This window comes from Micropterus salmoides, unplaced genomic scaffold, assembly GCF_014851395.1.
Source record: "Micropterus salmoides isolate LMB-PRFRI ecotype aquatic unplaced genomic scaffold, ASM1485139v1 Ms_hic_scaffold_18, whole genome shotgun sequence".
NCBI lineage: Eukaryota > Metazoa > Chordata > Actinopteri > Centrarchiformes > Centrarchidae > Micropterus > Micropterus salmoides.
Window position 1 is genome coordinate 15,224,834 of NW_024040928.1, and position 64,784 is coordinate 15,289,617.

At 42.9% G+C, this 64,784-nt stretch overlaps 1 protein-coding gene and 1 long non-coding RNA gene across 4 annotated transcripts; one reads left to right on the forward strand and one right to left on the reverse strand.

The window, feature by feature from the left end:
* Positions 1 to 9,136: 9,136 nt before the first annotated feature.
* On the reverse strand, positions 9,137 to 17,281 carry LOC119909266. The gene is made up of 2 exons (XR_005445412.1): positions 17,144 to 17,281; positions 9,137 to 9,857 (listed from the first exon to the last, which is right to left on the reverse strand). It is a non-coding gene; the product is annotated as an uncharacterized LOC119909266 (long non-coding RNA).
* A 255-nt stretch (positions 17,282 to 17,536) lies between these two features.
* LOC119909265 (prospero homeobox protein 1-like) lies at positions 17,537 to 50,648 on the forward strand. Of its 3 annotated transcripts, none has more exons than XM_038727394.1 (5): positions 17,537 to 17,712; positions 20,815 to 22,863; positions 26,716 to 26,823; positions 31,889 to 32,083; positions 45,705 to 45,890. In XM_038727394.1, the coding sequence occupies exons 2-5, from the start codon at positions 20,881 to 20,883 to the stop codon at positions 45,888 to 45,890; spliced, it is 2,472 nt and encodes an 823-aa protein (XP_038583322.1). In that variant the 5' UTR covers positions 17,537 to 17,712; positions 20,815 to 20,880. The 3 variants fall into 3 exon arrangements, with proteins under 3 accessions (XP_038583322.1, XP_038583323.1, XP_038583325.1); XM_038727395.1 differs by lacking the exon at positions 17,537 to 17,712 and adding an exon at positions 17,738 to 17,997; XM_038727397.1 differs by lacking the exon at positions 17,537 to 17,712 and having other exon boundaries at positions 20,881 to 22,863; positions 45,705 to 50,648.
* The last annotated feature ends 14,136 nt before the right edge of the window (positions 50,649 to 64,784 follow it).

Genomic DNA, 64,784 nt, shown 5'->3' on the forward strand with positions numbered 1-64,784 from the left:
TTAGATGCAGCCCTAATATGAATTTGAATTACTACAGAGAAAACTTATCAAAACAATTCTAATTTTTCTTGTGAAATACTGTATTTTCTTTAAGTCCATATCAATTCATCTTTTCTCTTGCTGCCTGCAGCTTTAAGGGGGTGTAAGCTAAAAAAAGAAGCTCATTGCTATTTGAAGAGTATTTAAAGTAGTTTTTCTATGTTATAATTATTTCTAGTTGTATACAGTGCCATGAAAGTATTTCAATATTTTAAACAGGACAGAAAAAACATTCTTAAGTCATTCATATTAGTGCAGTATTTAGGTGTGTTTAGGTATGTGGTTTTACTCTCCAGTGCTCTGCTGTATGTGGAGTACGAAACTAAGAAAGAACATAAAATTAAATTAAGGATCATTTAAGAATAATTAATCTAATTAAAGTCTTGTCAGCAGTGAAAGAAGGTTGTGCCACGTATAATAAGTGTCTCATTTGTGCTACACAGAACCATTTTTCATAAAGAACTTGGATCTGTAAAGCTGAAATCGCTCCGTCTCCACTCAGACACAGCATCCCCGTCACAAAGGTTGGATTAGGGACCTTGCAGTAACTAACTCTTCTATGTCATTTGCAGTGGGACAAAGATCAATCAGTCAGATGAAGGGAGGGAGTCTTTAGATGAAGAGAAATTAAACAGAGGGAGGGCGCAGCGAAGGGAGGAGGGAGTCTCTTAAATAAAGAGAAATTAAACAGATGAAGGGGATGGTGTCTTTAAATACCACTCAACCACTGTACGGGCTCCCTCATCCTTTAATGTAATGAGAAGAGGCGGAATAAAAGGCTTGGCCCTAGGATGAAAAGGTGATGGTGTTTTTATTCTTCTTTTTTTTCCCTGAGCGGTGAAAGCCTTATCCTAATGTAGATTAGATGTTAAATCTGACAGAAGGGCGAAGCTTTGGTTAGAGTCTGTTCACCTCATTTCACTTGGCCTGGCCGAGGGTGACGGGAGATTGTATGATGTTCCGATAAAGACGAAAAGCAGAAACTAAAATAATGGAGTGTATGTGTGTGCGCAACATGACTCTAAACCTTTGGTCTTACTACTGTATGGGCTCCCAAAAAGTGTGTAATTTCCTGGTTAAAAAGAGAAAATGAGGCTTTAATGTGTCAAAAAATGGCAAAGACATATTATGCACATAACACACACAGACAACCTCCCTGTTACACACACTTTGAAGTGTATCACAATGTCTGTTTGTCTCCCCCGTACTGAATTTGAGGATAAATATAATTTGTTGGTCAAGCAGGTCATTAATGAGTGACAGAGAACACAAAAATCTACCGGTGTATGTGTGTGTGTGTGTGTGTGTGCATTTTCTCTGTAATAATAATCCCTATGAAATCCAGATTTCTCAATCCGGCAGCTCAAGCTGACACTTTAAATAAAATCATTCTAATCCCACATGGTAAGAGAAATGAAAATGAGGAGATTAACATGGAGGGGCGGGGTAGCGCCCTTCTCTCCCTCTGTCTCTAACACTCAGCCCTCTCTCTTTCTCCCTTCCTTGAGTCCCTCTTCCTTCCTTCATTAAGACTGTCCTCTTTCCCATCATGCTCGGGAGTGAGAGAGTGTATGACATGTGAGGAGCGTTCAGCTTTGTGGGGACCAAAATGCTGGATCCCTCAAGTTTAATGTGGTGTTTGAGGATTAAAATTTTTGGTTTGGTGTTCAGTATGTCATTAAAAAATAATGTTATTATATATGAAATAAATAAGGGGACAATTTTGGTTTTATAATCTGTCAAAGATAACTTCTGAATGAAATCAAGTCATTTTGAGGCAGAATCTACCTTTCAGTCAATAAGTAGAAAATGCAATCACTTTCTGGCAGTGAAATAATGCATGTTATGGATTGTATTGGCCATTTAAAGGTATTTCAACAGGTAAAAAGTACTGGATTGGTTGGTACACCGCAAGTTAAATAATATAGAGTCGAGTCATAAGGACAAAAGAGATCATGTCTTTATTTTATATATAACTCAGTAGTAAGTCATGTTAGTTATAGGCTTCATTCCATTTTCCAAATATAAACATGGATATTAGACATATGCCCACCAAACACATTTTCCATTGGCAACAACAGTTTTCAATTATTGCCAATAATCACATAAATTTCAGGCCTGGTTACGCTATAAACTGCAAACACTTATTTGATCACAATTGGGATTATTCCGTTAAAAGAAACATTAAAGTATCACAAAGATATACCCTTGCTATTACCACAGACATAACGTGATGTTTATTTGCACGTTATGTCTGTTTGACCCAGATGCAGCTGTATTCGAAGAGATTGGACGATACAGTTTTAACATGCTGCACGCGCTCCAGTTATCGGCAGACAATCACTTTTTGGCACGACACCTGTGTGCTCTGCTGTCCAGTCTTTCTGGCCACGTAAAATCTGATTTCTGGTTGGGTAAGACCTTATACAGTCTATGATTAACACACAGTTAAAATTGGGGACATTTTCAGGGACAGCTCCAGACTGGGACAGGCCACCAAAACCTGAGACTGTCCCGGGAAAACAGGAATGTCTGGTCACCCTAGATTAAAACCTGCTAAGCGCGTATTTGCCGGTACGGTGGAGGACGATCAATTTTCGTGAAAAATGCAAATGAGAAATCCATGTCTGATCCAAGTATTTTCTCACCATATGCATGCCACACACCTCCGTGAATCTAGGAGGCTCAGCCAGAATCTCAAACCAACCATTTTTATCCATACCCACATAAAACACCAAGCATCTAAATGAGCTTATATCACAACTTAAATTGCTCTGTTCTTACTACATGCCTTTAGTAATTCCCATTCACATATCTCTCATTTCATCCTACACTGGCGTCTGACCACTCTAAAAAAAGCTCAGCTCCAGCTCTGATCAGCTGTGTAACTCAAATCACTAAACTCACAGAGTTATTAGCCGGACAATAATAATAACAAACGCACCAATATACATATACAGTTACAACCGCAGAGTTTTTCACTGTTTTTCGTCCAAAAACAACTCTTTTGTGTGTGTAAAAATAACAGCGAGCCGCCATCTTGGATATTTCATAATCCCTCTGAGCTCTTAGGTTTTGTTTCTTGCCAGAGACTGAAGCATGGGACAAGTGTTGCTTTGGAGCATCTGCTCGCCGATCCATTTTAGCTACACAGACATCTAATATATCAAACGATGAATACGAAGACACAGAGCCCACTTACAGGCCTGTAGGATGTTCTGTTCTCAAGTTGTGGGCCTGTAAAGCATTGGAGTTTTTTTGGTCATAGGAATGTTGATGAATATTCACTGTTTTTATCAATATTTCAATGTTTTGGAAGCCTTATGTTATTTGGAAAGTGATTGTATGGGCAGAAATAGTTTATATTTAGTTTTGAAGAAAACTCCCAATAAAAGTGAACATATAAACAGTTAATATGGCCAAAACATCGACATTCGCCTGGTATATTTTTGAAAAATTGTGTAATAACTGCTGTTTATTAGTTTCTTCTCATCAAATTTACAGTTACAGTTGTATTCCAGGTGTATTAGTAAAGATATTTAGTTGCATTATAATCAGTTGGGTGATGGTTTTGAGGGTGATGTTGCTATTAAAATAAAGATTTTATATTAGGTGAGGACGAAAATACCATATCTTCCTTTATTTGATTGATATTTTTAGTTAAGGAGACCAGAATTATGCATCTAGGCCTAATGGTTGAGGAGTTATTACTGGTTCATTTTGGGTGTGTTATCTTAGATGTTTATCCTGGAAATAGGTGTCTGTTTCCAAGTGGGACTTGGTTTTAGGGTTAATGGTAAAATCAGGTTATGGTCAGGTTATGGGGTAGGGTTAGGTTTGGCAGGTTGTGATGGTTAAGGTTAGGGTTAAGGGCTAGGGAATGGATTATGTCAATGACTGATCCCCACGAAGATAGTGACACAAGGTTGTGTGTGTGTGTGTGTGTGTGTGTGCGCGCACGTGTGTGTTGTACCAGGGGAATACAATAATCGGACACTGGCTGGACCACTGATCCAATCAGATGACAGGGAATGCTCTCTCTTTCCCTTGCACATTTATACCCCCCTAACAAAACACACACACTCCCAGTTCATTCACTCACACATATAAATTCATGAATGGGTGGAGTTTGAATGTGTTGGAATTTTCTAGTGTTTTGCATTTATGCTACATCAACACTTTTCTTCCTTAGCAACCTCTGGAGAAAGATACAATATACCTGTTGCAGGTAAAACTGGAAACAGACAACTCATACAGTATTTCTTTCTCTGCCCTACACAGATGCTTTTGTGATCTTTGTAGTCCCAAAAAAACACTGAAGGACTGACAAAATACAGTGGACAAAACATAGGTAGACATGCAATTTGAGTTGTGTCGAATTTGCAAGTGAAACAACAGAAACTGACTTCAGAAACAGTTTTCTTTGCTAATTTATGCCACAATTTACAATAAACATTAAAAAACAGAGGAAAACAACTGAAACTAGATTAAATAACAGACTTTGTACGTGTTTTTCAGCCCACTCATTTTCATTTACACTTATCATTTTTACCTCAAAAACACTAATACATGGGATTTTGTGGGCTTTAAAACAAAATAAGAATATTTCTTTCATGTGTGTAAGCCTCAAACAAGCTGAACTTAAGCCTTGTCCCATATAACCGTTTGAATAAGTGTGACAAACTCCAATAAACAACAATGTACATAAATTATAACCTAATTTTAACATCATTCCCATAGGTTGTAATAACTTTATGACCATGATGTTAATTGCTGAAAAGAAGTCAGACGCATCAAGGAACATAAGCATTGTGATGATGAGACAAGTGTAAAACAAACCTCCAGGTTGGTTAAACTTATTTGAAAGAGAAAATTAAGGGGGCAGTAAAACAGTTCACAGTTTAGGGACCAAATTTCTTGTTCAGTTTTTGTGTGTACATAGTTTTACTGTGCAATGAGGGGTTATTACTGGCATTTTGGCAGCACTCACTTTTATTTTTACCTTTAAAGCTGCTATAATTGATATTTTTATATCAACAAGCGGTCGCTCATAGTGACAAACTCACAGATCAACTGACTCTCAACTTCCCCTCAGATCTTCGAACTCTTGTCGTTTTCAGATGCAGCGGCAGCTGTTTTCAGAAAACCCCTCAAAAATCTGCAACATGACTCCAAATGGATGCTAATGTTGCTCCATGTCTGATGGACGTGTTAATGAGTCCATTTTTTGCAAACACATTTGCCACATCAACTTGTTGGCCAAAAATCTTATTAATTGTACCAATGTAGGTTTAAATTTAGTTTGCATGTAAATTGGGCTAATCTGTTGGCTTGTTTAAACTGTATGATTGTCTGTTTGCTCGTATTTCTTGCCCCATTAGACTTTTTTGTAGTAATGTCGCTGTGATCACTGATCTCAGCAAATTACATTAATCGTCTCAAACTCTGTAAGACATTAAATTAGAAAGATGGCTACATATAAATATTCCCCTAACATTAATTAAACTTCAACTAAAGTCTGTAGCTTGCAACTTGTGCTGTTGATGTTTGACACATACATGCTGGCATACACATCCCATTACCCATAAAAGGCACAGCAAAAGGTCGTCAATTTGGTCAGAGAGTACTTCACAAATGCTGTTTTTACTGCTTAATCCAGCTCTTGTCCTCATCCTTCCTGCTTCCTCTTCTCTTTATCTCTCCATCTCTACCTCTCTCCGACCTTCCTCCGCTCTCTCTCACTCTGTCACCTCGCCTCCATCTCAGCTTTTCATTTAAACGTTTCCCTCTATGCAGTATTTCTCTCCTCACTTTTTTGTTAACCCTCTCCCACACACACTTTATCTCCATGTGATTCATTTGCCCTCTCTCTATCTCTCTGACTGTCCTCGCCATCTCTCCCTCCATCCACCCCCTCTATATCCATCTCTTAAGCACATCCTTTTTTCTCCTTCTCTCCTCCATCTCCAGCGCCATCCCTTCCTTTTAAAGGATAATCTTCAGCTAAGTGGACAGCACTTCGCTCTCTCTCGTTCCCTCTTAAGTGACCATCCGATAATCTCAGGATTCTCTGTTGGACCCACACACACAGAGGGAGAGTGGACGGATCAGAAAGCCCAGAATGGAAGTCCTAAACTGGGTCAAGAAAAGGCCAGTGCCTGGGTCCTCTGGGGCTGATGGGGCCAGAATGGGATGGAGAAAAGGCTGATGCCAAACAAAATTGGAGAGAGATCATCGGAGCAGATGGGCATCATCTCTCCATGCTTTTATCTGTCTGTCTTGTTCTCTCTCTACAAGGCTGCAGTGCCTCAACTTTGAGATGGAAAGACCAAAAAAAAATAAAAATAAGAACTGATCTTTTTGTTTAGAGTGCAGATAAAAGGACTTCGCTAGGGACATTGTTGGATTTGTTGGGTTCTTTCTATCTGGACACACAAAAGAGGCTGAAAGAGGGAGGGAAGATGTATTCATGTTGGTAAAGTTAGTTAAAGGACGTGACACTGGATGCACAAACACATGACACACACACACACACATATACACACACACACATACCCAGGGGTTGTGCTGATTGTACAAGATTCAGCGAACCTCCTTACCGGAGAGAAAAGAAACCCTTAGTCAGGTTACACACACATACACACGTACTTGTTTTTTCTTTCTTCCGCTGTCCTCTTTACGGGTCAGCGGGTGAATAAAGCCACTGTCACTTTGCTTTGGGAGGCGTCAGTGACAGGCAGGCTGACCATGATAAACTTCCGCACAGGAAGAGGAGATTCCTGCAAGGAAAAGGCCAGGAGGATCAGGAACAGCCCTGGGCATCACTTGTACTCTGGCTTAGCTAAAGACACAGAAAACAGCAGTCTTTGTGTGTGTTGGGTTGGGGTGTTAGTAAAACAACAATCACTATGCGACTAAAACAGATTAACTGAATTATAGAATTGTATTGTAGATACTGAAACAAAAATTTTGACGTTGTATTGTAACATTAATAATTACGAGCTGGTCTAATTATGATACACGTCAAAAAAATACTAAAATTAAAGCAGATTTAAAGTAATTTTGACTAGTTTCCCTTATACACGATAAGTAGGCCTAGTTTATCTCAGGATAAGAAGCGGTGACTATTTCTGCTGCATTATTAAAATTATAGAATTTATGGTTAACCCCTAAACAGACAACACTTTTTTTATGCACAAGCCCCAAAATAAAATGATTACCGTTCTTTGTCCTTCTTGAATACACTCATGATCCTGTTCTCTTTTGAATCAAAAAGTCTAAATTAGGAGTCTACAAACATGTTAGCGACTCTGTGATATTGTACTTAGGCACCGTGGGGGCTTTGAGCTAAATGCTAACAGTGACAATGTTAACATGCTGATGTTTAGCAGGTGTCATTTTTTCCATTTTTACCATCTTAGTTTTAGCGTGTTAGCATGCTAACATTTAGCAGTTTGCACAAAAAGACAGATAAAAATGTTGCCATGATGGTGGCATTAAATGAAAAGTATAGTGACGCTGGATGAAAAGTCAAGGGATCACCAAAGTCAGAAGATCCATGACTGTAACAAGAAAACTTTTTAAATTATGATGAAAACTGTGCATTCTGTCCAATCTTCTCTTTGATGAATAGAAGAATAAAAACTTTGTCCTTACCTTCATATGTGGTTTATTACAACACAAATCTGATATCAGAGAAGGTACATATGTATAAATGGACACAATGCCATGCCAAAAGAAGCTTTTCTTTGTGTCTGCGGATGTCCTTCAATAGTCTTACATTACACATGTCATATGAGGAGATATTGAGAAGCGGTTCAGACTCGGTGTCTCCAAGTATCGGACAGATCCAGTTATTCACACATGTGGTATAAGGAGCAGGGCCCATCTTCAAGATCCTACCAATCTCAACTACCGGATAACCCGCATCGCCCACACAAAGTTGGCTAACTGTGAAGACCTCTGAGGTTCCTCGTGTTACCTGACTATGATACAGCAGAAGCCATTCACATCTTTATACATAATATACATTTCCCCATATCTAATCAATTTCTCTAGTACAGGTCATCAAAATTTCTATTACAGCAAACTGATGATGACAAGAGATAATAGACAAATTACAGCCCTTTTCAAGTAACCACAGATAACACTTACACTAAAACCTCCACAGTAATTTCCCAAGATAGCGAACTTCGGGTAATCTTATTTGCAAAATATTATTTTTCCTTCGTCCCACAGGTACTTTCCCTGAAACACAAGCCGCACCTCCGTCTGTCTCAGAACCTTTACAGGACGGAGGAGGGCACATTATTCTTAGAGCAGTTACTCATACCAACAGAACAAAAGGCACAGCGTCCTATTATTGGACTCTCCTCTGTCCCAGCACTGGATCTGTACCGGCACAGGTGCGACTGTGGCTCATTTATAGCCAGGTTAGCCAATGGTTAAGGCATGGAGTTATGGTGTGGCATAGTGAAGCCGAGTGAAAGGAGCTGCTTATGGGTGTATAAAGAGGAGATTACTTCACTGTCTCTTCTAGGAAGTGTCCAGTGAGTGTGTTGGCCACAGTGTGCAAGTGCATGTGTGTGTGCACGTGAGAGAGAGAGAATCTCTGGGTGGATATTTGAGTTTTTTGTGGTTGTACCACGTGGTACTGGCTAGTGTGTATGAGTAAATATTTCCCCTTGACTGTATGTTATGGTAATGAATGCAATGCATGATTGCCCATGCATGTGTGCATGTGTGCGATTGTGTGCGTGTGTGTGTGTGAGTGGTGAACAGTGAGATCTTATATCTGTATAACAATGATGCCACAAATAGGCACATGCCTCGCTATTCTTGTCCTCTCAAGGCTCCTCTGGCGTTCTGGTGGATGTACCCAAGCATACAAGGGGTTAGGAAGAGATTTGGATCTGTGTGTGTGTGTGTGTGTGTGTGTGTGTGTGTTTGTGTGTGCCCACATGAAAATAAATATTTGTGTGTGCACGTGTTTTGTAGGTAACCAAAAGAGCAGTTTTCTTCCAAAGTTAGAATTTAGACACTCAAAACATGTGTCTCTTTTCTCTAATAAAGCGATTTTTTTAATTAAAACACAATGTTGCATACCAGTGAATTTATTGGCAATAGTGACCCTTTTACATGGAAATTCAATTTTAGAGGAGGTAATCATTTGTGTGGTTGCATGCCAAGCAACACACAGCAGGGTTTTTCTTTTCCAAAGTGGGTTTTGTCTGATTTTGTCTATAATAAGACCTTCAAGTGGAATGCCAAGAACCAAACGCTGGGCTGGACTGTTTGCTTAGCTTCTCCCTCTGCAGCAGTAAAAATCAAGGGAAATAATCAGCACATAACCTAACACTCCACGCATTCTTTATTCTTTGTTCACTTTTATGTCTCTGTTGGGTGGTGAGGGGGTTTAACGCTCTATTATGAGCCTGTACACTTGGCTCCTGCGGACCTCCTTTTCTTTCCAGAAACATTATACTTCCTCCAGAGGGGGTCATGATGGAAAGGTGCACCTTCTCAGCCAAATTCGGCACACCCTGAGGTAAATGGAGCAGAGGGAGCTGATTGGCCCAGAGCACCTGAACCAAGCCGGCACACGACAGGATGAGGGTGTCGGCATCCTCCTGTTAAACGCTTGCTTCCTGCTGTTTTGCTGTTCTCTTTCTCCTTTTTTCTTTCTCTCATCCCACTCTTCAAGCAGGAAGTCATTGGGATGGAGAAAAAAGAGCTGAATGAAGATGGGGGAGTGGGTTGAGTGTTGTTCCAAACAAGCAGAGCCCGGCCCAAACGTCCATTGCAACAGCAAAAAATTCCTAAAGATAGAGAAGTACAACAGAAGAGGAGGATGAACAATGGCAGGGATGGGGTGAGAGATGAGATGGAGGAAGGGAGGAGGAGGGGGAGAGATGGGGGGGGGGGGGGGGGTCTTCTCTAGGGTCGTGCTCAGAGGGCGTCGGGCAGCACGAGAGGCAGGATGTTATGGTTTATTCAGCCCAGGAGTGGGGGCGACGTCGACAAGGTGTGCCTTGCCCTCAGCACCAGCCTCAACGTGATTTATAGCAGCGCTGGCAGACGCCTCTGTCCACAGGGAAGTCTTTGAAAATGCCGGGAGTAATTTTACATGAATGTAAGCCTGTGCATGTACACAGTATGTACTTGAGTGTGCATGGCCTCACTTGTGTGTAGCAGTTTTATGTGTGTGTGTGTGTGTGTGCATTCACTTGTGAGCACTTTATAGGCTGCTGTTTTTTAACCTGTGGTTGAAGTACGTTCATGCATGGCCCAACAGAGGATATGGTCAAGCTACTCTGATTAATTACAAACTACACACATACATTACACTATATAAAAAATCCTGGATCCTATAGGCAATGCACAGAACTGTAATCAAAATGCCATGGCGAGTGGCACTAATTGAAAAAATTAAATACACAGTCATAGAAGAAGTATTCAGCCAATCCTAGCTGACACTGGGCAAGAGGCGGTGTACACCCTGGATAGGTCACCAGTTCAAAATGTAAAAGCAACTGAGTTAAGCTAACTGAACTTGAGAAAACACGTCTTATAAACTTAATATTATTTATATTATAGTAAATAGAGTTGAATCAACACTGGCAAATGTTACAGTAGGATTTTCTTTACCATTTCCATTTTCTCAGTTGGAAGAATCAGTTCTTCATTTGCTACAAAGAATATAGTTTTCGCAGCTTTTTAGCAGCTTCTCCCGTGGGACCTACTTTGTACTTTGTACCAGCGATAGTAAAAAGACAATATAGCTGCTTAAGTGAGTTTGCATGCTGGGAAGTCTGCTAATATACTGATCACAATCAGCAGTGCATTCATTCAACTCATCATTTTAAGTTAAAAGACTTCAGAAGTTCTGAAGCAGTCTTACAATAAAAACCAGAAACGTTAAGTTGAACTAACTTATAATCTATATATTTACATTAAATAAATGAGAACTAAATTCCTGTGTGTTTTACAGTGCAGTAGAGAAAGAAAGTACACTATTTCCCTCTAAAATGTAGCAGCATGGCAGTATAAAGTAGTATAAAAGTAGCTTAAAATTGTATAAGAAATAGGAAATACTCAAGGAAAGTACCTTCCGCCATTGGAATAATTTTCAGTTTCATAGAACTAAAGATTTCATTTTCAATCAACAAGTGCCCAGAACACAATGCTCTCCTCAGTCTGTGTGTGTTTGTCTGAGTCTCTGTCTGTATGTATTTACAGGCCAATTATAATAGCGTTACCCTCCCCCTGACCTCCCCCAAGGCAGCCTAGTGTGAAAGGTCAGCGAGAGGTCAAGAGAGGTCACCAGCGAAAGGCCCCTCTGGTGGTGACGGCCTCCTGGGTGCAAGGCCCAAACATCCACACTGGGGGTCAAAGATTACACAGATACATAAACCAGACAAAAGGGTGCCAACAGGTACAAGATGTGTGAATGTCCACTGCTGTAACAGGAGAGCAGAATGTTGCAGAGAGCTAAACTTATAACTGGAGACTAATGCTGTGGTGAGAGAGGCACTTTAAAGCTACTTAAGCCTTGTACATGTCACTTCATACCCTATAGACGCCTCTCTTTATAGTATTTGGGGATGGTGCAGAAAGGCTGAAGCTCAGCTGATCACTAATTACACTTAATTGCCTCAGTCAGCTAGAGAAAGCCTTGTGTGTGTGTGTGTGTGTGTGTGTGTGTGTGTGTGTGTGTGTGTGTGTGTGTGTGTGTGTGAGTGAGTGTGTGTGTGTGTGTGTGCCTGTTAAACAACCATATAGTAGTAGAAGCTATTAAAAACTCATTAACCTGCGTTTTATTTGAAGCCCCCCTACCCCCGTCCATCATACCTCTAATGCATTTTCCATGAAGGTTTTTTTCCCTTCAGATTTAATTTAGCTACTCTTTGATTGTAGGACTCGCCTCTGTTGTTGTAGGATATCTTCTCCTTTCCTTGTAATTTTATTTTATGACACGGAGTGAGTCGAGTACAATACGCCCCCCGGGGAGGACCACTTACATCCACGCCAACAAATATAATTACCGCTGATCAGAGGAGCGAAAACAGACCGCCGCTTATCTTCCACGGCCTGTGTTTTTTTTTTTTGTTTTTTTTTAGCAGTAGCCTATAGTCACACTGGAGGATTATGGCCATGGAAATCTACAAAGGAAAAACGCAGAGACCTGCACCCTGTATGTGTTTGAGAGCGTCCTGCCACACTCTTAACTTAAGTTGCATGTTTGTGGCCAGAAAAATCCATACATCAGGGAAAAACACTTAAGACATTACATGAGTCATTGAAAACCATTCTTAAATTCCGCCGTCTTTAAATAACATAAAAATCATTTTCATTTTCATTTTAATTAATTTACAACTTTTATAACTGTTAACCCGTTATTACCTGAGGCATATGTTAACATGGCACACCGTGGGGCAGTACCGGGCAGTGTGGACAAAATCTAAAATCTGATCCACATGTCACATTTATCCAATCAAGCTAACTCGGATGTCTACCGAACGGAGCACACGTTGCCAAAATATTTTCCTACTCTTATCTAACAAAATATGCAGCCCAAGAACGGCCTCATTAAAGTTGTGACCTAATATAACGGAGTTTGGCGTGGATTTTTACCTCGCCTTGAAACGCACTCAAAGCACCAGAACCAGCTGTGACCGCGGCCTTGCAGTGAATAAAATAGGCTAAGTTACCGCCAGAAGTAAACAGCTAAAGTCCTTTCGTGTTTACCAAGTAAAGTCCTCTGCTCCATGTTGACAGGTGAGAGTTCATAGGAGCAAAGTTGGTCCCCTCCCAATGGAGCTGCCAGCCTGACTGTGTAACCCCCAAGAAATGGTGAGTGTGTGTGTGTGTGTGTGTGTGTGCGTGTGTGTGTGTGTGTGCATGTGTGTGTGTCAGACAGAGGGAGAGATAAACAGTGAGAGTTGCTGAGGGGGCTCTTTGACTTTGAGCGCATAAGCCCTTATTTCATGGTGCCATTGTTTGTTTTAAGGACGTCAGGCTTAATACAGTTCCAGGCGATTTCCCAGCATGTCTGTCCGCCCAAGCACCTCCAAGGCGCGCTGTGTGTGTTTGTGCGCGCGCGCCCTTCATTCCTGTTGACTTTACCCTAACCCCTTTCATAGGCAGTGATTTTAAAAATGTGCAGCTATACTTTCAAGGTTGTTGGTAAGACATATTGAATAAACTCTGATTTTCCTGCATTATTTTCTGCTAAAGAAATATCATATGTAGCTAAGTTCGAGGATTTTACACATGGCTAAGACTAATTTCGATGTTTAGAATATATCTGTGATTTTAATGAGTTTGACTGCAGCCATATTCCCATCAGCCTCACTGAGCAGCATTCTTTTAATTGCCTATTATTTCCTGTGCATGCCAGACACTGAGCCTTATTTAATGTTAGACCAAACAGGTTGTTTATCACATGTTGAAAACAGGATTTGTTAATATCGAGAAAAGTCTTGCAATAATCTACTGTATCCCTCAGACTGTGAGGGCCTTGTGCGAGTCCATGGGGAAATGTAGAGATGGTCTAGAGAGATAATGTGTTTATAAAGCCAAATTCTAAAATATGAGAGCACGGAAATGCTTGTGTAGGCTATATGGTATATTATTGTTATGGATTAGTTATCATTAGGTTGTTTGGTTTGTGTGTGTACTCATTTTTCACTGTCACTTTGTCTTTACATTGTGTCATACATTTGCTTCTGCAACAATGGTCAATACCCATTCATGCAAATAAAGCATATTTGAGAGTGTGTGTGTGTGTGTGTGCGCGCGCGCGCGCGCGCGTGCGAGCGCGTGTCTGTATGTCTCATTGAATGGCTTGCGTAAAACAAGCCACAGGCCTCTCACACGCACACACAACGCCTCAATAATCACCTCTACTTGTAGCCTAGAAAGTGGGATGTGGGTCATCGGGGGCCACAGTCTGCCAGCAACCGTGCCAGCTATCACAGCCCTGACAGCCAAGAAGTAATATCACTAATAACATGTATGCAAATTTCGGTTAGTTTACTACAGACGTTTCTTAAATGACGTTCAGGTCACACAGCCTCCCTTTTTCGAAATGGGGTTGGCCTTGACAACAAAAGTGTGATACATATCCTCATCTTTGGTGGTGAACGATGAATACATTAAGTGCTGGACACGAGGCCCAACAAGGACTGTAGAGGCTCTGAGAGTCAGACGCCTACTCACTTATTACACTCGGGCAAGTCCTGTATCCTCCTCTTCTCTCCTCTCCCTTGTCTCCTAAACCTTTTTACTCAGGGACCCGGAGACCTCTCCGGAACAAAACAGCTTTTAGCGCTACCATCTCTCTCGGCTTGTGTTTTCGCAAATAGCTCTCTCTCTCTCTCTCTCTCTCTCTCTCTCTCTCTCTCTGTCTCTCTCTTATTTCTCTAAAAAAAAAACTGTATATGAAAAGATATGGAGCTATTGTAGGAGCTCATCAAGTCATTATCTGATTACTGCCATTTTATAACCGCTGCTCCTCAAGAGATTGCTTCTTCTCCCAAATAACGTTAATTCTTTATAATAATAATATTTATTCACTTAACTTAAATTCAGGAAACCTCAGTTTGGATATGTTTTCTGCATTCAATTCGCTCCAAAAATACGACCAAAGAGCCATGTAATCATAATAACAGCAACAATAATAAGAAGAAGAAGAAGAAGAAGAAGAAGAAGAAGAATGGAAAGACAGTTGACCGTCGTTGATCCAAATTATTACTAAGAAAAAATAGGCCACTGTCTCTTCTCCACTCCGGCATACCATCACCGCGTGCTCGCACTTATTCTCACATAATTGTGGTCAGAATGTGTTTAAATAAAAGCACCTTTATAACACCTCAGGGAGATATTGTTTTCACTGCCTCCTTCTACTTTTGGGCCCAACTCTAATAAATATGTCAATAAATTCAGCCATCAGTGCGCAATGCCAGAGCGCATTATCAGTCTTGGGCATCGAGGTGTGTCGCACTCGACCCAAAAGGGGGGGTAAAGTGAGTCTGAAATAAATACACGGGTTGATCCACCTGGAATGGGCCGCGATAAGAGCAGCCAGTGTTAACCAGCACGTTTCCTCTACACCTCATCCGAGTCTTCCTTTTCCAAACATGCGTTTCTTTAATGTCCCGACCTGTTTTTCCAGCCTGTGTGCGCACCGACGGCACCCAGGGGAGCCGAGGCCAGATCAGCCACAGGCCAGTGAGGGAGTAGGGGGCCGGGACACCTGCTTTGGAAAAGACACTCCAGACACTAAACTTTGCTGACTTCGTTGCAATTCGTTCGTCCCAAAAAACACTTGCTTGCGACATGGAAAAGAGACTCGCCTTTTCCCTTTTGGCACCTGACAGAGGAGCATTATGGAAAATAAGATTTATCGTTAAGTACTTTAGGATCCTGTTTGTGCAGAGGATAAAAAAAGAAGATTCTCCGTGAATCCAAAGTGAAAAGCTGGAAAAACAAAAAGGGCAAAAGCACGCTGATCTGATAACAGTAGTGCATGAACAACTGTGTCTTTACTGGCTTTAAACAATTTTCAGATACGAATAAATGTACTTGATTCACTAATAATAATAATAATAATAATAATAATAATAATAATAATAATAATAATCACAATTACATTTTTTTACGATCGCAATGAAATAAATGTAGAGGTAATTTCTTACATGTGCTTAATACGAGGCTTGTACTTTCTCTAACTGCAGAAACGCAGGCTGAGCCAGATGGTTGTGACCTGTATAATCCAGAAATATTTTTGCACATCATTAAAAAAATATTGTCCTATGTAAAGATTCATTTCAGTAGCACAAAAACTATTATTTCCTAAATAATAAAACTAAACAATGTGTGTACACACCTGTTGTAAAGGTCGATGGCTAAAATACTTGCAGAGCGCATAAACTGCAGTGTAATTGTAAATATCCAATTTGTACGAATGCAGGATGATGAGGACGAGCAGCCGTCATCATTTCATAAGTCAGAAGCGTCAAACATGTTTTTCAGTGGAAAGGATCAGATGTCACTGTCCGCCTTCAGGGTTCAGCCTCAGAGTTTCAAAGGGAGAGAAATCTAATAATTCATTGAAACTCTTTAGATTTACCAACATAGAGGTGATTTTTTTGTTTGTTTTCATTTACTATCAATTTTACTTCATAATCATTTGCGATGACAGTGCAGTCTTTACGCACGGGGATATTTTAGTGTCAGGCTGTGGATCCGAGTGACAGACGTTTCATAATGATATTCGGCTCTTCACTGTGCATTTCACAAAGAGACGTTTAGCTGTCCACAGATATTGGCTTCCCTGGATAATCTGAATTCCTAAGCAAAGCTCTGAGCCTCTGTGCTGCTTTGCTTGTTCATAAATCAGACTTTGCTGCAACCAATGAGAAAACTCTGCCCGTAAAATATCTCTGCATGCCACTTTGAACCTCCAATAACCAAGTGACCCACTACTGTTATTCCCTTAAGAAGCTGAAGTCTAAATATGCACCAGTTGTCTCTGCAGAAGAAAATGTATATAGCTCACTGATGTTTAAAATATAAACGTTATTCAGACATATTAAAAAATCCAATTACAAAGCTGTTAATCATTAAAAAATGGTTTGTAGGAGCGTTAATGCGTTTTAATGAAATAGACTCGCATAAACATGCATTAACAGAAATAGAAAGTTAATTTGGATGTTTACTGCCACAAGGAAAGCTGGAATGTATCATAAAAGCTTTGCATTTAAAGGGTACAAAACTATCTGCCTTAAAAAAAACTAATTTAATGTTGCATTCATCTTGTTTTTAAATGTAGGCTAATCTCACTAGTTTCTAAACCATATCAAGTTATTTTTTTTGTTTATTCTTTGCATTTATTATCCTGTGACTGTTTATTCGAATTTCTTTAAAGTATTGACACTTTATTCAAAATCTGTTGGAATCAAGCAGCACGTACACATTACCAGTTATTATAGAAACTCCCATTTAAGATTGGGTATGAGAATAAATAGCCTAACATAATAAGATATGGGCTATGTGTTTTATTGCGGCTTAGTGTAGTGTCAAAGTGCGGAACGATTCTTACTCGCGCAGTTGGTGATTTGGGAAGAAAGAGATTAGTAAGAATGGTATTTCCTTTTCCCCTCTCTCTCTCTCTTTAGTTGCATGCTCAAGTCCCGTTCTCTGGTCAAGTTCAGAGCGTTGTTCTCCGGACCGGACGGACGCTTCTTATTGGTAGGTTGCGACAGTTACATCACGCCGCTCGTGACGCGCACGTCTTCCTGTTTCCTTCAGCCGCGTCTTAAAGTGAATCTTTAGTGGCGGAGGAGCGCTCCAGCATCCAGTCCTCTGCATCCAGTGCGCCTCGGAGACGCACACACGCAGTCTCTCTCTCTCTCTCTCTTGCACTCTCTCTATGTCTCTCACTCCTTTACTCACAGCAGAGGATAGAGGGAGAGACCGACGCGCAAGAGCTCTTTTCATCTTCTATATTTTTCCTATTTTGTTCCTTTCGCTCGCGTCGCCGACTTTATTCCAGCTCTTCCTTCTCTGAGAAATTGTTAGACCCCAGCATCCAGCAATCCGCCGTGCTCTGCGTATATTCTCTCTTTTTTTGCCGTAGGAGTTCAGGTTGTCCCCCTCTTCATCTAAAGGGTAAGTAACCTTGTCCTCGGATACCTCCCTCTCTTGCTCTGCCTCGCCTGCGCACGGTGGGCGGAAAAAATAAACAAATCAAACATCATTAACGGGGAAATTTATTCTGGTGATCAACTGCTAATCATATCTATACGACATTATTTACTCTGTTTCGCTCCCCTCGTCTTGATATGTGGTAAGAGTTTAGTGAGCAGCCCGTGTTGAGCAGCGAGGATGATTTGCGGACGGTAGCCCAACCTTCCTCATCAAAGCGGAGATCAAGTTGATTCGCAACTTTGCGAAGTAAGTTTTGGGGAGCGTGTGCTTTTTGTTGCAACGGGAGACGTGATTTAGGCACACAAGCTGATTTTAGACAGAAACTGAGATTTACCTGTAGCCTATTTGATAGGCCTATCTCCGGTTGAAACCGTGAATTTGCTATTATCTCATATTGTCTTTGTCCTTTGAGCTGAATCTTATTTTAACACCTCATGGCTTTTTATTTACACACCATCCTTGTCCAGGCAGTTGCGGAGCTTGTCAGTTGTCCTGTTTTGTGAAGTTGGTGTCTATCTTTTGCGGCAGCCCTTTTGCCGGTTAGTTGTTAAGTGTACGCAACTCTGTCTCTCATAGGTTTTGGTATCTGTCCATTGACCATCAAATATGGAAATAAACAGCGAGGTCTCACTTTTACCATCTTATAGCGTAGGCTAAATGTTGTTGGACGTAAAGTTTATTTCCTAGAAGTTACAGCAACTGTACAATATTTTAATTTAGGCCAAGTTTCAAATCTGAACTTTATTATCATCATTATTGTTTTACTTTTTGTTTCCACTGAAATGTTCGTTTTAGGTTTTTAAAAGACAATGTAAGGTGTTCTCCAGTGGAGAACAGGTTGAAAAGATCTGGTGAAGACGTATGACAGTTTGAGTGAACATCTACAGCTCGTTGTTCGTGTGGTTCATGGCTTGAAATTGTTGATAGTTTTTTTAACGAGAGAGAGAGAGAGAGAGAGAGAGAGAGAGAGAGTGTGTGTGTGTGTGTGTGTGTGTGTGCGCGCGCATGGGCAATGGGAGACAGGTGCGCCGTCGGAAAAGACAGGTGCTGGTGACTATTTCAAGCTCATTGTTAAGATCCTGAGGCGATCAAGTTTTTTTTCTTGGAGATGTATCACGTCTTGTCTGAACTGCTGGATGTGGCTGTCAAGACTTGGGCCAAAGCCATTTATCAAAGTGTTTCATTTTAGACTACTTGGTGTCACTTCAGTAGGACGGTTTTTAGAGGGAAAACATTTTCTTCCAGGACATTTGGACGTTTAGAGTTTTATCTTGCCAGTTTACAAAACGTCATTTTGCAAAATGTTTTTTTCATAGTGAAAAAACCTGCCAATGCATGTCACTTGTGTGGTGCATCACACTACACAGCCTCAAACAAAGCCAACAGCAAAGTTGTGTGTGTGTGTGTGTGTGTGTGTGTGTGTGTTTGCGTGCCTGTGTGTGTGTGTGTGTGTATAGTGTGAATGTTTCTGAGGCTAAGTGATGGGAAAGAAGCTTTTCTTTTTTCTGTTTTTTTGTATTTTCACATCAGTAATAATGTAAAGATGATACAATTTCTTTGTATAGAAATACAGAAATATAAAGATTAAAGCAAGCAAATAATCAGTTAAAGAACATGTTTTTAAATCTCACTGGAGTTCCCTGTTATTTGCCCCAATGAAACTGAGCCTTCAAATTAGATGTCTTTGAATGCCCTTTGTCATAGAATATCACAGCAAAATTAAACATAGATCTGAATCAGTCATTTGACTTTTTTAAATTTAAATATCGGTGTGTAACTTTTGCGCATATTTGCAACCTGTTAAAGTCAAGTCAAAAAAATAATTCTATATTTGTATTTCTTATATTTTAGCATTTTTTTACTGAGCCAGTGTGAGTCAAAATAAGGGATGGTGTTTTCCTGAAGAGTGTAAAAAAAAAAAAAAGTAAATTGTTGCACCACTTTTGCCACTTTTATGCTCTTAAAAAAACACTGCCAAATTTATAAATTTACTAACCTCAGAATTTTTTTTTTTTAAAGAGAGACACAGATTAAATGGTCTCTGATAATATCATTACATTTTGGATTGGATGCATCTGATATGGCTCTGAATAAGACACTGCCACCGCTGCTTTCATAGCATTATTGATGCAGGCCTGTACTGACAAAACGTTTTGCTTTCAGAGGGGCATTAGGGTTTTTGTAAGAGCGCTTTAAGTTGCTCCTTGCCAGAGTTGACCCTTGTGACCTATTCATTTGAGCAGAATTAACTGCCCTTGCCAGATGAAAAGACAAACAAAAAACACAGACGTGAGCTCACGCTGGCACCAAAATCAATAGGCCTATTTTGTGTTTCTTTTATGTGTCACTCTCCCTGTTGCTTAAGATATGATGACTATATTGATTATTGTGAACACAGGACTTGTATTTTACAATTATGCAATGTGTAAACATGGTTTAGAATGAGAATATTTTGTTAAATTGATCAAACTAGCTCACTTAACAGGATTTAGTAAAGTTTATATAAAGTCATGTACAATGTCTTGACCTCCCCTTGTGCACCACTTTTTTTTTTTAGATACTCATAACCCTATTTCTTTTTATTTTACGAGTTAATAGCTCCTATGTTGGCTCACAAAAATGGAAATGAGGACAAGTACTTAAGTAATTATCATAATTTTATGCAGCTTTGTGTTCTGTGGGAACTGGTTCAGTGTCGCGCGGCGTGTAACAGGGGACAGGATAAAATGTAGGACTTTGCCCTGGAATGTCGAGCCAAGGCCTAATTCTGACCCCATCTTGCCTGTTCCCTTTACCCCTCTGTCACCGGTCCTTACTGCCTAAATGTAACCGTGGATATCCCTGTCCTTATAGAAGCATATTAGGAGTGATTGCCTGCTGGCTTTAGACAAAACTCTGTTGGCTAATGGAATTTTCTAGATTAGATGGATTTTGATTGTTTCAATCAAAAACATTAAAGCTTTTCCGTTTTAGGACATGTCCTGCCTAAATGAGCGAGTGACTTAGATTCTGAAAATATTTTTCACTTTGGTGAGTCATGCATCTGTGAATTTTTGCCCACAGATTCTCAAAGGCTTTGATCCTAGAGGACTGGGTTTGTGGGATATGGCCCAATAGCAGAAGCCCGTGATGCCGGACCATGACAGCGACTCCCTCCTGAACAGACAGACCAAGCGAAGACGTGTGGACATTGGTGTTAAGAGGACCGTGGGCAGCACAGCCTCCTCCACAGCAGCAGCCACAACAGCAACCACTGATAACATTGCCCGCGCCAAAGCAGCCATTTTCAGTGCCATGAACTCTCTGAGCTCCCACTCTCACCACGGATCAGACACCGACTCCATGGAGTGCTCTGTAGTGCAGCCACATGGTGGGCCTGGCGTTGTATCAGCCAGCGATAGCGAGTCCAAGTCCAATGTACTCCGAAAGCTACTGAAGAGGGCCAACTCATACGAGGACACAATGATGCCCTTCCCTGGCACCACCATTATCTCCCAACTTCTCAAGAATAACATGGCTAAAAATGGAGGAGGACCCGAGAGGGGAGAAAGAGGGGACAGAGGGGATGCTGGCTTCCCCGGATCAGGGCTCTCCAATGCAAGTTCCGACGCTCCTCAGGAGGATGCCTGCAGTAACTCCTCCCAGGACAGCACCCCTCAAGAGTGCTTGTCACCGTTTGGTCGTCCTCCTGGCCTGGCCACCTTTGACATTGAACGTCTCAATGATGAACACCTGCGTGCCAAGCGAGCCCGTGTAGAGAACATTATACGTGGTATGAGCCACTCACCCAGTGTCGTGGTACCTGCTTCTTCCCGTCATGAGCATGACCATGAGATGGATGGAGAAAGGGAGATGGAGCTAGACTGCCCACCCCCTCAGTCTCAGCAGCAGGCCCCCAGCAGCCCACGGGGAGGCGAGGTGTGCAGCAGTAGCAGCCGAGAGAACAAGCGTAAGCAGCGTCTGCCTCAGCAGCAACAGCAGAGCTTCACCCAGCTGGTGTGCCAGAGGAAGGAACAGAAACAGGAGGAGCGACGGCAACTGAAGCTGCAGCTGGAGGACATGCAGAAACAGCTGCGCCAGCTGCAGGAGAAGTTCTTTCAGATCTATGACTCAACTGACGACTCAGAACACAATGACCTCCACAATGACATAGGAAACATGTCTGAGGACAGCCCAGCCAGGTCTGACACCGGAGGCGATGACAGGGGTGGAGATGACTTGCGCTCTGACAACGAGATGTCTGACCTAGACCCGGGCCATTTCCTGGACAGGGCGCGGGCACTGCTTCAGGAGCAGGCCCTGCTGGCAGACAGAGAGAAGCCAAGAAGAGAGGGGCTCGCCCGGAGCAAAGGACCGGGAGGTCCAGGCTCCTCCATGCATGCTGAAGGTAAACAGCTGGCAGAAACACTGAAGCAGGAACTCAATTCAGCCATGACCCAGGTGGTGGACACAGTGGTTAAGGTGTTCGCCAAGCCTCCACGCCCTACACCCCAGCAGGCCTTCCCCCCGCTTTCCATACCTCCTGAAAGATTTCCCACCGTCAATGGAGACAACCCCAACTTTCACACAACCAACCAGAGGCTGCAGTGCTTTGGCGATGTCATCATTCCCAATCCACTAGACCCCTTTGCCAGCATGCCCGGGATGCCAGGCGCCACCAATGACCAAACCGAGGCACTGCCCTTAGTAGTGAGGAAGACACCAAGCGAGCACCACCACCACCAGTCCTCAGCTGTGGGTGCTCATGGCGGGCACCACCATCCCGCCCTTCACCCCTCCTCACTCTCTGCCTCCATGGGCTTCAGTCCCCCATCCTTCAGACACCCCTTTCCACTGCCTCTCATGGGCTACCCTTTCCAGAGTCCCCTTGGTGCGCCCACAGGTGGCTACACAGGAAAGGACCGTTCCTCACCAGACTCCATGGACCTGTCCCGGGAGACCACCAGCCTTAGGACCAAGATGGCATCAGGTCACCACCTGGGGCACCACCATCGCTCTTGCTCACCAGCGCACCCTGGCAGCACAGCCGAGGGACTCTCCCTGTCCCTCATCAAGTCTGAGTGCGGTGACCTCCAGGACATGTCTGACATCTCACCCTACTCAGGCAGCAATGTATCCTTTAAAATAATGTAGGTGGTGCGTGTGTGAGTGTGTTTTGAGGGATTTGAAAGGCAATAATAAGTGAATGTGTATGACAATGACCCTGATGTTTTAAATCTACGTGGTCCAGTTCAGACCAGCTCATGCCTGTGTAAGCCAGGAAAAATCTGATTTCAGGTGGTAATTCCCTGTAGAGACAGGTGCAAAACATTGTGTCTGAACCACAAAGACTTAAAAATCAAATCTTTTTTAGCCTGTTTGAAACTAGCCTAAGAATCTGAGAAATTGTTGATGAATCACTTTTCCTCCCACTGCTGTTCTCTCCTCCATTGTACTGCATTGTTGTATTTATTTTTATACTCATACCTCTTCCTTCTCACAGTACCATACCCTTTCTTCCATCTTCAATCCTAAGTGCTTTAAAAGCTTTCTTGTCACATATCATTTACTGACAAAGATTAGGTCCCCACGACATTTACTGCCCCAATTCCTTTTATAATAAATGGCCTGAAATAACAAGGAGGGAGATAGCATCCGAGAAACTTGGCACACAATGGTATTATATAGCGTCCCTTATAGTTTAACCCCAGTGTGCCCCAATCATGCCCTACAGAAAATGAGGCTATCCCCTATGGGAGGCTCAAATTGAATCCCCCGGGGACACAGGACTAATAGCTTAAACATATATATTGACTCCTTACTCTGTTTCCCTTTCACCCCCTTAGTCCCTAAGTATTCAACACCCCCCTTAACCCTTATGAAAGTTTGATTCGTGTCACACTGGTTGTCCTTAGAAAGCTTTGTCTTCAAGTCATTAACATTCATTACATGCTTAAGAAATCCATCTAAAAGCTTTTTTACCTGTTGAGGCTGTCTTAGTTAAGTGATTATGTATATTTAACACTTTCTTGTGCCTTGTTTTTGCTATTGTGTGCACCTGAGTGCCTGGCCTTTTTTGAGTGTGTGTGTGTGTATGTGTGCTTGTCACAAAAGGTTCGCCTGAGGACTCAGTAAAGATGTATATTTATGATTGCTTGTGTTTTCTCTTGTGTTCCTCTTATCATCCATCGCTGTTGTAAAAAGCCCACAATCATTGTCGTTTCTTTTCTCTTTTTTTCATTTCATAAAGATCTGTCAACAGCCCGGGGGGCCCTTCGGCTGTTGCTTGGCAGCCAAATACTTCTTTTTTTGTTTTCCCTCCCTACAAAACCCCCCTCCTCCCTGTCTTTTCTTTGAAGCGGACGTTAACAGGTGTTTGCAGCGAGCTGTTTATCTTTCATTACCTCGCCTTGTCTTGTCTTCTGACCCAAGGGTGAACGCTTTCCAGAGATCCATAATCCTTTGCTTCTACGGCTCCCGATGGAGGGATGAAAAGAGAAAAGGGAGAGAGACATACAGAGACTGAGAGAAAGTAGAAAACAATCAAACAATAACCACATATGCCAGATGCTGTGGCTTTCATTGTAGCATGTATAAATTCAGGGCATTAACAGATGTACTCCCCTAAATGGAAAGAATAGGCAGAACAACATGTCCTCATGTGTTCTTTTATTTTTGATTCCCAGAGTTTATTCCCCAGGTTTAGGATCAAAGTTAAGTATTTACAAGGTATAGTTTCGTACATATTTGATTATAATTTATAAAGTTTATGAAATCAGTTTATTTGCATTTTGTACTCTCTCTGTTTATCGCTGGTTCCATTGATGTAGAGTTTTTTGATATTTCTGTAGCTTTCTTTTTTTTTCCTGGAGCCTCAGAAGCCAGAGACAGCTTGTCAGACATTTTGCGAGGTGTGTTCAAGTTCACCGGCTCTCGGCAGCGTTAAGAAGCAGATGGCTGCTATCAATTTCCTCATTTGTTCTCAGTCCGACTGCAAATATTCTTGTCCTTACACCTGGAATTAGGAAGTGGAGCAGCTATTTTCCTCTCATGACTTTGGGCTTTGGGGAAGTGTTGTGAGAATGATGATGTCTTGTCAGATGTGGCAGGCGAACAGTGGACCAGCTGGTATGAGTGCACCATCATGACAAAATAATAGCCTTGCACGCCACCCCTAAGTCCAATCACAATTACATTTGCAAGCTGTGAGTGAATTGGAGATGAAAATGCCTCATCAGGAGATATGAAGCTTCTTAATTGTCATCTGAAGGGAGGTGATATTGTGTTTATGGCTGAAGAGGTAAAACCTCAATGTCTTTGTTTTAAAATCATTTTTAATTTCAGTGATAAGGGGAAAGCGATGCTAATCCTAATTGAAAAAGCAAAAACAAATTAATCTAAGTGTAAGTGCACAGCTTTCACAGCAAATAAATCCCACCTTGCCTTACTGAAAAAGAGCTCTCTTTTTCTCTGTCTCTCCCTCTCCCTCTCCCTGTCTGAGGATCCATTGTATCCCCTCCACTTGGAGCAGATGGTGTGGTGTGGAGAGTGAAGTGCTGCTCTTTTGGCCAGGCCTGACAGAGTAACACCAGTCTGCCAGGGTTTCCCCCCACAAGACCCTCGCTGCGTCTACAACTAACTCTCCCTCTCTCTCACTGAATCAGACAAAGTAGACAGGGTCTTTAAGGAGCCAACCCAGTGTGGTTCAGCATTTGCTGGCTTTGCTGTGTAACCCTGAGGCCAAGGGCAATCCAATCTAGCAGCTGATGCCTTCTTCCCACTCTATAGTTACTGCTACATCTGGACACTTGACTGATTTTTACGATCACAGCCACCCCTGTAGATGATAAATAATCTCGAGCAATGTATTTTGTCCACTCAAGTGTAAACAGTCTTCATGAAAACTTAGGACTGTACCATCTATGCAATTTAAAGCCCTGTCTTGCGTCTGCTTGATGAAAACCCTTGTTGAAACAGCCTGAGGTTTTAACATGCAGCCGCCCCCCTATTCCCTTTTCAATGTCTTATCCTCCAGATTGATATTATCAGATGCATTATACGGCCGTTAATTCACCATGGAAATGGCTTGGGCTGTTCGGTGGCGCAGATGTGTTTCAGTCCCCCCATCGCTGGCTGAGTCCAAAGCCTCAGAGCCCCTCTTCTCCTTCTCCTCCTCCTCCTTCTTTTGCTCCTCCAAGGGTTTGGCAGCGGCAGAGAGGCTGGGGGGTAGGGGTGGAGCAGAGGGAGGAGGAGGGGGATGTAATTGAAGGTTGGAACCATACTATCCCTCAAGGTGCCCCCACCAGCCCATCTCCATCCTCTGCTGTTCAATCCAGGCGATCCATTAGGAGACAAGGACTCTGACATGTATTTGAGTATGGCCAATGTGAGTATGAGAAGGTTTTTCATGTTGCTTGGGCCAGTGTTTGGGACTATCTCCTAGACCTTGTTTTGTCACTGATATGAGGCCAATATCAGACAGTCATATTCAGGCTTGGCATGTGTTGTCGCCAAGCCATTAGGCCTTCTTGCCCGTCACTGGCGTTAACTGCTGTCTTTGTCTATGATATGCAAATGTCTCCTTTTTTCTTGTTCCTTTTTTTGGGTGGAGGTTAGCGCAGGGTGCAGGCAAAGGCGTTTGCTTACTTTGACTGTGAAATGAGCCTCCTTATGTAAAAGCATCGGCTGTAGTGCTGGCCCGAGTTTTATTTAGCGTGACGCTCTCACACCTGATACGGACAATGCTAATTACAAGCAAATGGTTTTGCTTTGGTGCACTGTCTTCAGCCCCCCCCACCCCATTCATGCCTGAAAGGAAATTTGGTTACCCATCATCCAAATGATAATTTCTTGCCAATCTTACTGCCAATTATTAGCACGCACATCTTGTATTTGTGATCATATCAGTAGCTACATTTGCTTGATCCACCATAAGTTGTTTCCCTCCAAGCTCCTGTTAATGTCCTTAATGGCAGCTATTTCCAGATCCAAGAGGGTCTCTCTCCCAATCATCTGAAGAAGGCCAAGCTCATGTTTTTCTACACACGCTACCCAAGCTCTAATATGCTCAAGATGTTCTTCTCTGATGTCAAGGTAAGTCTTTTTAGATTATATCTTCCATTTTAGGTTTGGTACACTGACCGTAGGACTGTAGCTGCGTGTAACAAGTGTAAAGATGGATAACAGTCCTCTGTTTTCTGTATTTTCTTGTTTTTCTTTCTTGTACATTTGTCAACATAAATGCTTTAAAAGGGGAAGTTTGTTTTATTATTTGTGCCCGCTTCAGTTTCCATGAACAGTGAATGCTTTTCTTTCTTGAAAGGAGTCCCTTTCCCCCACTAAGTTATGGTTTTATGCAAAAGATGAAAGAAGAGGAAGTTGAATGGGTTTACATGAGGGAGCTGGAGAGCCTATGAGTATTCTAAAGATAAAGACCGGGATGAGTAATGGAGGGGTGGAGAGGGCAGAGAAGAGGATGGAGCCTAGAGACGGAGGAGTGGTTATCTGAGCAGGTGTAGGGAGGATGGTTTGATGGAGGGAGGGGAGAAGAGAAAGAGTCAGTTTGGGGAACATGGCAAGGATGAGCATTAGCTCCACTGGGAGTTTAATGAAGGAAATTTGGAAAACAAAGCACAGTATGTAAGCTGCATAAAAAACGAAAACAAGAACAACACACAATGGCCGTTGTAGTGTGCGCTACGAGTTTGGTCGTGTTGCCCCTCTCTGCCCATACGGAGGGGTAAACACTGTGACATATTCAGGCCATCTTATTCAAATCAGAAGATAAAGGTCCCCTTTATACCCAGCTGCCCCCTCTTGGATGCTGTCGCCACCAACCATGACTCGCGGGACACATGATTTTCTCCCTTCACGTCATTGGTCAGGTTGAAAAGGATCCATGGTGGCAAAGCTGTTAGGGTAAATGTAAATGTTGATTTGTTACAAAACTCCTCAATATTTAAGCAACGCACTGATTTGACACTGGTGTTATTTGCTGTTTTCATTGCAACAAGTACCATTTTAAAAGATTTTAACCATTTAGTTTCACTGACTAATCATGAAGAGGCCGCCTCCTCATGAATGGCCTCATCAGACACTTAAACAGGGTCAAGATAGTTAAGAGGATTATGGTACATTGGTTTGTTTTTGTTTTCGGTAGAGCACAATGGACCCAAGCTGTAAGTTAGCAGACATGTATGGGAATGAGACTAACTAATTAGTTTCAGCCAGTGTGGCCTCTTAGTGAGTGGCTGTCCTCAGACGTAAGTCTTGAAAGGCTAATCAGGTCTCGACTAATCAGTTCTTGACTGTCAAGAACCTAATGAACGTGGGAAGTGGTTGCCCTAACAACTGGGAGATGCTGTAGCTGTTGTTCCCTTTGATTAAGCTCCTTATAAGACTATTGTGACTTTTATTTTTGACTTTTGGTGTTTTTGAAATGTTTTGACAGATGTGTCATAATACCATTGTTGGTGATGCTAATGACAGCCTATGGTACCACCCCACTAGCTTTAAGATGTCTCATTATTATTGCAGATATTGTTTTGATGAAGGGGGAATAATTACAGATTATTGAACAGATTAAATAAAGATATTAAAGTCAGCTAAAGTTCTTGATTTGTGTGGATGTACTGTATATTAATTATAGGCTGTTTGGACCTTGATGTATTGTGGATATACATTTTCATTCCATTTTAACAATCGCAACCTGACACACACACACACACCTTGCTTTCTTTGTCTATCTCTCTTTGGCTCTTTTAGAGACAAGCCTCAGTTTTTGGGCCAGTCATGTGCTGTGGAGTAGCGAAGGTCAGGAGGGTTTTCCCTTTTCTATATGTCATTCCTTCTCTTTTCTTTTTTTTTTCGCTGATGGTGTGGCATGGTATGTGTGCCTCGGTGGGGCCGGGGAGAAAGAAAAGCCAGCCGCTGGATTTGAGTCGCTGCAGTAACAAAAGCCTGCTTTCCAGGGCCGCTTTTTGTGTGCAGTCAGCCAATAGGCAGCCGGAGATTATCTCCCACAATTCACCCCTGCGAAAACAGGAAACGTTGGAAAGCCCTGATGACTGTGAAGGGGCTTACGAGAGAGAGGGAGAAAAAGAAAGAGAGGGAGAGGGAAAGAGAGAGGGAGGCCCGTACAGGCTTCTCTGTCTTTCTGCTCTCCTCTCTGGTTGTTCTGGATGTAGCTTAGCACTCTGAGGTCATCTGTGTGCTTTCTACTCTATTGATGACCACTATGTCAGAGAAATTGTTGGCAAGAGACACACTTTGGCTTTTTATCCAAATGCTTTTTAGCATTTATTTCATTTAATTTTTACTTCTAAACCAAAAGGCAAAACTGTAAACCCAATTTCATTCTTAATATTAATAAATTAGCTGATGTGTGTGCAGATGTTTGAGACTGACAGTCAAAGCGTCAAATACTTTTGGTAGGCGACTAATATAGTTTAGACCAAGGATACTTAAGTGTTTTCCTATTCTGGACTTAAGTATGCGCCTGTGCATGAGCAGAACTTGTGTGTGTGTGTGTGTATGCCACTTTCTATCTTGTGCTGTTAGCACTAAGCGCTGACCTTTCACAGGCTCTTGAGTGTGAGTGTGAGAAACACACTCTCGCTGTCTCTCTCTCATCTGCCTCTCAGCCAGGCGCGCACACACACACACCCTTATACACACTTACATGCTCAAACACAGTGCATCAACTCAAAAACACACACACGCAGACACACACTCTCCTGACTGCATCTCATGTCTGTGCTGGCTGACCCCTGCCAGCTCTGATTAAGGAGCTGCAGTGATGTGCTCCTTTGAACCAATTTCCTTTTTTTACACTGAACACACTCGTCCTTAGCTGCTATCAGGGGTCCTCTGTCCCCCACCAGCAACTTAATGAATCAAGACTGCTGGAAGCTGCGGGTGGACTTGCCAAAACTGAGTCCCTGAATGTGTTGGGAGCAGCTGATGCGGATATAATGCAATTCAGTGCATTTACCTACATGTACAGTAAATATTTTATCTTGAGTGTGCCTTGATGTGATTGAGCCACAGTTCAGTTCAGCTGCACAGACCCTAATACATCTTCTCCTGAGCTGTCGGTATAATAAAGTAATCCTTGTCCAAAGTGACAAATCTATCCGTCACTCGGCTGCAGTGACATCAAAGGTCTCCTGCATGAGCGATGGCAACTCTTCCATTGACTTTAATCTCAGTATGTAGCGCTCAATCTTGCACGCGCTCAGATGCATGTACGCACACATGCTTGTGAAGACCGACACCAATTCACTAATGTCTCAGATTCACCCCCTATAAGAATTGTTTTGGTCTTGCACGCAAGGTTTGTCTTACACTGACAACTTGAATGAAACAGTGTTTTTGGGCTCTGTCACACTCCAACTGTCTGCTACATTGTGTGTGTTTAAGAATAGCCCCGTGCAGCCGATGTATTTGTAAGTGTCAGTAGTTTGTTTGTTTGACACTCCGATGTCATGACCCCAGCTTGCTGACTGCTCACGTTCCGAGCCTCTGCCCCCCCCCCAGCGAAACGCTATTGTCCGACTGCACTGACCTGCACCCGTCCTCCTCTCCTCCCTGCCCCCCCTCCCTCATTTCCCCATTTATGCTCACCCTGCACTTTACGACAGCCACCATGCTACCCCTCCTCTCCCCCCAACATGCACCCTCCCAAACCCCTGCCAAACAATGTCAAGCGGACTTATTCTTTTCCACTCCGCCATTATCATCTGCTGATCATTCCAGAAAGGTACAGCCCTCTCCTTTAGCCCCGTCCCACTTTGGCCCAACTCTTTCCAGGCTTCTGATTTGCCAACTTTTCTGCCCGTCTTTCTGTTCTGTTGCCTCACCCTCAGATCTTCATGCGCTTGCGTGTGTTTGACTACCATCCCAGATCACGAAGAGTGTGTGCGCATGTTTGTGCGTGTCTGTGTGCTGTCGAACAATAGCCAGAGCCTAATCTCCATGTCAAAACCGCTCTGCCTCCCCAGCGAGCAGTCCGCTCAGCGTTTAGTAGCGTTTTGTCCCCCCATTCTTCCAGTACCACAAAAAAGAGCAGAGGGGAGGGAGGAGTGAAGGCTTGTGTCTGTGTGTGTGTGTGTGTGTGTGTGTGTGTGTGTGTGTGTGTGGTTAGGGTATCAAGCTTTCATATGCTAGAATTTTGAATTTGTGAGATGTCAGTTCTGGGTGTCAATGAGGAAAGAATTAAAGGTGATATTAGTATGTTTTTAGGAGTTCAATGAAGAGCTCTCGCTGGGGCATTTTATAGGGTGACAGGGCTGGGCAGCTATCCTGAGCCCCTGAGGTCCTTATCTAGTGGTTTGGATGTTTAGACAGTCTGTTTTCATTGCTGAGACCAGGCGGGGGGGGGGACCAGCCGAGGCTCTTAATAGGTTTACCTCGTCCTATTGAATCCAGTCGAGCGGCACAGATCAGATAGCCACAGTCTTCTCTGCAACGCTTATCATGTCTTTCTCTCTCTTCTCTCTCTTCCTCTTTCTTTTTTTTGCTCTTTTTCTTCTCCTTTCTTTCTGCCTGGGAGGTGCGGAGAGGGGAAGAGAATCGGGGTGTAATTGGTGAACGGGGTTAAGTACATGTTTGAGCCCCCTGCGGGCCAGGGCGCTTCAGATGATGACTTAATCGTTTTTCTGGTCAATTATGTGTTTGCAGTCGTGCACACAGACACACCCGACCCCCCCTTCCACCTCTCTCTCCACTCTCATGGTTATGATAGGGGGGAGGTCTGCTCCCAGTGGGGAAGATGAACCACACACACACTCCCCCCCCCTTTCCTTGCTCGCTGTCTTACTTAATATCTCTATTATCTTCCCTCTCTCCACAACCTGTGATATTTCTTCTCGTCTTTTATCTTTCTCTCTCAGTCTTTTAAGTTATCACCTCCCATCTTGACTCCCTGATGACACGCTGTCATCCGTACACTTCTTCTTTTCTCTCATGCTCAAATCCAATGGGTTGACAAGGTTTAGACATGACAGTCGTTCCTTTACACTGCTTGCATGAAGAATATTTACAGCTCCCATTGATTTCCACTCAAAATTTCATTGGATTTCAAGTGATATTTGAGTTTTCCTTTTCAACAATACTGGCACCCTAAACAGTGCTAACTCCTCCTCATCTCTTGTTCCAGTTTAATCGCTGCATAACCTCCCAGCTGATCAAGTGGTTCAGCAACTTCAGGGAGTTCTACTATATCCAGATGGAGAAGTTTGCCCGCCAGTCCATCAACGATGGAGTCACGGGAAGCGAGGAGCTGAGCGTCAGCCGCGACTGTGAGCTCTTCCGAGCCCTCAACATGCACTACAACAAGGCCAATGACTTTGAGGTAAACACAGACACTTTCAGCAATTGAATGCAGACCAAACTGTAAAAGCTGTATGTTCTCAGGGAGAGGAGGAGCTGAGAGATAGTGTGGCCCATATCAAACAACGGTGAATTTCACCTGATACCTGGTGATGCAGACGGCTAGTGTGACACCATCTCACCATGTCCTCTCTGACACCACCTCGCTGTGACTGTTCTCAATGCTGAGTTCAAGTCTCTTATACATCCTGCCGCTCTTGGTACACTGTACTATTATGTATATCATCGCTGTCCTGTGAAAACCACCTCTAGCTTTGTGATAATATAATATAATTAAATATCAGCAGATGTGGAGCTGGATGATTTTCACTGGACAGCAATCATATGAAGATTTTTTTGTCTGAAGCGTGTATCACATGCTTCAGCCATATAGAAATGTGACAAACTCTCATCCAATGAGGAAGAAGCCTCACAAACACCTCGCCCTGTCTGCCTCTTTTTCACTGTTAATTTCCCATCCGTGTTTCTAGTGTGTGTCTGTGTGTGTGTCTGTGTGTGTGTTTGGGGGGGGGGGGGGGGATCGTTGAGAAACCACATTTTACTTCCCCGTCCTCATTTAACTATTGTCTGTGGTGAGATGTTTATGTGTGTGTCTTCCAGTGCATTGTAATCATAAATTCTCAGCAGGCAACTTCACCTTTAGTATGTTTCATTTTTCACACTTCTCCTTTCGCCCACTGTGTGTGTGTGTGTGTGTGTGTGTGTGTGTGTGTGTGTGTGTGTGTGTGAAATGTCCCAGGATCGCCAGTGCTCTCTCAATGTCAGCTGACAATAGACCTTTAAAAGGCTTGTGTTAAGAAGAACCTGGAGTGATTTGTGTGTGTGTGTGTGTGTGTGTGTGTGTGTGTGTGTGTGTGTGTGTGTGTGTGTGTGTGTGTGTGTGTGTGTGTGTATTGTTAGAGAGTTCGAGTCTATGTGTGTGAGTGTTTTGTTGTTGCTGCATTTCCCAGTGTCCTGTTCACCTCGAAGGGTACAGCCGTCCCTTGGACCGGCCTGGCATGCTGGCAAAGCACTTCTCCAGTGTGTGTGTGTCACTTTGAGGGGGGAAAAAATCTCACTGTTATCAAGGTTAAGCGTCCTACTGTTTTAGTGAGAGGAAGGGGAGAGAAAGAGGGGGGAGAGGGAGATGGATAGATAGGGGATAGAGGGTGAGAGCTCCGAGACAAAGGAGAGAGCGATGAAGGGAGGGAAGGAGAAAGGGAATTGAGGGGAATGGAAAGGGGAGAAAGAAGGGTAGAAGGAGAGAGGGGGGAAAGAGAGATGACGTGCGGGAGAGAAGTGCCCTTGTGAGCAGTGGGAGTTTTGCAGCGCTCACATTTAAAGTGCTTCACTCTCTTTCTCCCTGTTTACGTCTATCTCTCTCTGTCCGTTATTTGTCCACTGGGGCTCCACTGTGTGCACCCAAACAAACACACACACACAAACACACACAGACACACACTTCCCCACATCCATCTTCAGTCCTCTTAAGGGAGGCTTTGAAAGACTCTGGCAGGCAGAAGCGCTTGTATATACGAGGTCTCAATAAGCCCAGAGTCCATCAGAGCAAAGCACAAAGAAAAATGACACAATTTCTTCTGTTCAGCTGCTCATGACTGGTGCAGGAATGATTTGTTTAATGACAGGGGACTAAGTTTAAATCCGGAAGACAGAGTGACCTTAAATGACTGCAGCAAGGTTTATATTTTTATACCACCAACGGTAAAAGCAAATCACAGTAAGGAGAACACTGTTATTGGATAATAACTCTGTTTTTTGAGTTTGTTCTAATCATTCTGGTTTCACTTTTCCTGATCCTGGAATCAGAGGCTTATTTTCCTTCAGAGGCTTGTTTCTGTTTTCATATCAAATTATGCACTGCTTATCGTAAATCACCTGACACCTACAACAGGAAATGGAAGTCCCTGTTGGGAAATAATATCCCAAAACACAAAAGCTTGACAAACTTGATTAATACATACTATATACACACACATATACATATATTTGTATATATTTGTTTTTTTGGCCTGTACTGTTTGTCAGAACACATGTTAAAGATCCCTTTCTTAGTTAAACATTTCCAAACATCTATTCTTTCTCCATCATTGCATAATCAAAATTCTATGAATATGCAAATATTGTTCATTTCAAAAGCCTGGACACACAGTGTCTCCTGCTTCACTGAAAAGTCCATTCTCAGTATATCAGCACTTGAGGTTTCACATTTCCACATCCCACTTGTGTAAGTTGCATATTAGACCACGATTGGCTTCCAGACTAGTTTATGTGACAAAATCAAGCATGCACATGATTAAGATATAAGGTGAGTGCAGATACATTTGAAAACAGACTTCTAGTGTCAAATTCTGCATATGCATCATTCTGCGCAGTGAATGTCAAACATCCAAGCGAGGAAACAATAAGCAAAACACGAGGTAACAATAAGCAAAACACATTTTTGAGTGGAGAGGGACGTTCACCTTCATTCACCATAGTTTTTAACTTTGTTTGTGCCCTAAAAATAAGTAAAGGTAAATCTAACTACATTAGCAGTTGGGCCAAATGTAAACTGGATGACACAACTCAAACGTACATTGTATCTTTGAATTGGTGTATTTCACTTTAAAGAAATTAAATGGATCCAAAAGATTCTTAGAGTTAGGTTTGCAGGACTCACATAACAGGTCAAAAACAAACATGGACAGAACAACCTCTAGAAAGAGAGTTTGCAAATCCCAAGAAAAAGTTTGCATGCATGAACACAGCACCCAACTAAAATGTACCTGCCTACACACACGTAACATGACATCTTTCCCCCTGACAAACCTCTTCTTTCTGAGTCTCAGACAAAACTATCATTCTTCTCCTGGTACCAGGAAGCTACTGTGCAAACAGGCTTAAGGGGAACAGTCTATTTGCATACATAAATTTGAAAATTTGCAAGAAGACAGACAGAGAGGAAAAGAGTGAGAGCAGCCAGGTGAATAAGTCTTCTGTTGGCCGAGGAGCTGCAGCAGTGGAGCAGGGAGGGAAAGTGTTTTGCATATTAAGGTTTTTTTGCTGGGCAGGTGTCTGAGAGATACAGGAGCTGATTAGAGTTCAGCACAAGGAAAATTTGCCCAGCCATGCAAATTCTAACCCCCCTGACAAAACCAACCGCCTTGATGAGCACGAAGACTCTGCGTGTAAGTGTTTGTGTGTGGCTCGTTGTTGTGTGTGTGGGTGTTATTTGTGTGTATGAACGTTTGTGTTGGTGAGTGGAGTTGCGTGGGTTGTGTGTTTTTTGCTGTTTGATGTTTGTGTGGATATGATGTGTTTGTGTGTGTTACGCATGTGCACGGACACATTTGTTATTTTTTTCTGTCTTAAATGCGTGTGTGTGTGTGTGTGTGTGTGTGTGTGAGTCATAGAGGTAACATGGAGATGGAAATGTACTGGATGTGTATCAGGATGCCCCCAAGGCCCTTTTCTGTGGATCTCTCCCCTTTCTCCTCCACCTCCTCCTCCTCCTCTTCCTCCTCCTCTTCCTCCTCCTCCTCCTCTTCCTCCCCTACCTGCCTGCACCACCACTTGAAACAGGAGCCTACGCAGATTCAGCAAGCGCACACACACACACACACACACACACACACACACACACACACTGAGTTTTCCCTTTGCCAGATTCTGCATCATCAAAGTTCCATCCACCTTGGTGGCGTCTTTGGAATGAATATGTCCTCTGTTTCAGTGATCACACACACACACACACACACACACACACACACACACGCACACACACACACAGACACCCACACGTCTGTGGCCTTTCTTGTTTGATGCTAATCTGCTCTGTCACTGTGCTGGCCTAATACGCTCCCCATCTCCCTCCCAGCTTCTCTTTTGTCGCGATTGTTTCCCCTTTTCCTTTCATATCCCTCCTCCCTCGCTCCCTCTCGTCGTTCTCTCTTCCTTCTGTTGCCTCTCTCCTTTCATTCTTTCATCCTCCTCTTTTGCATGTCTTCCGTTATCCCCCCCCCTCGCTTTTTTCCCCCCATTAGGAAGTTTTAATGGCATAATTGTCACATTCCTTCTGGCACAATGAACACCAGCGGTAATTAAAGAGCTTGCCGTTAATTACCTACACCCCGGCTCCACTTTCCTCTTTTCTCAGCCCCCCTCCTGATCCCCTCTCTTCTTCCCTTTCTTCTCCGCTTCTCATTCGCTCTGTCCATCGCCATCAAAGTCTTCCGACAACACGCCCGGCCTCCCAAAGCCTTGACTTTGAGCGAGCAGCGCTTTCATGTGAGGACTCAAGTGAAAATTCTCGCTTAGTGTCCTTTTCTTTTTACTCCACAGCCTCCTCTATCTGTCTTTGAACCCCCAATGACAACACACATCATCTTTCATATGACAGGAATGTGTGTGACCTGGTAATGGGTTAGAGACACAGTGAGAGAGAGAGAGAGAGAGAGAGAGAGGTGGGGGTCTGATAAAGAGGCGGTTTTATGATGGCTCTGGGAAACTCTCAGATTTCCATAAGACAGACTAGGCCAAGTTTCCTCTGTCAGTGACCTCTCCTCCCACCGAGAACACACGCACTCACTCATACACCCATACGTACATACACACACACTTCGGCATTTAAAAGAGGAAGTCCCTATGATCTCTACGTGAGAGGGAGGCACCAGCGAACGCGGTGAGAAGCCTTCATCCGTGTGCGAGTATCGTGTGTCCTCCCTTATCAGCTGCTCTTTCTCCTATTAGAAAGATGTCTCACTCCTTTTGTCCCTCTTCCTCTTTTGTCTGTCCGTCTGTCTGTCATCCCTCTATTTGAATAGATAACGCCCTTCCACACATACACACACACACATATTCACTGTGCTTGTTTCATCCAAAGTGGCCAAATAGTGATAGAAAACTTTCTAAAGTTTGACTTTATCGCTCCTGTTCCCTCAGTCAGCTCTCTTCCTCCCTCACATGCAGCCTCTGCCTTTTCCCTCTATTCTCCTCTCTTCCTCCCTCTTTTTATCCCAGCTTTTTGTCCCGCTGTCTCTCCGTCTCCCTCCTTCCTGCTCTCTCTGTGTTTCCCTAACTCTCCATCCATTACCAGAGCCACAGAGAGCTGAGAGCAGATGCTGTCTGTCCAACCGTCGTGCCCCATAGCATTGTGTGCTTCACCTCTCCTTCCCCCCTCACTCCCTCGTTCCTCCTCTTCACGTCCCTCTCGGGGCTCCATTTGTTCTCCACCCAGAGAGGCTAATGTCTGTTTTCTCCTCCTCCTCCTGCTTTTCCCCTCTCTGTCTTGCACTCCTTCATTCCTGTTCTTTTTTTTTTTTTTTCTCACCAGTAGGTCATGATTGTGTGTGAGTGTAGTGTCTCTTTGACCGGAGTTCGACCTCAGGGAATTTGAGGTGAAAAGGTCACGGCCGTTGCACTGGATGCACAGGCAAAGACATAGATACAAAAATATTTGAACATACATAAGTAACTAAAAACACACACTCGTGCACAGGTGTGGTGTTTTCAATAAAAGGCTCTAGGGTTCTCTTTGAAGAGCGATTGAAGACAAGAAACAGTAGAGGAGAGAGGGAGAGAGATGAAAAGCTGGCGGTATAGATTTAGGTTCAGAGCTGCCAAAAATACAACCGATACAATTTGCCAGTGGGTTTATGTCAACTACACACACACACACCTCCAATAACCCGCTTTCTCTCCCTCATATCTACAGTCTCTACTGTCATTCCCCTGGTCTCTATCGCTACCACTGATGAACAGTTGAAGTACACCAAACTCCCCTATGTGCATTTATCATGTGTGCACATTATAGCTATACCCGGCCATATCCAGCAACAATTAATAAGTAGAGTATTTGTTGTTCTTTTATAACCATATGCATATATGTGCATGTGTGTATGTGTGTGTGTGTGTGTTTGCACCTGTTTTTCCAACCAGAGTGAACAGACACACCAGCTTCTGTATCTACAGAGATGCTACAATTAAGGCTGTAATGATGACCTGAGGAGAGGGGGCGTCTTATGTTCTGCTCTCATATTTATCATTTTCAATGTGAACAGAATCACAGATCTGATGCATGGTTGCAGATACAGACTGAGACGTAAAGTTCAATAATAATATGATGTACGTTCAGATTCTCAATCTAACGTGCCGTTTTACTGAAGTCATGAGACTGTGAGAAGCGGGGTCTGAAAGCACTACTGGCCACTTCATTTTTTGTCTGTCACTGAACTATAAGTAGAACGCTTTAGAATTGTAAACACTGAATCAGTAGCACCTGGCAGTAGAAATATGTACTATACCACGTAACCTTAATCCCTGACTATTCTTAACTTAAGAATTGCTTTTTAAAAATAATGTTTATTAATATGAGAAAAACCTATCTACCATGGTGGAAGATGACCTACATTTTTTACCTGCCACAGCCAACATTTACCCTGTATTTGGCAGGTGGCATGGTGCTAATTTCATTCCCTGCTGAGAAGTCATAACTGTAATGCTAAAAGACTCATAAGGTTGGTTTACCCAAACGTTTCCATAACAGAAACAGTGTCCGGGATAAGCTACCGATCACTGTCAACAGTTTTCACTGAAAGTACTTTCTAACAAAAAAATAATCCCTATAAAATGTTTTGACAGCATGCTCTGGAGGAAAACCAGGGCAAATAAAACCAATACGGTCTGAAAGGCTAGATAGTGCTAGATGTTAGTGAGAAAATTTGTTTTTGTGGGGGGGGGGACCAACCATTTAAAGAGAGACTGGTAACAACACTAGTGAATTGACTGTACCCAGGTGGTCTCTGTGGCAAATTTATCTAAAAGAAGTACAACAAAATTCTTACAACCCTTTAGATTTAGCGGACTTCTTCTCTGTGCTATGAGCATCATTTGCGACTTGTCTTGGCTTTTTAGTTCTCTTAGTGAGAAGAGTTAGGGAAAGAAAAGAATAGAGAGCAGGATCATCTGCTTCTCAGTGAATAGCCGGGGGCTATTGAGGGCCTCCGTTTGACGTTGCTGACAGGTCTTTTCTTCACAGTTTGTGTGTGTCTGTGTGTGTGTGTGTGTGTGTGTATGTGTGTGTGTGTGTGAGCATGTATGTACGCGCGCTCACATATGTGCATGTGTATGTCAGAATAAGCCACTTTATTCTGTGTGCTGATTAAATGGCCAGAGTTGTGTGTAGAGCCTGGGGCACCGGGGGTGGCACAGAATCACTTAAACATAAAGAACTACATGATCCCCTCTCTCCTTTTCTCACCTGCTCACACACACACAAACATATCCACTCACTGCACTCGTCCAACACTTGATTCCCCCTCCTCCCTGCTTTTGCCCTCCTCCTCCTCCTCCCTTCTTCTCCCCGCTCCTCCCTCCTTCTGTCCCTGGTCACCTTGTGAGGGGCAGCCTGCTCTGTGGCACAGCTGCTGATTATGTCATTATTTCTGGACCATTTTGGTCTCCCTCTGTGTGTGTGTGTGTGTGTGTGTGTGTGTGTGTGTGTGTGTGTGTGTGTGTGTGTGTGTGTGTGCGTGAGAGACTAATGAACCGTGGCAAAGGGACTCATGCCAAAATGACCAGGGCGTGCATCAGAGCTGCAGATGTGTCAAAGCAACCACCCCCACACACACTCACACTCACACACACACACACACTTCCCATTTCCCCTGCTGATGCCAAACTATCCCACCTTCAATCCAATCTGCAGTTTATTATTTTCCTTTCTTCTCCTGCCATCTTGTTCTCTCACTTGCCCTTCCTACCTTTCTCCTTCCTTCCATCCATCCATCCATCTTTCATCCGCCCTCCTTCGCTGCAGCTCCTTGCTCTCCATCCTTTATTGTTTTCCCCACCCACCCACACCCTCCTTCCTCCTACCCTTCTATTCTTCCGCTCCCTCCCTCCCTTGGTTCTCCTCCTCTCCAGATGTCCTGTTCCTATCTTCCAGACTCCCTTGCTCCTTTCTTTCCCTTCTGCCTCCTGCTCACTCGGCCTCTCTGAGCCGGGGTGACTTCCTGACCTCCAGAGGCCCCATTACAGAGCTCTGTGACCCCCCTTCGTTTAAATCGCTTTCTCTCAGCTTGTGTCCGCCATCCAAGCTCAGACGATGAATTTTTAAGTCTCTAAACAAGGGCTTGAACTGTGATTTCTGGTTTCCCCTGCTGTTTGCAATTCTTCTGAGTACATATTATGTTTCTGTCTGTTGTCTGTGTCTATTGCTTGGCTTGATATAAAGCTAGCAACCTTGTGTGTGTGTGAAGGGTGGGGGATTGAGACAAGTAAAGGTTGAGAGAGGAGCGAGAAAGATAGGATAGGATAGGAGAGCAACTTCATCAGTGCCTTTGACCCTGTCCTGTCCTTGACTCCCAAGCGGAGGTGCACCTTGAGAAGGGCCCATGTGACGCTAGTGCTCATGTTCACACACACTAGACAAGCAAGACACACACACAGACAGACACACACACACACACACACACTTACATGTATACACAACAGCCCCTCAAGGCTCCATGTTCTCAAGGCTATCAGTGGAGTGAGGGTGGCTGGTGTTTGCTCAGCTTTGAGGCCTGTTTCCCGTCCCAGTAGCCGCCTAAGCACGGAGAAAAACGCACACTTCACGGATGAGAGATTTGAGCATTTGAGAGGAATTCAGGGAAAATGGAAGATTGAGATAATGAAGAAAATTAAGCATTTGGAAAGGAAAAGATTCAAACGAAGAATCCAGTGCGGTTGTCAGTTGGACTCTTCAGCCATGGCACAGTCTTATCAGAGGGGGTTGGGGACAGGCACAGTGAGGGGTAGGAAGAAAGGGGACATGGGTTGTGTTTGCCTAAAGTGACAGTGTGGGCCAAGGGCTTATCAAGGCCTTTGTAGATTATTGATCAGAACAGATACGTGAGGCACAGGGTGCACAGCCTATGTGTGAGTGTGTGTTCGGGGTTCGGGAAGCTCTGGCTTGACTCACTGAAATGTCACAGGCCTGCTCAACTTCAGTTTCAACTCTTGTTTTTAAAAGTATGTTTCGCTGTCAGCAGAAGTGAGAATGTTCTTAAGATATAGTCACTGCGGAGAAACATATCACACATCAATGCCTGTCTGTGGCATTCAGCGCATTACAGAATCTATAAATTCCCTTTCTCACGCATACATACAAGCACATACAATGACCGAAAAGCATGGGAAGTGTTGGTATTCCCAGGCTGAGTTGGGGTTAGGAATTAACCTGGTTGGCAGCAGGGGCTTATGTTGTGTCCCTGCATTTCATCCTTCAAGGCTACAGCTCACTAGGACAAGCATGCACTTGCACACACAGCCTTATCTTCCACGGTCTCGTCTTGTTTGGCCAGCGCTGTGCAAATAGAAGGTGCAATGCATCTCCTGACAGTTCCCAAAAGCAAAGGGGAGAAACACGTTGGCCAAACAAACAGCCAACCCTGAGTCACAGAGAGAGAAGAGATTTCTCAGGCTTTACCGAAACACATGCAAAGACGCACACACACTTGCATGCAGTGTGTGTAACAGTAGCCTTTATGTGAGGGCTTGGGCCTCTGGCTACCTTTTTAAACGTTTATCTAAGCAGTCTTAAGACAGGGGCCACTGCTGGAGTGAATAGCTCTCAGCAAGCCGTCCACAGGCTCCTATTGTCCTCCGTCATATTTTATTATCTCATCAAAAAGCAGGAAATCCGATTCCCTCTCTCTGAAAAAGAGCTTATCCTTCTGTCTCAAAGCAACCTGTCACAAGAGAGGAGATGGAGAGAGGTGGAGAGAGTTGTGGGGGAGAGGGGAGAGTCATTGAATGAGAGTGATTAACTGCCTCATTGCTGTCTCTTGTCGGAGAGGTTCCTCTTTCTTTCTTTCTTTCTTTCTTTCTTTCTTTCTTTCTTTCTTTCTTTCTTTCTTTCTTTCTTGATTGGCATTTACCCAACACTCAGCACAATGCAAAGGTTAGGGAAACGTGTGCGTATTAGAGACCATCTTTTTCTCCTTTGCTGATTCTTTTCTCCTCTTTTCCCTCTGTCTTTCTCCTTTCATATTGTGTTACACAGGGATCGAGCAACAAAATATCACTTTTCATGAAAGCTTTTGTTTTTTGTGGACCCCCCCCACCACCACCACCACACACACACCTCCATCCTCCCTGTTTGTCTTGCACCTTCCCTCAGAACAAAACCCCTTGTTTTTCTTAAGGCCATTCGATTTTATCAGCAATAAGTGTGTGTGCGCCTGTGTGTGACACATGAAGAGGTCAACCTTAATCATTCTAGTCCACTTTCATTCAGAATCATCCAAGTTGGCAAAATCTGAAATCTGAAAATGACCGGATGGTGAATTGATCGTAGTCTTTAAATGTTCCCTGTCGACCAGGGATCAGTGTCTCAGTGCTACTTCAGCTAGACACTGATCGCTGTCATGATTGCAAAGTCGTCTGGCAAAAATAAACATAAGTATAGATTAATGACAACATCTGTGCCGCGTAATTATCTATAGTGACATTTTAAAATGAATGATCACAGACAAAGTCAGGTGACAGAAAGTTGTCTTCTTAAATGTACTGCCACACAGCCGCTGACCATGACTGAGTAACTCCGTTTTCCACACTAAACCACAAAGCTGGTGTTTTCAGATGTATCTGCCCTGGAGCTCTGTTTTCAGGTGAGAACGACGCCGGCGTAAGCCAAAGAGAAAAATAGTGTGCTTTCAGATTTAGCCGGCGTAGCTGACCGGTCACCTTGTTTGCTTTTTCCAGGCGTCATTCCACACACACGCGCAACCCTCCATCCATTGCTCTATACTCTTTTTCCTCTCTCTCTCCTCTCCTCCCCTCCCTCTCTCCTCCCCTCTTTGTACATCTGTCCTTTAATTTTGGGCTCTGCTGAGAAGTTGTTAAAAAGCCCTATGAAATATGTATGAAGGATTGTGAGCCACGCGATTGGCCCCATTTACCGGACAGCCGAGCGAATGAACGGCCACACTGGATAATCCCCCACAATGCCTCTGGAACAAAGGCCCAACAGCTGACCCTAGAGAGAGAGAGAGAGATGAAGAGGGGGGAGTGAGGGGGGATAGAGTGGGACAAGGAGGGGTTGCAAACAGTTAAGGCTCACTGCTGGTCAGGAGGCAGCTTGCTCACATACACAACTCACACGTCCTCGCAAAACAAAGGCTTGTGGGACAGGAATAACTCCCTCTGTTCCGTCGCTCCGCTCTCTCTCTCTCCTTAGACTCTTCTCAGCCCCTCCTTCTCTTGCCATCACTCTCTCCCTCCCTCCCATTCTCACTCTCTCAGTCAAGAGGATCTGAAATACCAATACCCTTTTCTCCTTGACATTGCTTTCTCCTTGCAGTCAGCGTTTTGCTGTCCTTTTATAGTCAAAACGTCAGGAGAAATTCCATGCAGGAATATTCTTAGTAATGCAGCACTCCCTGCGTCTAACGGATAGGCCGCTGCGCTGCACAGGGCCGTTAGCGAGGTCTTTTGGGAAAAGGGTACGCATGCCTGCACATACACTTACAACGCATACGCACACAGTTGCCCTCGCACCGGGGTCATTGTGCCAGTATTTCAGAGATGACAGCAGTCCAAACAATTAATTATATCAACTTCCATCGCACCAGAGGGGAATTCAATATTTGGGGAATTGGGTTAGCTTGTGTGTGTTTCTCTCTCTGTCAGACACAAACACACACTGAGCGCACAAGCTCCTTATTCACGACTCACCTTTTCACTTGAGCAGTGGACTGAAATGTGCACACACACCAGACACACAGGCATCTTAGCCTCCATTCATCACCCTGAGGGGGGTGGGTGGCTGTCCCATGTGTGCATAAGTGTGTATATGTGTGTGTGTGTGTGTGTGTGTGTGTGTGTGCGTGCGTGCGTGCGTGCGTGCGTGCGTGCGTGCGTGCGTGCGTGCGTGCGTGCGTGCGTGTGTGTGTGTGTGAAGAAGCATGCTTGTCTTTTTGACTGTGTGTGTGTGTTCCAGTGGCCACTAACCTTGCTGTGTCCTGACACTCCTGATGAGTATCTGCAGGACACTGGAGGAGCGGAGCAGAGTGCGCACTGTCAGGCATTTGGGCAAGCTGCTGTATATATGTGTGTGTGTGTGTGTGTGTGTGTGTGTGTGTGTGTGTGTGTGTGTGTGTGTGTGTGTGTGTGTGTGTGTGTGTGTGCGTGTGTGTGAGCATCAAGGGAGGCGGGCAGGGAGACAGTCAGCATTATCCAAGCAGGTGACCCCTGAAGGCTGCGTCGCCCTGGAGCTTTGAGTTGAGGAAAGAGACTCAGCCAAATACACCAGGGTAGCTAGTGTGTGTGTGTGTGTGTGTGTGTGTGTGTGTGTGTGTGTGTGTGTGTAGCAAGCATTATGTAGAGCTCTGTAACAGTACAGGATGTGTCATCTCCTTGGCACAAGTAGGTGTGTGCACTGGTGTGTGTGCTCACGCCTGCATGAGTGTGTGTGTGTGTGTGTGTGTGTGACAGAGTGTTGGCTTGGGGGAAGGTGTCACAGATCTTTGCCAGACTAATCATCTCCATGGTGTCGGTGAACGCTGCTGTCAGGGACACTAAAGAGGCGGCGTGTCTACCCGTTCCCAAAGCATTTAGTACTTCCTCTTTCGCCAGCACCTCTCTGCCGCTCTTCACTCAGCTCCGCTCTCTTGTTTGGTCACAGATTTACAGTGGGACTCATAAAGATGTCACGCTCACCGTGTTGTGGGGAGGGAAGTGGGAGGTGTGAGAAACCTGAGAATTCACAAGAAGTTACTTTTCTCAGGCTGACGCCTCAATCGGCTTTTAAGGAAGTATAAACTTAAAAGACAGGAGATTTATGGTTTTACATCCACTGTGAAAATATTAACCTATTCTAAAAGGCTGGAGGCGCAGTGTTGAGCGTAAAGCAAGCAAACACTGCTCCAAAATGATAGTGCTGTGAAGGGGAAGGAGTTGTTTTGGGCATTCATTCACCCTTTCATTTTCTGAATAGACTAGGTGACTGGCAGCTGGAGCACTTCAAAGGCTTGGATGGACAGAAAACCCGATTCATCAGTACAAAAGATCAGCAACTGTGTTAGAAAATGTCCGGTTCTTTGATAAAACGACAAATGCACAAGGCTGTGTACATAAAAAAGTAAGGAGAGAAATAATTTACAACTCCCAAGGAGCATTTCAGAAATATCCAGTAACTGAACTAAAATTATGTTATGAGCCTAGTTGTTGTTGTTGAACCCTGATAAAGGTTCAGCAATTTAAAACAATTCACTTTTAAGTTTTGAGTCGATTCTATATGCTTTTGGCATCTGTGACAGGTTTTTGTTCATTTGCAAGCACAAAACTTTCTGAATTTGATATAAGAAAATTTTTAAATGGGAAAAATACATTAGAAATCATCATAGTTTATATATAAAGTAAGTAAATCAGAAAAATTGAGAGCAGTCAGGATTGCATGCTCAAATCTGTTCTGTTCTTATGAATCCGCGCCTGTGTGCTCTCAAATGTCGACTTGAAGAATGAGGAGTGGTCAGCATTGGTTTTGTGTTCTCTCAAATCTTTCGTGGTCAGTGTACTTCCACATATGAGTAACCATTTCTTTCCTTCCTGTGTCTGTAAAGGTTCCCGATCGCTTCCTGGAGGTGGCCGAAATCACGCTGAGGGAGTTCTTCAACGCCATCGTGGCGGGCAAAGACGTGGACCCGTCCTGGAAGAAGGCCATCTACAAGGTCATCTGCAAATTGGACAGCGAGGTCCCCGAGATCTTCAAGTCTCCCAACTGTCTCCAAGAGCTTCTACACGAGTAAATGTCTCCTCTCCTCCTCCTCCTCGCTCGACGCTTTGCGCTTTTTTATCTTCTGATTTCATAGAATTTCAAGATGATATTCTTTTTTGTTTTTTTCCTTTTCTCCAACTATACTTTTGATTTCCTGTTTTGTATTTTTTTTTATTTTTGAACGTATGAAAGTTATGAAGTATGAAGTAGCATTCCCAATCTGAAGCCTCTGTGGCAGATCCTAAATGACCTAGCTATTGTGTTGATGTTCTTATATGATAATTATCATGATGGTTATTTGTTTTGTTTTTCTATGATTCTGAACTGAAGAGACTCTAATCTTACTGGGTGTTTTTTGGACCGTGTGAACCCTCATCCGTTTGGACTGTTTTATGATCACCACTTACTGAGTCCTCGGTGTGTGGAAGGAGTTCCCATTTACACTACTAAGAACATAGGCTGGGTTCCCTAAAGACTTTACTCATGGCACACAGGGGTGTCCCTACCATCCAGTGGGTGTCCAAATAAACTGTCCCCACAAAGTGCAAAGTGGGTGCCCAATAGACTATGCTAATGAAGATGTCCCCAACAGGACAGCCACACACACCTACACATACACACTCGCACACAAAAAGAAGGCCTCGTGAGGTTACTAACTGGACTAAGACTGGACTCGTGGTACTGGTCTGTACTAGTCTGTGGGACTTCAAATAGCTACTGAGCTCTACCATGTTTTGAAGTGTGTTTTCCATTGCCCATTCCATAGGGCATTGTGTTTATTGGCTGTATATTATTATTTTGATTATTATTATTATTGTTGTTCATGATTATTATTATTTGTCACCACTGCTTGCTGAAGATTAGCACTTCGAGATTTGTTTGTCCCTTGATGCCGTTGCAGAAAAAAATAAATTATTGCTATTAATATTATTCCACAAGAGTTTAGATTCTGATATATTTTGCCCCAATTTCCCGTTCTTCTCCTTACTCTCGTATTTGTTTGTCCATCTCTGAAGTGGACTTTGGTTTTGTTTATTTATTTATTTTTTTTGGTGGTTGGGTTCTGGGGCAACTTGCCTGGAAACAGTTTTGATTTGGGGTTTTAATGGAGAGACACCAGTGCGGGCTTCTCTATCTTCTCTAGTCTGTAGTGACTAGCCTATCCTGCACAGGACCAGTCTGGCAATGATGCTAGAAAAGGAGTTGGACTGCAGAAACACATGAAGTAAACGGTGCAGAAGTATAGAAATATGCAGAAGTTTGGCCTTTTGATGTGTGACTTGCTGTTTTTGAACGGCTAAATTTCCATAGCCACTCCAGCTTTGAGAACCAACGTATTCCCACTAAATGAGCCATTTGATAAACTATCACATAAATCTTATTTGTCTAATTATCTGTTCAGAATTGGTGAACATACATAACGATGACAGCGTAGTTTTTTGTCTTTTTATAGCACTGTCCACGGAATAGCTCATTTGTGCGATGAAGTCAACCTGTTTATATGGCAGGCTTTTATAGTGATTAGCCTATCCAAGGTGTAAATTACATTATGAAGTTATTTCAATCGCAGTTGATACTTGAATATATCAGAATACTGTGGCAATCTAAAGTACAGTGTCGCTGAAACAATAGATAATTTAATGCATACAAATAGAAGCATCACAGAGAGCAAGATCATTCAAGGAGGGCAGAGAGAGAGGTGAAAATAAACTGAAACACAGGCGTTCATTAATTCTGCTTCGAGTGGAACTTCCCCCACAAACAACACGCACACACACGCACACACTCTGCTCCTTCCTTCCATGTTCACCTGCCTTTGAGTGATCTCGCTCCTCTCTCGCTGCAACAATACGGGGTCAGAGGTGAGCACTCACCCCAGGGGTAGATGGAGAAGCTCTCAGCACTACAAAGAGCGGGGACAAAGACACAGAGCGAGGAGCAACACGCACCTGAAACCCTCTGCTCTGTCCCTCCGTCCCAATCTGGCAGCTTTTAAGACCCAAAGTGAGATTCTGTTGAAGCCACTGTGCCCGGTTTGTTAAACGCCATTCCTTTCACTTTAACCTGAGATTCTAATCCCAGATTTTCCACTGGAGTTGTACTTCTATATCTAGTGTTTTATTACTTTTAACCGCCCTCTCAGGCTTTTAAGAATTTTAATAAGCAGTTAGTGTTAGCTGCTCTGTTGATGAGGTAAGTTTGGAGCAATGGGAGGACTTGAATACTTTCTAGAGTGCGTGCGAGCTGGCTGTTGATCTCGGTTTAGCGACATCGGCAACTTATAGTGTGTTTGTGTGTATGTGTGTGTGTCACAAAAGATCAAAAGGGACAGGTTGCTTAACCTGCTGACTTGTCTAAGCGAGACAAAGCACCTGACAAAAAGAGGCAGAGAAAGATAGAGAGCTACTCCCTTCATTATGCCCCCCCCCTCCTCCCCGGACAGTGTTCTTCTTAAGATCCGGGGCCCTGAGAGAGCGGGATGGACACCTTTCTCACTGAAGGATGGGCTAGGCCCTGCATGTCTCAGAGTCTCAAAGCACCAGCCCAGGGCTCTAAAGCACCACAAACAAAGGAGAAAGCAAAGGACACTTTTATCTGATGCGCAGATTATTATCGCTCCCCACCCTCCCCCTTCCTGCAACCCCGCCCTGAAGTTAAAGAGTTCCTGCACCTAAAAAGATTAATTCAGGATAATGAAGACTTATGTGCAAAAAAAAATGGATTAGCAAGACCTTAATACCGTGTTGAGAATATTTTTGTCAAGTTTTCCTTTTCTGGGGTTGTTTGATTTTAAGGATAACATTATTGAAATACATATATAGCCTTTTTTAAGAATTGTAAAAGATAAATATATGGGAAAAATATATACTGTAGTGGAAGTTCTTTGGAAGGCACTGTTAGAACTTGTTTCATAAAAGAAATCTTGAGGGTATTTTTAGTGACGGCTTTGTTTAAATCTGTATTCTGAATAAGTGAGTTGTTGGTAGATTAGGAGCAATAGTTGTAGGTTTTTTGCAGGTTTTGTGACCACTTTTCCTTTTGGTTTCTTTACCTTTTTTGTATTGTGCTGAATGGCTGTCTTGAGATCAGAAAAATAAACTTGGAATATGTTTTCAGAGTATGATATATTGTTGTTGCTACTGTAAATACTGTCAGGATGAAACAAAGAATAGCTGTACAGTTTTTCTATTATCTCTCAGAGTGCTAGAGAGGGGTGAGAGTGGTTAAAAAAAGGAGAATAGAAAAAGAGGGATGACCTGCTCTCTCCAACTGTACTCGTAACCACTTTTCCAAAAGCCCACAGAGGAGAGGTTTTGGTTGTTTGTTTTTTTCCCTGCCATGCCTTTAACGGCGGTCTGTTTCCCGTCGGCAGTGCCCTTGAAGTTGCACCAGCATCCGTTTCTTTAATTTTTGCTGACAGAACGATGCATTAGGCTAGCGGATGGGTAATGATGATGTCACGGAGCGGCCCGTTGGCAGTCTGCGGACCCAGTCTCGTCCAAAACCAAGGGCAGACTGCCGCCGACGTAGATCTAGATTTGACCCGAGAGAGAGACAGGAACTCATTGTCATCAGAAGAGTAGTGTCATGGAGGGGGGCACATGTTGTATAGTACCAGTTTAAAAAGAGACTGCAGACAGAAAAAAAGTGATTTATACCCTTTTTTACTGGGTTCAAACAGTTGGAAAAAGTTTGGACTTGAATTTCTGTAGGCTTTGCATTTTGCGTGTGTGTGTGTGTGTGTGTATGTATGTGAGTGTGTGTGTGTGTGTGTAGATGTATATGAGAGTGTGTGTCTGTGTGAGAGAAAAGACCGATTACGAGAACCTGTGAACCAGTGAGTGACACAATTCTCAACACTGTGGCCCCTCCCCCACCCCTGGGAGTACCATCCTGACATGTAAATGATTCTCATCTCATTAAGCTTTTGCAACGTGTGTGTGCGCATGTGTGTGTGTGTTGCGATAATTTCCTCTGATCTGTTTTCTGACCTGTTTGAAAGGGGTTTTTGTTTCTCGATGCTTTCAGTAGTAATTCTTTTTTTATTATTATTACATTGCTCCTCTTTTTTTGTAAATATCAATGATGTGGACTTACAGTGATAAATACTGCCTTTGTGTAACTTAGCAATATGTTATGTAAATAGTGTTTTGTTGATGCTTTTTGTATGACATTATTATTCGATGATAGTGCAGTAATTCCAACTGGAACAGCCATGTTTCAAATACAGTCTGAATAGTTACACACAGGTTGTAAAATAAAACTCATGACATGGCTGCTTTTTTTCTGTTATTGGTGTCTATTTGTCTTGCAGATTTTGTGTAATTTATTGGTTTAATTTATCCTAATTTATTTGATGTTATTTTCTTTCGTTTTTCAAACAGGGAAGGCTGTACTGCATTTTATTAAGTAGAACCAACTTACAAGATTTTAATCCCTATCTACTTAAAATTGAATTTAAAAAAATTAGCATTCTAGCGTGTTCATTCAATTGAAAAAATTATGGAAATGGAGATCTTGGCAGCTAAATGGAATCAGACAGTTAGAAAAAAGAAAGTTTGTTTCCAGGACCGGGCCAAGGGTGAGCTAGAAAGCTGAAACTAGTTTGAAGCTGTTTTGTATTTTCTCTTGAGATTTTCTCCCCCGTATTGCTTTGGCCCAGCCCAAAAACAACCAGTAGTCAAATTGCCTTTCGTGCCTTCACCCTCTATGAACTGAATGTATGTGCAGTATATATGCAAGCTTGTGCAAAATGAATAAAAAATGGAAATAAAAATGAAAAACAGTAGAAAACGTCTGCTTTTTATGTTTATAACCTTAAAAAAGGTACAGGTACACAATAAAAAGTGCATTGTGTGTGTGTGTGTGTGTGTGTGTGTGTGTGTGTGTGTGTGTGCGTGAGACAGAGAGAGAGAGATCATTAATAGAAAGAAAGTGATTTAAGTTATAGTATTACCTTGGTATCTCCTATGCTCCACTGAACATCACTGAATCCGATGTATATATTTACTGTACATTTACTCTGTCCTGAGTGAATAAGCGCTGCTCTGCTCTCTGAGTAATTCAATGCCCTAATGAGGAGTCTGACGGCAGAGCACCAACATCCCAGCTTAGTTTTCTCCACAGAGGGCTGCTGATGCTGCCTCATCGGGCTAAATGCAACAATCATCATACCTAGACACACACACACACACACACACACAATGAAATCTCTTCAACCTACAACACTACAGCTGAATAAAGATATCAACTACAAAGGGGGTGGAAATCAAGGTCCATGGTGTTTTAAAAAACACCAAATGAATAAAGTCAAGTCAATTTTAATTATATAACAAATCACAAGGGGCTTTACAATCTGACAAGTGAATATATGCTTAGATAAAAGCTTGAGCGGAAAGACAAACCTCTTGAAATTTGGGTTTCTTCAAACTAGAGCTGCCACTACTGATTCCTTTCATTATTGATTAATCTGCTTTATTAATTTATCAATTTATCATTTTGTCTATAAAATTTTGAAAAGGTACCTGTGACAAATGCCTGGTATAATTGTGCACAGTGGTAAGAGATGTAATCATTCTACTTGACTTGTTCAACGAACAGTCCAAAACCCCACAGATAGTTTGTTTGCCATCAGATGTGATTTAAAAAAAAGCATCAAATGAGAAGCAGGAAACGTTTGTGAAATGTACTGACAAATGACATTTTCACATGAAAACGAATAAAACCATTAATCGGTTATCATAATAGTTGCAGATTAATTAATCTGTTGATCAGCTAATGGATTAATCAACTAATTGTAGCAGCTCTAGTTTATGCCCATATAGGTGTCTGTCTTTGTGTGTGTATGTGTAGTCTAATCTTCACAATACTAAACATCTTTTGATCTGACATTCTTTTGTAAAGAAAATGCACACTCTACTCTTTTGTGGTTAATTTATTTGATGATCAGTTTGGGAGTCTTTTAAGTAAAATACGATAATTTAAAAAGGCTTGGTGTGTTCTCTCTGCGTCATTTTGCGGTTTTCTTATCATGACCTCTGTTCTTTCCACCACGCCTGCCCGTTGCTCTGTTCCTTTTCTTCCTTTTGTTCTTGCCTGACTGCTTTTCACTCTTTTTGCTTTGATGCTCATTTTGGAGTTGCTTCTTTTGTGTCTTTCTTGCTTGCTTGCTTTTATTCTTCTTTTTTTTCTCTCTCCCGTGTTCCTTTTCCCTCTCGTCCTCCGCCTGCCTCCCTCCGCTTGCCTTAACCGGAGGCTACAGCTCCTTAGGTTGGGCTGAGACAGCATCTTTGTACAACACCGACCGTCTGCTCTGTAATCAAATACCATCTGTCGCTACATCTGAAGACTCACTCTCTCGTTTCCTCTATCACACGCACGCTTGTAGGCACACACGTGCACACACACCACATCTGTGCCTCCTACTCTTGAAAGTGTGTGTGTGTGTGCGCTCTTTTTATGTACAATGACCCGTGTACTTACAATCATTCCACCTGATTCATTCTTGGCCTGCAGGGAGGAAGTCACTGGAGTCACTTTCACCACTTCCTGTTTTTTCCACCTCTCCCGCTGGGGGTTCAAAGGTCATTGTCTTCAGGTATATATCCATGTTTGTTCTGTGGCTCTGTGTGTCAGCAAGACCTTGGCTGCTGTATCAGACAGGAGATAGTGGACTTTAGTTCCTCAGTCTTAGATCAACGGCCCACTATCTCAAAGGCTGCCAGCCTTTCCCAATGTTTGCCCAATGTTTGTCCCTGCTCCGGCACAGAAAACGTTGACACTGTCCCCAAGGTCCCTCTCCAAGTCCCTCCTCCCTTCGTGGTCGCCTGTTATCACACACTCAAGTTCAAGAACATTTTCCATTTAGTGTTAAAAGTGTTTTTTTTAGCTAAATTGTTTTCTTTAAGTTTTTACATTGATTTTAGTGGGTAAGTGTGTTTTACGGCTTGGCGGCAGTGGGGAATTTACAGCACGCCAACCCAACAACAAACAGAATATAAATGTGCATGTGTGTGGTAATATTCACCACACACATGCGCTGATGTAACTCTCCATGCCGAGGAACCTTTGTGACGAAGAAACACAAGGACTCAGGACCTCTTTTCGATTTCTTCTCTGTGCAATCCTCCTACCAACAATCAAAATGAGCTGTCCACCGTTTGAACCACTTTGACACCTACACCTGCAAAATGACTGTGGGCTTCAAGCTAAAACAGCAGAACGCTATTGAAGATTTTCTCCATCAGAGGACTTTTGTTTACAGAGGATGGCAATCTGTATGTATCACCTTTTATTTGCTTAACAGTGCATTCATTTCATCATTGCAGCTAGAATTAAACTTTTCATGCACAAATTATTCCAGTTTCAATCAAAAACCATGAAAACAGATTTTTGAATTGCACAGATTGGTGGATTCATTCTGCATGTGTTAGTAATTAAACACTGGATTGCATCAATTGTGGAAGGAGCAACACACTGGTCTTATGCTCCAGAGCCACTGGCACAGTGTGGGATTAACTCTGGGTTGCCCACATTTGGCATCAGTGATGGGGACACCTAGTGGTCAGCATGTGCACCTTACACTTTTCGTGTGCTGTTTATGATGTCTTCTTCATATCACCCTCATGCATTCTTTGCCATTTCTTTTCATGCTGTGTTCAGTTATATTGATTCTTTATTTTCTTCTGATTAATTTGTACTCTCTTTTTCTAGCCCCCTCCCTCCTTTCCATCTCCACATCACTTGCGCGCGTGTGTGTGTGCATTTGCTTTGTGGAATTGGAAGATTCCAGTTGGACAGATCATTGTGCCCCCTTTTTCCTCTCTCTCTCTCGCTCTCTTTCTCTCTCTGGAAGGCTCCAACGCAACTGGAGCCTCGGAGGCTCAAGAGAGGAGCCTGGGAAAGGAGGAACAAAGGGCCGTCCGTCTGCAGCCATCACCACTCTGCACCTCCTCTCCTCTTCCCCCCACCCCCGTTCTTCCCTCCCTTGGTCCCCTCGCCTCTCTTCCCTCTCCCCACTGGCCAGCGCCCCAAATTAAGACTTCAGACAAGAAAATGGGCTCACTAAAAAAGGGAGAGAAAGAGAGAGAGAAGGAAGTCCATAACAAGCCAAGAGGAGCAGAGCGACAAAGCCTCTGTTGTTGGATGGCAGGGCCCCTCTGTCGCTCTGCGAGGAACTGTCACTGTGTCAACTTGGACCCCTTGTTGCGAGCAACACAAACACAAAACCATAATGAACACACACACAAAACATACACGAACAGGCAGAAACATGCTGCAGAGAACACCGCTCACACACTCATAGCCACACAAAAAAAGGCTGCACATGTGTGTACAGTGTGTAAACTCACATACACAGGCGCATACAAATCATGCCAAGCACATACTGATACTCCAAAATGAGTGTAGACAGTATAGATGAGGAGAGAGCCGCCGTGAATCCCCACAGCGCACCTTCATATTTACTGCCAAGAAAGGTGAAGGGGGGCAAAGTGAGGCAGGAGGAACTTCCCTTCAAAATGAATGAACGTGACGGTTTTGTGAATGTGTGCACATGTGAGAACTTGTGTTGAAGGTAGACAATGGCAGGGTAAATTATATATAAATTATATCAGGACACCCGTTGATACAAGGTGCACTGGAGGCCCCAGGGGCAAACACCTGTTACTGTGCGCACAAACACTCCCTTCTCCCTTAACATACACCCCCTTAAAAAAGACACACAGTAGACTTTAGATTCACTTCAAAAGAAGAAGTAGTCACAGGGAGTGTGTGTGTGTGTGTGTGTGTGTGTGTGTGTGTGTGTGTGTGTGTGTGTGTGTGGGTGTGTGTGGGTGGGTGTGTGTGTGCTAGCATAACAGTGCATTGGGGGCAGAGATAGAGACTGAACTGGTTTGGCTTCTTCCAGTCTAAACTGGGTCTAGTGGGTCCAAGACAGATGGCACTCAGGGCAAAGCCGGTCTGGGCTCCCTGTCTCTCTTTCTCTCTAACACACACACACAAACACACATCTCTTTTAATAGCCATTATTGGCATCCTTTGCCTCTTCCAGATCCCTGAATCAGAAATCACAGAGGCCCATTATATTTCCTATTGACCCATTTGGCAAGATGGTGGGAGCATCGAGTGCTGGATTAAATCGAAAGCAGTTTATAATCCAGTAATTCTAATGTTTTAATTACTTAGATGAACAGGAGGTGTTTGAGCAAAGGCTAATCTCTGAGACATAAGGGGGAGAGAGAGAGGCGGGAAGAGATTTGTCTTTCTCCTTTGCAACACACACACATAGGCTTACTCATGGAACATTAGCGGCGTATTAAAGTTTATCACCTGGCATCAACAAAGATTAAAAGATTCACAGACTTTATAATTACATTAAGGTGAGGCCCACAGAGTGGAGGTGAGAAACGATTACCAAGCTTAGATGTCACTTTGTGTTGGTATGTGATTTACATTTCAGCGGACCGTTTTTTATCTCTGAAAAAATCTGTTTCTAGGCTAAATTCAATGAATTATCGCAGGTATTTTTTTATTGGAGACCTGCTGTATCTTGAGTGACATCTATGGCTGTAGCGGATGCCGCAATTGTCTTTGATAGCCACCCCTCCTGTCAATCAGGCTGTAGGACAAAGGCTGCTATACCAAGGCTGATGACCTCATGCCTGGGGTCTGCTCCATACCGAAGGGGTCTTAACACTGTTCAATTTGCCTTTTGTGTCTGGAGCCGTTTTTCAGAAGCTGCTGAGTACCGAGAACTGCCTCGGCATCTCTCGAGGCTTGGGATGCACACACATACACACACACACACACACACACATACATGCGTCGCTGAGCCAGGAGTGAGCCTTAAGACAAGGAATGACAACCGGGACAGCTGCAGGGGCTGGAAGCCAGTCTTAACCCCACACCCCCTTTCCACCACCACCACCTTCCATACCACCTCCAGCCAGCCAAACAAGCCATTGTTTCTGGCTAGGGCCTTTGGTATTTCATTTGTCATGAAATGGATACGGACACGGGACGACCATGAGGCTCTTTTTCCAATAAAGAAGCTGCTACTGCTGCTGCTGTGGCTGCTGGTTGCCGAGCCCAGATTGTTAGCTCCCCTCATCCTTAACCTTCTTGTCGCTTGCCCCAAGCACCCTGCTCTGAACTATTAATAAACCTGCTTTTTCCAAGGTAGCGATGGAGGGAGGGGTTGGTCTGACAAGTATTGTTCTCAGAAGGGGTGTAAGAAGAAAGAAAAAGAGAAAAAGTGAGAGTGTGGGAGGGAGGGACGGAGGAAGGGATGTTAGCTTACATGCCAATCTGTTTTTGTCATCTTTTCTGATCTTCATTTTCTCAGGTTTCTCAGTGGACATCACTTAGGTGAGCCAGGTAGCTTATCAACATCCTGTTCAGCTGTTGTCAATCACTTCTGAAAATGAGTTTGGTTTTGCAGGTATTATGACAGAGGGGTTATATCAGGCTCCCAATAATTGGCCAATGTTTACACGTTCACAAGGCTGCTTCACGCTAAGCTGCCTGCACATGCCGCGTCTTAGAGCAACTTTCAACACGTAGTTAACAGCGAAAAGGAGGAACTGACAACATACAGCTGCAGATGACATTTATGTAAACAGTAAAGATGCTAAGATGTTCATCACCCTTGCAGCTCCATCATCTGTAAGTTCCCAAGTCCAAAAGAGTTCATGGGTATAGAAAACAATAGCCTTCTATCTCCGTCAAGGGCATTCCTTGGCACAACAATAGGACCATCACCCCCCCCATATTTTCCTTTCCTCCCCTCCCTCCTCATTCTCCAGCCCCTCCATCAAAGAGCATTCCAGCACCAGAGCCCCCTAAGCCCTTCACTCTGGGCCTGTCCATGTGACACGGCACGCAGACAGTCATCTTTAAGAATTGATTCACTCTGGTATCCAAAGCCTATGGAGCCTGTCTGCCAAGATACCCAGCATAGGCGCCACTCATGGGGTCCAGGTACACAACAGCTGCTCCCCAACAATAAAGGCAAAAAATGGGAGGCACTCAGGGGGAAGATGCAGCACTAACCTCCCTCTCAAGCCTGAACTGGTCACCTTGAGCCAGTTGTTGCCTGCCTGCCTGCCTGCCTGCCTTCAGAGACGACAAAAGATCGCGTCCAACTTTGGGATGAGGGTGGTGGAAGGGGGTGGAAGACACCTATTATTCACAATAAAAATGTAGAGAGAGGGAGAGGCGAGGGACAAAAGGATTGGATAGGGAAATAATTTTTTTCCCTTTCTTGGAAGAAGCTCGCAGTCACAGCTGTGCTAACAAGATGGTACAGAGCGACACATGGAAGACCATAAATAAGACCATGGCATGTTGTTTTCTTCTGAGGCAGACTGTGTAGCAGCCTGTAGGTCAAGTGAAGGAGATGCAAGCCCATCCCAGATACCTCACCCACGCATGCACACGGGGAAGTAACAGCGGGTATGTCTTGATACTACAGATAGAGATCACAAATCACACAGAAGGAGACAGGAGAGATATTACCTCACCTGAAGTGTTTCCATAAACTCCAGTGTACCAAAGCCTTGGGAAGTGGTATCACTATTCAAGCAGGTCCTGACCCACACACACACACACAGTGATTTATGATGATACAATCTAGCACATCATCCATCATAAACAAGGGATATTAAATGAATAGACTGAGGCTGTGTAAATAGAAAGTCCACCATCAGAAATGATGTAGGTGATGCTGGTGAGCCACTGTCTAAAATCTAAGACACAAATTCCAGGATGGTTTAGGAAAGAGGAGACATACATCTGTCACTTTTCCCTCAAAGTTAAAGAGAAATGCAAAGGCAAGAGACCAAAAAGAGAAAGAGGAAGCAAGAGACAGCGAGAGGAAGATGAGGACAGAAAGGAACTTGGCAGCATCATTCTTCCTGTTAAAGCGGAAAGGCAGAGGAGAGAAAGCGAGCCCAGCGTAGAGCTGGGGAGACGGGGGGAATTTACCAAAGCAGCTCAGGAGGGCCCTCATTACGATATTAAACAAGATTTAATAAGTGAGAGTGATTTGATGAGGTGATTATCCTGGCCCATTAATCAAGCAGGCTTCTGGCCTCGCTGTAATATGGCCCATCTTTCCCCCTATACCAAAGCCTCTTTAGACGCTGAGCTCCTTACTGCACTAACGCCGCTTCAGAAACAACACCAGGCCAAAAAAAAAAAAAAAAAAAAAAAAGCCATAGTACGTCTCATCTCTGAAGCCTGCGGGTATTTTCGATGCTCACTCATCCCTCCACCTCCCTGTCCGCTCTTCTGGTGCATCTGGTAAATTGAACTCCTTAACAGCTGGGTCAGAAAGTAAAGTCTTATCAGAGGGAGCTAAGAGTGATAACTGGCAATGATAACCAGAAAGCATCTGTTGGCTTTAAGGCTTTTGGTTTGAGAACAGAAGGAAGTTGTACAGATTTCACTGGATTGCTGGGATTTGTAGAAAGTTACGGGAAGCGTTTGTGTGTGCGTGCGGGTGTGTGTTTGTGTACGTTGGTGTGTGGGTAAATGTATGTGTGTGGATGGGCTGAATCATAGAACGCTTCTTAGGAAAATGAGGAACAAGCAGCATCAGAACACGTGAGAGCGAGGACAGTCTGCTATTTATGCTCAACCAGGTCAAAACAGAGAAATATAACTAAGACTGGCAGACATGAACCCGGCCCCCTAAGGCTGCAACTAATGATTATTAATCTGTTGATTTTTTTTTTTTTTAGTTTATACAATGAAATCTCACCAATTTTTTTTCCCCAGATCCCAATATGGCATCTTCAAATTGAATTTTTTATTTCCCCAGCAGCCCAAATCCTATAAGGTGGTAAATTTACAATAATATAAAAGAGAAAAGTAGAAATCATTTTTGCGATTAATTTTCTGTAAATTGACTAATTGATTACTTTATTATTTGTTTCATCCACATCACCATACTTTCTGTGTATCCTACAGTACGATAGGTAATGTGAAGTACAGCAGCTATTGCCAGAGGCACAGATGATTTGCTGAAACTGCTTTTAATGTGCTAATCTGTGAGATTGATTTAAAAAAATTATGTCAGCATGTTTGGTAAAAAAAAGAGTTCATTAACATGCTATGACATTAACATTCTCTCCCTGTTTTTTAGGCGATGGGGTTTGATGTGGATATAATTTCTCATGACCATTCACCACCACTTCCGACAGAGATGAAAGAGATAAAGAAAGAAAGTGGCTCAGACTGATGAGTTGGGGTTTGTTTTATAGGTGCACAACCTCCTCTGTAAGAAAAAATGATTTTATTAATGTGCAATATGGGAATCTAACTCAAGCATCTTAATATAGTCTTTAGATTATTCTTTAATTCAGCCCTTCCCTTGCATTACACAGCACATTGTAAAGAGTTGATACTCCACCCTTCAGAGTCTGGAACGCTGCTTTTTACTATTTAGTCCCAGGAAGCAGTTACACATCTGAGGAGAGAGAGACCAACCCCACTAGAGCTGAAACAATTAGTTGGTTAATCAATTAGTCAATCAACTGATAATTAACTGGCAGGTGTTTTGGTAATTTAGGAAATATTTTAATTCCTTTACATTTATTTATTTATTCATTTATTCTGAAATTTGAGGATTTGCTTTTTTCCTTGTCATATGACCTGATATATTTGGGTTTTAGACTGTTGGTTGGATAAAACAAGGAAGTTGAAGACATCACCTTATGATTGTGACATGCATTGTTATCAATTTCCTTTCATTTCATCTGCAAAGCAATTAATCAATTAATTGAGGAAATAATCAGCATATTGCTCATTAATGAAAAAATCCCCACCAGACTTTCACAAGCTGTCTGCAGGTTGAGTCACTAGTGTGCTATTTTGGTGAAAGGAATAAGCAAAATAGACTTTTACATGTTTGAGAATACTTTAAATGATCTGTGTAAAAGTCTAATCACCTTTATATCCTGTCATTAGAGTGCAACAATAAGACACTCCGGAGACTTTAGATCTAAAGCAATGTCATTTTCTCTTTACTGACTGAAACAGTTCAGTCCAACACAGCTGATATCTACATATTTATTAAAGATATATAATTTACCGTGTGGAACAATATGATAGAGCAACTGAGTCAAAGACAAGAGGTTAAATATAGCCTCAAGAGTGGGAGAGAATAGGTATTATTGTACAAAGACAGCCAACCCCCCAAAACATTTTAAAAGCTCAAGTGGAAGAAGATTACCTTAAAGCAGGCGTGGGACGGAGCTTTTTCTGGGAACTGCCCGAGAGTATTAATACAATAAGCACAGAAAATATAATACAAGAATGTTTTTATCAACATAATCCGGAGAGATGAGGCCAAACCAACCTGGAAAATAATCCCAAGGAGAAGGTCCCCTGGTTATCTGTCATCTGGGACACACACACACACACACACACACTTATGGAGACACACTCATTTACTGTGTCTCTTCATGTCTCGTCCTCGCTTCAAATAATCGACAGATAATCATCAGGAGGATGTTAACTCATCTTTACTGTACCGTCCCCACCGGCGGTAAGGCCGAGAGGTCAAATGCTGGGCTTAGCTATCAATGAGAGGTCAGCTTGTTGATATTTAATATGACATCTTTGATATGATACTCCATCATTATTTGGACACTGGGAAGGTTTATTTGTTGCTTTCTTTGCAATTTAAGAATAAACCAAAGCATGAAATTCATTTTAAATGCGCCTCCAACTTTAACCGCTTTCCAATTTAAATGAAAACTCCCCTGTATATCTTCCCTCTACTGCACTATTATTTATTACATTTTTGGCAACTTATTACTGCACTTAAACTGCTTTTATTGGCTTTTATAATTGTCTATTTGTTTTGTATTTCATTTTATTCTATTTTTTTTATAATTTTTCTCTGTATAATGCTTTTAAATGCTGTTCTTTGCCTCATGTAAAGCACTTTGGATTGCCTCTGTTTTTGAAAGGTACAAATTTACTTACCTTGGCTTTATAATAAAACTGATAATAAGAATGATAGAAGAAATAAAGTAGTGCAACTGTCATTGAGGAGTACCTCGAGGGAAGTACGTTGGGGTTTACTTGAAGGATGGATACAGATTTTGGTAGCTGACCCTCAGAGGGTTGTAAGACAATGTCGCCTTGGCGAGTAACTTTCTCTCGTGCGCACTCTCTCTCTCTCTCTCCCTCCGTGTATCTAAGCAGCATAATTTGAGTAAATGACAGGGGAACATCTGCTGTGCATAAGAGAGAGGCCAACACTTTAACATGCAGATGTCTCTCTCCATCTGCATTAATTCAATAATTACCGCAATGGAGGGAGGGGGGAAAAATCTTTTTTTATAGCTTAAGACAATGTTATCTGTGCCAGTTGGTATCGGGAGGGCGAAAGGGGGGCTGGATGAGAGTGGGTTTGTTTGTGTGTGTGTGTGTGTGTGTGTGTGTGTGTATGTGTGTGTTTGTGTGTGTGTGGGTATGTGTGCATGTGCTGCTGGAGGTTTCAGAGAGGAGGGGTAGATTATTACACCATTTAGCCAGAGCAAGCTGTCACATTGTGGAGAATCATACTAATTCCATTGTGCCCTTGGTGAGTCACTGGCAGACTCCAAGTGACCGATGATGCCTCAACGCCACCACTTGGTCACTGGACGACCAACCTGCTTCGCTCGGGGTTTAACTGTGTGTGTGTTTTAAATTGCACGTGTGTGTGTGTGTGTGTCAGTGTGTGTTTTAATGTCTGTAAGCGTATGTGAGGCTGAATCTCCAATTAAAGGGAATTTGAGGCACAGCAGCAACACCAGAGAATGACAGGTCAAGGCTTTTACATACTACTGAATCAGTCCTTGTGACATTTAAAATGTCAGGCAATCCTATTTTGGCTGGCAACATCACTGACAATATTGGGCCAAGGAGAGCATTAACATGTAATGGTTTCCATTCAAACAGAGCTAATTACTTTATTGAAAGGTGGGCTCCAATATCTCATTTTCATCAAAAGCATTTATAAAGCAATCAGATAAATCTGATTATAATGTCCTTGTTCAATGAATGGAGGAGATAAAATGTGAAAAAAATATTTTAATGATAGGTCACTTTTTGCACAATAAAGACACTGATAGAACTATAATCAGGAGATTTGTTTAAATCATTAAATCATAAATCGGGAGATGAAAAAAGAAAAAACCCTTATTAATAACAGTGGCAGGTCATCCAATAAATTAACAGGTGTTCCACCTAAAAAGCATACCCATGCACCTCCAACCTGTGAGGGCATGAGACCTATGAAACGAAAGGTCAAGCTGTCAATGAGCGGCTTAAAGACACACTCACGCAGACACACACAAACAATTAGAGGATGTATCATTGTACATATACGATTACACACATAAATAAACATACAACCTGACATAATACCCATGAGCATGCACACATTGCTCATACAGACACACACACACACACACACACACAATCAGACTCTTCCATGCCTGCTAAACATAGGGACAAAGGAAAATTTCTGTATATTTAGCAGGCCAACTTCCTTTGATTGCAGCAGTGCTGTTGTAGGAAACAATGCACAGGCACTATTAATACACCAAGGAGAAAGAGAATTCCTCTTAGAGGAAAGCTCAAATGAGCCACCAGCCAAGCTATTTACAGACTTACTGACTGATTGGATGACTGACTCCACTATACTTACTTTAGTCTCTCCGTCTTGTCTTACTCGACTCCTTTTTTCTGCAAGGACTCTGACATGCTGACACATACAGTACATTGTGCATTGGAGAGGCAGTGGTACATATTCTTGCATAATACCTTCTTTTATCCATTGTGCTGACTATTCTGGTTATGAAAGTTTCAGTGTACATATATCAAATTGAAGTGCATGAGGAATGTAACAGATCTCCACCACCGCTGTATCGCGTCCACACGCCTGTGACATTTGACTGGTGGTAAATAGCCACCCAGCCGCACTTATGATCGCCACTCCTTTCTAAAAGTGCCCAGTTAAAGAGCATCAAATCCCCACTCGCTAAACCCACACAAGCCCAACCTTCATTAGCATAGCTAACAAACTCCCTGAAAGAGCAACAGTAAAGGGAGAGAACAATGCCAGTCTATTAAAGGGGGAGATGAGGGGGTGAGAAGAGGAGAGGAGGGGGGAAGCTATTGTTCTGGTCTTATTTAGCCCTTGGTGTCACCCTGCAACTGTTGTCACTTCTAAGTTTAGCCGGACGGCTGAAGAGGACAGCGAAGAGAAGAAGGCAGGAGGAGGAGAAGGAGGAGGAGAGGGAAGAGGGAGGGGGATGGGTGAACAGGGAGAGATGGTGTCAGGAAGAGGGGATGATGAAGGGCAGAAGATAAAATGGATGCAATGGATGATGGAAAGAATGCAGACTGAGGTGATGTCAGTGTCTGTACCCAGAAATATTCAGAAAATGCAAGTCGAACTCAAGTCTCAAGTCTTTGACTTAGAGACTTGAGGAATTTTACCTTAACGTTCGGGCTTAACAACAATATGGGGTCTATATAAACTGCATTTATGACTTTCACACATTAGTCTAAGTCAACAAAATATCCATAATGTCTTAAAACTGTTTATATCAACTGGCCAAAAAAGCAATGGCTGTATTGTCATTTTTGACTAATAATGGAATCAAACATCAAACCTGTCTCATAGGCTACTTGAACAAAGTTAACAAGCAAACACTGACCTATTCGAAGCCTATAAAGTTTTTAGGGTTTTTAAGTACTTTTAGGGCTGCAAATGACAATTATTGTTGTAATTTCATATCACAATTATAGTGACCAAAATTATCACGGTTATCAGTATTATCATGGTATTGTAAAAATGTGCCGAAAAAGATTAAAATGTTTTATATTGAAAACTACAAATAAAATAACAGCCAATACCTTTTGTAAACATATGAAAATCATCTAAGTGTGCATTATCAAGATTATATATTTCATATTATATAGGTAATGCAATGACCCCCATGCACAATTACATGAAAGCAAATAAGTCTTTAGAAGACAGTGATAGTAACTGCAATGAGCCCAACAACTGACGTAAATACAGAAGAGTCTGTAGCGTTTCTCCTGTTCTGACACTACAACTAATTTGATCGCTACTGGACTTAAAATGAACAAGATATGCTGGCTGGTTGACTAAACTGTGTTATCATGTGTAGTGGACGAATAGAGTCTGCAGACACACAATGCACACAGCAGCAGAATAATGTGTAGCGTTTTTACAAGAGCAGCTTCAGTTTACAAGCTATTAGCACGTCAGAGAGACAAACTAAAGCTAAAAGTTAACTCACCCTGCATTCACTATTAGGTCATTTTCTTCAATCAAGTTTCCCTCAGCGCTCTCATAAAAGCTAAAACTTCAGAGTGAAGTTGAAGTGAGTGAAATCTCCACAGCGCTGTCTTCCGCCGTGTTGTCATTGACACAAACAAACCCACATTGCGTACTGAGAATGCGGGCCTGCTTCTGGAAGACTCTCGCTAATTTTGGTTGATGCTGGACAGTATTATCATGGTAATTAAAATGTGTACGGTAATAATAACCGTCAGGAATTTTATCATGGTTTCTTGTTAAACCGGTAATTGTTTCATCCCTAGTTACATACAGTACCCACAACATACCTTGCATAGAACACTTTGAAGTCATTATTAACAAGTCAAAGTCAGTTCAACTCAAAAAAGATGAATTACAAGTCGTGTTAAGTTTACTTAAGTTGCAGCTGAAGTGCGACTTGAATCAAGAGTTGCCCGCAAGTGCTGGAACCAGATGATGAGCCCAGGACCAAACCTAAGCTTTTCTCCTTTAATTCCCCAACTCTAAAGCTTTTGATGAGTTTCCTATTAAGTCGGTAAAAAAAGTGTAGAACAGATACATCCAAAAGGAGAA

Coding starts and splice junctions, on each gene's coding strand:
- LOC119909265 (XM_038727394.1), top strand. CDS start 20,881: ATGCCGGACCATGACAGCGACTCCCTCCTGAACAGACAGACCAAGCGA. Junction 22,864..26,715: donor CACCCTACTCAGGCAGCAAT/GTATCCTTTAAA, acceptor AGCTATTTCCAG/ATCCAAGAGGGTCTCTCTCC. Junction 26,824..31,888: donor TGTTCTTCTCTGATGTCAAG/GTAAGTCTTTTT, acceptor CTCTTGTTCCAG/TTTAATCGCTGCATAACCTC.